The 72,089-nt window shown below is 46.4% G+C and overlaps 1 protein-coding gene across 3 annotated transcripts; it reads left to right on the top strand.

Moving 5' to 3' along the window:
* Positions 1-13,821: 13,821 nt before the first annotated feature.
* Positions 13,822-45,175, top strand: LOC137434472 (xylosyltransferase 1). 3 transcript variants are annotated; one of them, XM_068127506.2, is made up of 11 exons: positions 13,822-14,123; positions 30,593-31,034; positions 35,053-35,231; positions 36,955-37,157; positions 37,348-37,428; positions 39,600-39,816; positions 39,942-40,118; positions 40,780-41,045; positions 41,921-42,113; positions 42,337-42,670; positions 43,939-45,175. In XM_068127506.2, the coding sequence occupies exons 1-11, from the start codon at positions 13,869-13,871 to the stop codon at positions 44,286-44,288; spliced, it is 2,697 nt and encodes an 898-aa protein (XP_067983607.2). In that variant the 5' UTR covers positions 13,822-13,868; the 3' UTR covers positions 44,289-45,175. The 3 variants fall into 3 exon arrangements, with proteins under 3 accessions (XP_067983607.2, XP_067983606.2, XP_067983609.2); XM_068127505.2 differs by having other exon boundaries at positions 13,842-14,156; XM_068127508.2 differs by lacking the exon at positions 13,822-14,123 and adding an exon at positions 29,244-29,382.
* The last annotated feature ends 26,914 nt before the right edge of the window (positions 45,176-72,089 follow it).

Here is a 72,089-nt window from a genome sequence, read left to right as displayed (position 1 = left end):
ACATAAGATATGATGAATCTTTTTCCTTATCATAATATATTATTTGCTTTAGCATATGTCTTACTACATACTTGTGATAAACCACCCTTCTTTGCTTTCTCAATCATCAATAACATGTCAACATCACTTAATAAATCCAATGGCTGTTTTGTCATCTTCAACATAGCAGACCAAGCTAAACCAGGTGCTGTGAAATAATTTACAGGATCAAGACCGTATGATTCTTTATTATGGCAAACATCTCTGAATGTTTCAAACACATCAGCCAACAAAATAACATCAGTTTTTAAATAAAGTTCATGATACTCACCCATATTATTAATGTTAAATATATCCCATACTTCCTGTGCTCTTTTATACTCTTCATCAGTTATATTTGACTTTTGACTTTTGAAAATTTTTCTCGTGATGGAAGTTTTGTATCATTAAACTTTTCAAATGAACTCATATAATCATGGGGATAAATAACCATAGTTAACAAGTTGGTATCTTTAAAATGACTTGAAAGAATAGGAAATTATTTAATGTTTGATACTGGAGAAGCTAGAGGACTTGCCATAAATGTATATGAATCAAGAAATCTAATATTTGTTCTAGGATTTGTATTTATATTCTTTGTAAATGAAATGTAGTTTTGATCCGTATTTGGAATTGCTGAAATATCACCAGGCGTCTTACCAAGTTGTTTAATTAATAAATGTGTATCATAATGAGAATTGTTAGGAAGTACAGGTATAAATGAAGGTGTTTTGTACTTTATAGTACAAGACTCATGAACTGCTCCTCTAAAATTTCCTCATATATGACAATGATCTCGAACTTTTTTATCTTCAATAATATCTGAACATATATGACAAGTATTACTATTTTATAATATTCTTCTTCTTCACTAGCTAATGACATTTCTTTATTTGTTTTATCTCTCTATATTATAAAAGAAAGTTTTTGTTTGTTTGTCTGCGCCTGCTAATCTCCTTAACGGTGAAAGATAGGAGGAAACCTCCAATACAAAAAATGTCGGGACGGGCCCCAGGAAGGTTTTAGGCTAAGTGGCGAGGCCGGTTGAGGCAGTTTCGGCCGGGCTGGGCCCATTTCACAATTAAAAGCTGAGCTGAATTATAGTAGTCAATCTTCTACGGCCGCGAGTAAAAGCTGAATTATAGTAGTAAATTCATTCAAAAAGAACCAAAAATGTTGGGACGGGCCCCGGGAAGGTTATAGGCTAGGTGGCGAGGCCGGTCGAGGCCGCATCGACTGGGCTGGGCCCATTTCACAATTAAAAGCTGAGCTGAATTATAGTAGTCAAACTTCTACGGCCGCAAGTAAAAGCTGAATTATAGTAGTAAATTCATTCAAAAATAACCCGGGCAACGCCGGGTGCTTTCAGCTCGTACATTATATTAACAAGTCTTACACAATCATCTTCAAGACTCTTAAACTCCTCAGCTGCATTTACTCCTCTATAAAGTTCTAAGTTGTTATAATCTTCACCAACCGATGATTTAATATAATAACAAAATCCACAAGGAACATGTTTTTGATACTTTTTAATATCTTCCACTGGTTCCATTCTACTCTCAAAATCAGCATATATAACGAATGGATGTTTAACACATTTATTCATTTCATTAAATACAACCTTCTCTCCACTTTTAGGCAGCGGTTTGGGTGCCGGCTTGGGATCCTAGGATACAGGGTTTGAATCCCGGTCGATTGCTGAATTAATGCCAGGGGAGTTGACTCAGCCTGTCATCCTTCCAAGGTCGGCAAATTGAATACCAGCTCACTGGTAATTCCCTGCGTGTCGCAAAAAGGCCACTAACAGGGTTGGCGTCAGGAAGGGTATCCGGCCATAAAACATTGCTTCAAAAAGGGGACCACGGTGCCTGAAAAAGGCCAACCCCTGCTCTGCGGGGGAAAATGGCCTCTAAAGGTGGTTCTTTGTTGTCCACTTTTATGCATGTTAACAACTGTTGCTTTATGTTCACCACAATACTTGTTATATTTATCCAAATTCTCTTGTGATCTAAATGTATTAATACATCTCCTACAAACAAATGCTTTGTGACCAGACTTGTAAATTTGGCCACTCACCAATCTAGAAAGACTCTTTATATAAACATAATGGTAGTTATCCTCATTGCTGAAAAATAAAAGATCAATATGTCTATCCTCAACAAATGATGAGCTCACACTTAAAACCTGAATTTTCTTTTCTTCATTTGTTCCATATACATTGATGGATACATTATTTAGTTTTTCAAACTTCCTTAATATTCATTGGAAACTTTATTCCACTACAATCCATCTCATCCTCATATTTTTTATAATTACTAACTCTTTGTGGATTTTTTTTTATCGTATGAAGATGTGTTAAAACACTCCAAAGAAAACACTTGTTATCTTTATTCTGTATATTAATGACAGCATTTTTATTTTGGATAAATTCAGGAAGTTCTATACATGATGAAGCCTTAATGGTACTGACTTTAAGATGAGTAAATCTACAGTGCATTCAGAAAGTATTCAGACCCCTTCACTTTTTTCACATTTTGTTATGTTGCAGCCTTATGCTGAAATCGTTTAAGTTCATTTTTTCCCTCATCGATCTACACTCAATACCCCATAATGACAAAGATAAAACAGGATTTTAGAAAGTTTTGCGAATTTATTAAAAATAAAAAACTGAAATATCACATTGACATAAGTATTCAGACCCTTTGCTATAACACTTTAAATTTAGATCAGGTGCCTCCCATTTCTCTTGATCATCTTTGAGATGTTTCTACACCTTTATTGGAGTCCACCTGTGGTAAATTCAATTGATTGGACATGATTTGGAAAGGCACACACCTGTCTATATAAGGTCTCACATTTGACAATGCATATCAGAGCAAAAACCAAGCCATGAGGTCGAAGTAACTGCCTGCAGAGCTCAGAGACAGGATTGTGTCGAGGCACAGATCTGGGGAAGCCTACAAAAAAAATTCTGCTGCATTGAAGGTTCCCAAGAGCACAGTGGCCTCCATAATTCTTAAATGGAAGAAGTTTGGAACTACCTGGACTCTTCCTAGAGCTGGCCACTGGCCAAACTGAGCAATCGGGGGAGAAGGGCCTTGGTAAGAGAGGTGACCAAGAACCCGATGATCACTCTGGCTGAGCTCCAGAGGTCCTGTGTGGAAGCCAAACAGTTCAATCTTGATTTCATCAGACCACAGAATCTTGTTTCTCACAGTCTGAGAGTCCTTTAGGTGCTTTTTTGCAAACTCCAAGCGGGCTTTCATGTGTCTTTCACTGAGGAGAGGCTTCCTTCTGGCCACTCTGCCATAAAGCCCAGATTGGTGGAGTGTTGCAGTGATGGTTGTCCTTCTGGAAGTTTCTCCCATCTCCACACAGGGTCTCTGGACACGTTATAGCTGGGTCGAGATTTGAACCCAGGCTAGACAGCTTATAGGCGAGTGTGCATATCCCAAAGAATTACAAACGGGTTAATTCCCCGAGAATTATGAACAGGTTAATTTCCCAAGAATTAAGGACGGGTTATTTCCCAGAGATGTATGGACGGCTTAATTCCAGAGAATTACGGACGGCTTAATTCCTCAAGAATTATGGACGGGTTAATTTCTTAAGAATTACAGGTGTCAGGCAGGTTAATTTCTCAAGAATTACGGACGGGTTAATTTCTAAAGAATTACAGACGTCGGGCAGGTTAATTTCTCAAGAAATACGGGCGGGTTAATTTCTCAAGAATTACGGACGGGTTAATTTCTCAAGAATTACGGACGGGTTAATTTCTCAAGAATTACGGACGGGTTAATTTCTCAAGAATTATGGACGGGTTAATTTCTCAAGAATTACGGATGGGTTAATTTCTGAAGAATTACAGACGGGTTAATTTCTCAAGAATTACGGACGGGTTCATTTCTCAAGAATTATGCACGGGTTAATTTCTCAAGAATTACGGACGGGTTAATTTCTCAAGAATTACGGACGGGTTCATTTTTCAAGAATTACAGACGTCGGGCAGGTTCATTTCTCAAGAATTACGGGCGGGTTAATTTCTCAAGAATTACGGACGGGTTAATTTCTCAAGAATTACAGACGTTGGGCAGGTTAATTTCTCAAGAATTATGGGTGGGTTAATTTCTCAAGAATTACATACATCGAACAGGTTAATTTTTCAAGATTTACGGATGGGTCAATTTCTCAATAATTGCAGACGGGTTAATTTCTCAAGAATTACAGACATCGGACAGGTTAATTTCTCAATAATTACGGGTGGGTTAATTTCTCAATAATTACGGACATCAAACAGGTTATTTTCTCAAGATTTACGGATGGGTTAATTCCATGAGAATTACAGACGGGTTAATGTCTCAAGAATTACAGACGTCGGACAGGTTAATTCCCCGAGAATTATGGATGGGTTAATTCTGCAAGAATTATGGATGGGTTAATTTCTCAATAATTACGAACGGGTTAATTCCTCAAGAATTACGAATGGGTTAATTCTCCAAGAATTACGGACGGGTTAATTTCTCAAGAATTATGGACAACATAATTCCCTGAGAATTATGGACGGGTATTTTCTCCAGAATTGGTGTATTTTTGGACGAGTTTTAATACCCTTAGTCAAATACCCTAAGCTGTGGTATATGCTATACATACCGGCTGGTACATATAGAGAATTTGGGTTCTTCCCCCAACCTGAACTCCCGGGACTATTAATTTTTTTTAACCACCTAAAACCCCTTCGTTTCCTCCCACTCTGAGTCCTACCAGCAGTTTTCAACTCATTCCGTACATGGATGGGTTCAAGATTGGATAGAAGTCAAACACACAAACGCACACATTGCATCGATTTCACATGATAGCGACTGTTTGATCTTCTTATTCGCCCGAAAGAAGCAAAAATCATTTCAAGAGAATTTCCTTTGAGAATATCTGATTTTAGGAGAATTTCCCTATTCTATACAATTTCACAGACATGCATAAAACATAACGTGATCATTATAGAAACTGTTTAGTCCTCTAAGAACAAAATTATTGATACAATCATTGTTACTGATTTGAAAATATGTTGTAAGCAATTTTTGGCATTATGTTCATGAGAGGGTTGAAAATGCAATTCTCTCCAAGCAAATGAACATTTCCCAGCAATAAGATGAGATGAAACATTTGAGAGAAATACCTGTAATTTTTTAGGTGTTTTGGTAAAACGTTTAATAATTGCTCGGCGTTTCGCGATGTGATGACAAAACCTTTCAGACTCTTTTCAGTGTTGCATGAAATTATGTCACGGAATGTGAAATTTGCTCTTTCGTTGGTTATCTTCCATCATGGAACTCGAACAAAATCCTTGTATATCAATTTGAGGCTAAGCCTGGCTCTGAACTTCAGTATTGATAATGTTGTTGCATTTTTTTTTTTAAGCAGATGTAAACCTGGCTACACGCATTCCATTATTACCATGACTGAGGATGCCCTTTCACATCCGTATCCACACTGCTTGTTCCCACTTTCTCTCCATTTTCCCATGAGCACCCAGTGACCTCTAAAGCCCCCAAGGACCAAAACTGAAACTCTACACAAAAGAGACTGGCCAGAATTTTTTCCCCCAATTTATTTATTGGCTCGCGTAAGAATCCTGTACGCAAATCATCCCATCCCTCTCACATCTTCACACAGCTCTAAAATGTCTGGCCTGGATTAGAATCTCAGCTCAGCTATAAACTCCCATCCTTGTGTCACGCTGACAGGGCAACGCATCAATGTGTGTGCCGTCACTCGGATGGACGTTAAACTGGGTGCTCCATCTGCCGGCATGAGTTGGTGGATGTTAAAGATCTCATGGTGTCCTTCGTGAAGAGTAGACAAGCTATCGCCGGCACCATGAACAAATTCCTGCTTTCACCTACAGAGGGCACTGCATCAGTAGCACAGCTGCACCCTCAGCTAATGATTCTACTCACAGCCATGTGCTGCATACAAAAAAGAAGCGTTGTTAAAGTCCCTAGTCTCCTTCACGAAGAGTAGGAGAGTTATCGCCGGCACCATGGACCAATTACAAATTCCGTCTCTAACCTCACGTTCTCCCAAGTCCCAAGGAAACGAAGTGCAAAAGTGTCAACCACCCAAAGGGTCGCTACTCACTTAACTGGGCATGCGGATTAATACACTAGTCATAGTAGTAGTACATAGTTCTAACCCATTTAGTTGACTGTCAGGCTGAGCCAGCTAGTTCATGAAAGACTTGGGCCAAATACTTTTATCAGCCGACCCCACAAAGTGGGACTATGGCTGTTAAAGAAAAAAGGAAACTCGCAATTATTATTCCTACAAGATTCTTATACCTGTTTAATGGGTTCTCTCTTAATTATGGACTAATTTGTGCTTCCTAACTGGTTTTTCTCCTTTCCCTCCCCCAATTGTAATTATCTGAAATAATCTCCTTGGATGCTGAGTGCAGTTTTCACACTCTGAGTAGCACAGGAGGGGAATATCCTCCCAATGACTCAAGTCTGTTTGTGTGGAGGGAGGGAGTAGAGAGGTTGTGAGAAGGAGGGGGGCAGGAGCAGGAGGGGCAGGAGCAGGAGGGGCAGGAGGAAGGGAAAGGGGAGTAGGGGCAAGAGGGGAAGAGGATGAGTTGGAGGGGAGGAGGAGGAGGAGGAGGAGGCGGGCACTCCTCAACCTTTCCTTACATCCTCGGATAGGATTTGGAGCTAACTCAGCTGAGTTTAGAACTATCCAGTCGAGACTGCAGTCATTAGATAGGCTTGCTTTTACATTAACAGGTGCTAGAGGAAGCGCTTTCGGTGAGGCCCAGAAAGAGAAAATCGTGTTGTCACAGTATAATGGTGAATTTACAAGTCATTGCGTTTTGAACTATGCATATCCACATTCCTTCCTCCTTTTTATGGTATTTTTGCATAGAGGGTTTTTGCTCATGGAAGAAAAAGGTGACAGAGGGTACACAGTTACACCCTGATAGTGGAGCAACAAGGGGGATGAATGAAAAGGAGAAATGTAGAGAAGTAAACATAGCAACTTGCAAATAGATAAGGAGAAGTAGCGGAGAGTTAATGAGGATTGAGGAGAGAAAAGATGGAGAGTACTAGGACCTAAGGTGGTGATGAAAGGATGAAAAAAGACGAGGGAGGAGAGTGACCTAAGATGGCGGTATAATACCAACTTGAAGCCAGAGAAGGAAGAGTGGGGTTGAACCGATTTAAGGAGGTTTCACAAGCAGGAGAAGAAAGAAACACAGGAGTGGAGAGAGGTGAGCAGTAAGCTTGGATTTTGTAAGTTTCATGAGGAGCGTGATTCTAGAGGAGGACACCTGACTTGGAGGGTCGGAGGGCTGAGAGAGCAGAGGGAGCAAAAAAGTGAGATGGCAAATAAAATGAAAAAAAAAAAAACAGATATACAAAAACAGATCAGACAAACAATATGTCTGCGATGTGAGAGCACCAGGACTTGAAGTTCAACCTGGAGTGTGAGAAATGGAGTTCTTGGTGTTCTCTTCTGTACATCACAAACTCCATTTCTCACTCTCCGTGTAGTGCTCTTACCTCTCCCAAACTCTAGGAGTACCTCTGGCTGCGACTTCCCCTCCGATCTCACCTCATGTTTGTATGTGTGTTGTATCGTCCTCCCAACAGTGACGGCTCCATCTACATTCCTCTCTCAGACAACATGGACCAAATTTGAATCACTCATCCCAACTCTCTCTTCGTCATATGTGGTGATTTCAATTGTCACAATGTAACTTGGCTGGGTGTTGGTACCTCTGTCACCAGCCATGGCACTGCAGCAAAGGACTTCTGTGACTTCATGGGACTGACTCAATCTGGACACTCTCCCACCCAGACTTCTGTCAATGTTAAATCCTCCCTTATGGATTTGGTGATTACCAGCTTTATTCTCTTCCCCTGCTCCAACTATTTCATCTGATCATATGCTTGTGTAGGTCAACATATCTCTGGACATTTTCAGAGAGCAGCCTCAGTGCCAGCGAGTCTGGCAGTTCACTCAGGCAAACTGGCAGGGACTGCAAGCAACCATCACACTTCAGGAATGGTCTCTTATGGCTACCATCCCTGATATTAATTCAGCCTGGAAATTCTTCCACAGAAACCTGCTCTCTCTTATGCACAGATTCATCAAATGTCTTCTTCATTTACCAGACTCATCCCACCCATGGTACAATGAATCCTGGAGTGAGGCAGTTGCTCTGAAACAACTTCCATTCACCTCCTGGAAGGAAACCCCAACTGATGGCAATGTCAGATCATTCCACAAAGCCCGCCTCAATATTGAACTTTCAAACATGTCTCCCTCCTATAACATGCCCTAACTTTCAAACACGTCCCCCTCCTTGTCAAGTCTGGTGGCATCTTGTGAAGTCTGTCTCTGGTGTATGCTCCCCTTCCATCCACTCACTCATTTCAAATGGCAACACAGTTGATTCCACTCATGAGATGGCTGAATGCCTTAATTCTGTGTTTGCTTCCATATCTTGTGTCCCCAACCCCTCACTCTCTGTACCCACCCTTCCCATTTGTACCCAACTGCTCCTGAACTCTGTGTATTTTGCACCTGAGAAGGTGGAGAAGTTTCTGCAACACTCGACTCTGACTCTGCAACTGGACCGGACAGCATCTGCTCAAATGTTCTAAAAGCCTGCTCTGCTGCTCTCGCACTTCCTCTGTCTGCCCTTTTCACCCTGTCATTATCATCTCCTTGGAAATCAGCCAACATGACAGCATGACATAAAATATGAAAAAGCTGATACCCTTAAGTAGAGACCAAATAGCTTACTTCCAATCATCAGTAAGGCCATGGCATAAAATGTTGCATTTGACATGAAATCATTCCTTTTCTCCAACAACCTCATCTCAGATCACCAATTTGGTTTCAGACAAAGTCACTCAACCTTGTTCATGCTGCTTTTACTCATCCAACAATGGATGGAGGCCTTCAATATCAGACGTGAGATCATGGCCTTCCCTCTGGACATAAATATCGTGCTTTTGATACAGTTTGGCATCCTATCTTACTCTTTAAACTGTCTGCCTAGGGAATCTAAGGCCAACTCCACACATGGATTACTGACATCCTCCACTCTCATAGCCAATGTGTAGCACTCAACGGAATCCTTTCTTCTCCTCCCCCTGTCAAAGTTGGAGTACACCAAGGCAGTGTTCTTGGCCCCCATCCTATTCCTAATCTTCATCAATAATCTCTCTGACTCTCTGGAAAAACCTCTTTATATCTCTTTGCACCGTCTTCCGTAACATCCCTCATCTTTCAGACAGGCCGCTGCAGCCTCTTCCCTCTCTTCAAACTTTGACAAAATCACAAACTGGTGAAACATTTGGAATATGTCTTTCAATCCTAAGAAATCACACACACTCAAATTCTCTCTGAAACCCTCTGTACCGCAAATCCTCCCACCTACTTTCTGAACAACCCTCTTGAAGAAGTTGAGTCACTCAAAAAAAAAAATTGGTCTCACTGTCATCATCTTTCTTGAGCAACTCTTCCTTTTTTGACGATCAGCATTTAAAAGGAGCATTAAATATAGATTGAGTATTCATTTAAAAAATCATAGTTAATAAAGAGGTAAAATGCCGCAAGAAGACGTAAAAAAGTACAATATTGGACATCTTGGTAGGCCAAGCTAAATTTCTGCACATTTCGTGTCTCAAGACTAGTATAAACACACTCGTACTTTCATAGTTTAGGTGTAAATGTAAATGCGTGTACAAATCATGTCACAAGGACCACTCTTGGTTTTTTTTTTTGAAAGAATGATACCTAAGGATCGAAATAAAAATGTATTCCAATTTTTCAGATGCTAGAGGTATCATATACAGACTAGATCTTGATGACGTCATTTTCATCCAAATTATTCATACATTCCTGCTACGGAACAACTTAACCTGCATTGAGATGTGCTTTTGTGACGTTTTTGAGAACGACGATGATACCCAGGAAGAACTGTTTGTTCCAGATAATGATGAATCAGATGAAGATGGTGATGATGCTTTGAAGAATGGACAATAAAAATATTTCCAACAATTGTTTTTCTCCATTTGTTTACATATCTTCTTCTATCTTCCATCTATCTTCTATCTTCGTCTTCTTCTATATATATAACAGAAAGTTTTTGTTACTTGCCGGAAAAGGCAAGTATGTTGATCAGTTGGTTTGTCTGTTTGTTACTTGCCGGAAAAGATTCCGGCAAGTATGTTGATCGGTTGGTTTGTCTGCCTGTCTGCTTGTCTGTTTGTTCGCAGTACTACGTCTACACCGTTGCACATAGAATCGCCAAACTTTACACACATATTTGTCTTGCCCTGGAATTGACTGTGCCCAATTGATGACGTCATTGGTCACGTTGTTCGGCCGCCATCTTGGAAAAACCGAAAAACTTTGCACCTCCATATCTCCGAAAGTAATAGAAAAAATTGAGACAAGGCTCATTGTAAAGAACTCTCCATGGGGAATAAAATATGTTAATGATGATGTCATTGGTCCCTCATTATGACGTCATAATTCGACAAGTACAAAACTTCATCCGATCAAGATTAAATTTCTTGAGCATCATCAAGAAATAAATTAGTTTAGAAAACAAATAATGATGACGTCATCGGTCAAGTGGTTCGGCAGCCAAATTTGTCCAAAATGGCGATAAAAAGTACATTCCGGGAAGTCCTCGGTCTCTGACCGATTTTTCATCTGTCTGTCTGTCTGTTTGTCTGTCTGTTTGTTTGTTCGCAGTACTACGTCCACACCGTTGCACGTAGAATCGCCAAATTTTACGCACATAATTGTCTTGCCCTGGAATAGACTGTGCCAAATTTTTAACTCTCTCGGCCCAAGGCCTCCATTATGACGTCATGATTTGATAATTTGACAAGTACAAAACTTCATCCAATCAAGATGCAATTTCTTGAGCGCGATGTCGGCATAAACTGGTGGAGAAAAAAATAATAATGATAACGTCATCGGTCACGTGATTCGACCGCCATCTTGGAAAAAACGAAAAAACTTTGCACCTCTATCTCCGAAAGTGCTGAATAGAAAAAATTGAGACATGGCTCATTGTAAAGAACTCTCCATGGGGAATAAAATATGTTAATGATGATGTCATAGGTGCCTCCATTATGATGTCATAATTCAACAAGTACAAGACTTCATCTGATGAAGATGCAATTTCTTGAGCACCATGTCGACATAAACTGGTGGAGAAAAAAAATAATGATGATGTCATCCGTCACGTGGTTCGGCCACCATATTTGTCCAAAATGGCCGATAAAAAAGGACATTCCAGCAAGTCCTCGGTCTCTGACCGATTTTTCATTTGTTTGTTTGTTTGTTTGTCTGCACGCGCTAATCTCCTGAACGGTGAAAGATAGGAGGAAACCTCTAAAACAAAAATGTCGGGACGGGCCTCGGGAAGGTTATAGGCTAGGTGGCGAGGCCGGTCGAGGCCCACCTCAGCCGGGCTGGGCCCATTTCGCAATTGAAAACTGAGCTGAATTATAGTAGTCAATCTTCTACGGCCGTGAGTAAAAGCTGCATTATAGTAGTAAATTCATTCAAAAAGAACCAAAAATGTCGGGACGGGCCCCGGGGAAGGTTATAGGCTAGGCGCTAGGTGGTGAGGCCAGTCGAGGCCGCCTCGGCCGGGCTGGGCCCCCCATTTCGCAATTAAAAGCTGAGCTGAATTATAGTAGTCAATCTTCTATGGCCGCGAGTAAAAGCTGAATTATAGTAGTAAATTCATTCAAAAAGAACCCGGGCAACGCCGGGTGCATTCAGCTAGTAATCTATAGAAGTACGAGAGACTGGCAAATTACATAGAACGAAAATCTAAAAATAATTGGAAAACTAATGTATCCCCAGGCATATAGATGGGAAGTTTTGATGTATAATCAAAGAAAACAAACTAATGAGATGGCCTTGAAACAACATTCAGAGATTTGGAGTGAAAATGACCTCATCAAGATATGGTCTATAATTTATACTCCTGGCACATTCAAAAAAAATTGGAATACATTTTTTTTACAGTATTCATGAAGATATAATATTTTCAAGAAAAACAAGAGTGGTGCTTGTATCAAGGATTTGCATGCGTGATGGTCACAGACGACATTTAAGCCAGCACTATCAGGAGTAATGAAGATGTATATATATATATATAGACTCACTGTACAAACTCAAAACCGCAATAATATATATATACACACACACACAAACACACACACACACACACACACACACACACACACACACACACACACACACAGTATTCCACGTTTGTGTCGCGTGTGCCTATATACTTGGAAAGTTAATTTTTGCAGTGACTACTTTGACCTGCCCTTCTGACCTGCTGAAGTTTAGCAATAGGCCTACATTTTCTGAGCAATAGATACCTACAAGTGTTTGTACAAGACTTTTCCAACATTGTGAACGCTTAGCAAATCTTTCTGGCAAACATGATGGTACTTCCTCCCGGAGACCCTTATTCCTGCACCCACAGACCCAGACACCCACACCAGACTTTCGACCATTGGTGCTCAGTCCCATCCCGTGCACCGGCCACACCCTGGTACACGATAAAGTACGAGCGTACTACGAGTCTACGACCTGCACCTAAGTACTGGATAACGACCACCCGTAATGTTATAATTCACCTAAAGTATAACACTGTCAGGAGTCAACAAGTAAATCATACAAATGAGATTTAAACCTGGAATCCAAGCCTCATGAACTATAGGTTTGATGTGGTGATGCCAAACATGCTTTCGTTGTCTGAGTAACTCGGGTTTATTAAATAGACAGGAGCTGTCGGTATGGATGTCCGCGAAGACTCGGTCCAGCATGCCCTGAAACATAGGAGAAGCCGTGGACAAAATGTGTGCAGAGCCGACAAGGTTCTCTGTGCATACGGCTGTGAATTAGCGGTCCGGGTTCGCATCGCATGGCCGAGCGAGCACGAGCTGATGGCATCGACGCGGCACCCCGAGTCCCGCCCTCTTCGACTCGTGACTCGTGTTAACACGACTGCGCTAACAATAGCGCCTGGGCGTGGGCGGTCAATTTCAAGAGCATCGACGTCATGCCACGCCAGCCAATCAACGACCGCGCGGTCACTCAAATGCGAACGACGTGGAAACGATTTGGCCAATCGCGTACGCGGTGTGCAGAAAAATAAATGCTGCTTGTTTACATATTACGTGCTCGGAATGGCGGGATTTAGAACGTCCCGGTCCACGTCACCTTCCTTCCCCTAACCTGCCGCCCTGTCCGGATCTTCATTTTCTGTTGTTTCACGTTTTTTTTTACCCAAATTAACGTGAAAATGATCGATTTCAAATTAAAGGCTAAAATATTTAGCTTATACCGTACAGTCAAATCAATGCGAGCCGAAATGACTCTTTAATACGAGTAATAATGGACAAATAATTATTAATTTGTAACTTAAATTATCGCGAGAAGACGCAACACGTATTTTTGCGTCACCTCGCACGTACCTTAAATGGCATTTTCAGTGCTGTCCACAAAATACAAACGTGACAGGAAGGGAAACATTTAAAGTTGCACACCAATTATTACTGGAGGCAGAAGAAGAAGCCGATATAGAAGAAGAAGAAGAAGAAGAGGGGGAAGCGGAGGAGAAGAAGAATACCGTGCGCCGACGGACGAATTGTTCGCGCGCCGTCACATGAGGAAAATTTACGAAAGGGAGTGGGCGTGTTCACACACCACGTGCTTCACACGAACCGTTCTCCTATTGGTTTTGCTCATACGATTAAAAGGCGTATCGCGGCGGCGGCTTGCTTAGTCCTGCCCGGAGCATGGCTGCGCTCGGGCGGAGATGCCGCTCGAGGCGGTGTCGGCCGGCGCTCGTCGCCGCGGCTCTCGGTTCGGTGCTTCTCGTTCAAACGTTGGTCGTTTGGACGTTCAGCAGTTTTGACGAGGGCGAGCGACGGGAATCGCCGCCACTCGCTCCGCACCGAGCTCGGCGCGACGCTGCGCTCGGCTTGAGGCAGCAGCAGCCGATGGCCCGGCGAAGGAAAGACGGGATCCGAGAGCAGGCACAGCGTGGCCTGGTACTTACCGTGCCGCGCCGACTTTATGTTCGGGTTGGTTTTCTTTCCGCTGGTTTTTGTACAGTTGAACCGTGTTAGCTTTGGTGTTGGGGGTGTGGAGGTGAGATGTGACATGAAGTTGTTGGGGGAGAGGGTTTGGGAAGATGGAATGGGGGGAGGGGAAGAAGAGTTGGGGAGATGCAATTGTGGGATGAGGGTGTTGTGAAAATGGAATGGCGGGTGGAGGGTTGGGAATATGGAATGATGGGATGTGGGTTGGGAATATGGAATGAAGATGGGTTGTGGGTTGGGAAGATGGGATGTGGGTTGGGAAGATGGGATGTGGGTTGGGAGGATGGACTCGATGGGATGTGGGTTGGGAGGATGGGATGTGGATTGGGAAGATGGGATGTGGGTTGGGAAGATGGGATGTGGGTTGGGAAGATGGGATGTGGGTTGGGAAGATGGGTTGTGGGTTGGGAAGATGGGATGTTGGTTGGGGGGATGGACTGAAGATGGGATGTGGGTTGGGAAGATGGGATGTGGGTTGGGAAGATGGGATGTGGGTTGGGAAGATGGACTGAAGATGGGATGTGGGTTGGGAAGATTGGATGTGGGTTGGGAGGATGGACTGAAGATGGGATGTGGGTTGGGAAGATGGGATGTGGGTTGGGAAGATGGGATGTGGGTTGGGAAGATGGGATGTGGGTTGGGAAGATGGGATGTGGGTTGGGAAGATTGTTATGTGGGTTGGGAGGATGGACTCGATGGGATGTGGGTTGGGAAGATGGGATGTGGATTGGGAAGATGGGATGTGGGTTGGGAAGATGGGATGTGGGTTGGGAAGATGGGATGTGGGTTGGGAAGATGGGATGTGGGTTGGGAAGATGGGATGTGGGTTGGGAAGATGGGATGTGGGTTGGGAAGATGGGATGTGGGTTGGGAAGATGGGATGTGGGTTGGGAAGATGGGATGTGGGTTGGGAAGATGGAATGAAGATGGGTTGGGAAGATGGAATGAAGATGGGTTGGGAAGATGGAATGAAGATGGGTTGTGGGTTGGGAAGATGGGTTGTGGGTTGGGAAGATGGGATGTGGGTTGGGAGGATGGACTCGATGGGATGTGGGTTGGGAGGATGGGATGTGGATTGGGAAGATGGGATGTGGGTTGGGGAGATGGGATGTGGGTTGTGGGTTGGGAAGATGGGATGTGGGTTGGGAGGATGGACTGAAGATGGGATGTGGGTTGGGAAGATGGGATGTGGGTTGTGGGTTGGGAAGATGAACTCGAGGTGGGTTGTGGGTTGGGAAGATGGGATGTGGGTTGGGAGGATGGACTGAAGATGGGATGTGGGTTGGGAAGATGGGATGTGGGTTGGGAAGATGGGATGTGGGTTGGGAAGATGGGATGTGGGTTGGGAGGATGGACTGAAGATGGGTTGTGGGTTGGGAAGATGGGATGTGGGTTGGGAGGATGGACAAGATTGGATGTGGGTTGTGGGTTGGGAAGATGGGATGTGGGTTGGGAAGATGGGATGTGGGTTGGGAGGATGGACTGAAGATGAGATGTAGGTTGTGGGTGGGAGGATGGACTGAAGATTGGAAGGTGGGATGTGGGTTGGGAAGATGGGAGGGGGAGGATTCGGAATATGGAATGGGGAGGGGGAGGATTGGGAATATGGGAGGGGGAGGATTGGGAATATGGAATGGGGAGGGGGAGGATTGGGAATATGGAATGGGGAGGGGATGATTGGGAATATGGAATGGGGAGGGGGATGATTGGGATATGGGTGGAGGGGGTGGGGAACATGGGGAGGGGGAGGGTTGGGAAGATGGAATATGGGGAGGGGGAGGGTTGGGAAGATGGAATGGTGGAGGGAGGTGGGTGGGGAGATGCAATTTGGGTAAGGGGGAGTGGTGTTGGGAAATTGAGATGGAGATGGGTTAAAGATGTTGATGTGGGGGAGGGGGGGCGTGGACATTGTAAGATGTTGGGAGAGGGGTTGAGATGTGATGCAGATGTTGGTGAAGGGGGAGGTGATGGTGATGGAATGAAGTTGTTGGGGGAAGGGGGTAGAGATGGAATGAAGTTGTTGGGGGAAGGGGGTAGAGATGGAATGAAGTTGTTGGGGGAAGAGGGTGAAGATGGGATGAAGATGGTGGGAGGGGTGGGGAGATGGGATGAAGATGTCGGGGAGTGGTGGGGTGGGGAGATGGGATGGAGATGTCGGGGAGTGGTGGGGTGGGGAGATGGGATGGAGATGGGACGAAGATGGTGGGGGTGGAGATGGGATGAAGATGGTGGAGATGGGATGAAGATGTCGGGGAGGGGTGGGGAGATGGGATGAAGATGGTGGGGGAGGGAGATGAAGATGGTGGGGGAGGGAGATGAAGATGGTGGGAGATGAAGATGGTGGGAGATGAAGATGGTGGGAGATGAAGATGGTGGGAGATGAAGATGGTGGGAGATGAAGATGGTGGGAGATGAAGATGGTGGGAGATGAAGATGGTGGGAGATGAAGATGGTGGGAGATGAAGATGGTGGGAGATGACGATATCGGGGAGGGGTGTGGATATGGGATGACGATATCGGGGAGGGGTGTGGATATGGGATGACGATATCGGGGAGGGGTGTGGATATGGGATGACGATATCGGGGAGGGGTGTGGATATGGGATGACGATATCGGGGAGGGGTGTGGATATGGGATGAAGATATCTGGGAGGGGTGTGGAGATTGGATGACGATATCGGGGAGGGGTGTGGATATGGGATGAAGATATCGGGGAGGGGTGGGGAGATGGGATGACGATATCGGGGAGGGGTGTGGATATGGGATGACGATATCGGGGAGGGGTGTGGAGATGGGATGAAGATATCGGGGAGGGGTGTGGAGATGGGATGACGATATCGGGGAGGGGTGTGGAGATGGGATGAAGATATCGGGGAGGGGTGTGGATATGGGATGACGATATCGGGGAGGGGTGTGGAGATGGGATGAAGATATCGGGGAGGGGTGTGGATATGGGATGAAGATATCGGGGAGGGGTGGGGAGATGGGATGAAGATATCGGGGAGGGGTGTGGATATGGGATGACGATATCGGGGAGGGGTGTGGAGATGGGATGAAGATATCTGGGAGGGGTGTGGAGATTGGATGACGATATCGGGGAGGGGTGTGGATATGGGATGAAGATATCGGGGAGGGGTGGGGAGATGGGATGAAGATATCGGGGAGGGGTGTGGATATGGGATGACGATATCGGGGAGGGGTGTGGAGATGGGATGAAGATATCGGGGAGGGGTGTGGAGATGGGATGAAGATATCGGGGAGGGGTGGGGAAATAGGTTGAAAATGTTAGGGAAGGTGGGGTGTGGTTTGGATGTGAAGGCTGCTGAAGGTTGATATGACAAGGTGTTCTGTGGGTTGATGATGTAAGGTAGTTTGGGGGATGTGAAGGTACATGGGTTTCCGCTGTGCGCGTGTTTCTAAATATAGTTGTTGTTTTTTGGGGGTTTTTTCACCCTCGCCAGAGTGTATTGCATTTGAGTCCATTTGTCTGTGTTTGTCTGTCCGCACAAAATATGATTTTCTTTGCAACCGTTGGTCCAATTGACAGGAAATTTTCATCATAGGTGCAACTCCACCTGCAGAATTTTTTAATGATACTTATGACGTCATAGGTCACGTGGTTCGGTCGTCATCTTGGAAAAATCGAAAAACTTTGCACCTCTATCTCGGAAAGCGCTGTATATAAAAAAAATGAAACATGGCTCATTGTGAAGAACTCTCCATACAGCAACAACAACAACAACGACAAGCATTTTACGGCCATTTTCCCTGCTAGAGTGGGGTTAGCCTTGTGGTCCCCATGACAATCTTCTCCATCTTGCCCTATTTTCTGCATCTCTCCTTGTTAACCCCCCCTTGCCCGCATTTCTTCTTCCACCACCTTTAGCCAAGTCTTTCTCGGTCTTTCTCGGTCTTTTCCGTCCTCGACTTCCTTCTACTCTCTCTCCATAGGGAATAAAATATTTTATTGATGTCATAGGTGCCTCCATTATGACGTCATAATTCGACAAGTACAAAACTTCATCCAATCAAGATGAAAATTATTGAGCACCGTCTCCATAAACTGGTGGAGAAAAAAAATGATGACGTCATCGGTCACGTGGTTCGTCCGCCATATTTGTTTTAACACAAAAGCCTTAAACACTGAAAATACATCCTGGCGAGGGTTTGCAATCTCTGATTGCTATTGTTTTTTAATGTATTTGATGGTGACTTTTTTATTTTCTGCTGAGGTGGTTTTGGAGGGTTGGACCTGTTGAACCCCAGATGTACTTTACTGAAATTTTTCCGATGCCCCAAAGTCTTGCCGATCTTTGTCCATCAAATGTACTGTACTCAGGACACGTCCTTCCCAAAATTGAATGTACTGTACTCCAATCTTCTGTCTGAATGATTCCGCATAGAATGGATTTCATGTTTTGTTTTATTATTCAATACTGTACAATTGCCTCCGCCACCAAAGGTATGTGGAGGTTATATTTAAATGTTGGCTCACATCAAATGTACTGTGTTGGCACAAAAGTGTTGGCACAGTTTGTCTGTGAGCGGGACGTCTCAAAAATTGTGGATGTATTTGGATGAAATTTGGTGGACAGGTTGGGTATGACAAAGACGAATTGATTAGATTTTCGTGAAGATCTGGATACTATAATTTCTAATGGCATAGCCCGTCTGGCAATGCCGTCAAGAACAGCGTTTGTCTGTCCCCATGTCCTCACAAATGTCTACCAATCAGAGCTGAGGATCTGGTCACATGACATGGGGACACGTTTAGTAACCATTACAGTTGCATATTTTACTAAGGAAATATATAATATGTGGAATGGTTTGGGTCCCAGCGGTTGTCTAAGGTATGTAGGAGGATTCAGAAATTCCTCAATAAAATTGTGATTTTGAAATGCGATCGACATGGACCTTGCTCCCGAATGTGGAAGTGAACCTGACGACGGTTCACTTGTTTAACGAGAACACCTGCCTACTACGGGAGTGGCAGGAAGGATCATTCCTCTTTGGGGTATATAGATTGCAATCGATCTATGGTCGGGTCTCAAGAACATTGGGTGTTTGTTCATTTACCAAGGTTCTTCTGGAGAGATCACCAAGTGGTTTAAGCATTCGAGCAAGCACTCCATTCAAAACTGTTAAGGAACGGCTGGCTTGGCAAGCGCTAGCTAGCAGCTTGGTTAAACACCGTTAAATGGTCTTCCGATCCGTTAAACAGCAGGAGCTAGTTTCAAAAGGTCACTACGAAAAACACCACGTTAGCGGCAGGAAGGGTCATGTTTACCCAACATTTGTGGGGTATATAGAGTACAGTAGATCTTCGCTCAGTTCTGTAAGTAAAATTTACCTCACGGATGTCGGGAATCCTCCAAATTTCTTTCATGTTATAAACAGCATTTGTGACTGTTAAAAAAAAGCTAATCATATGTGTTTGTGGTTTAAAATATTTTTACTTCCGGTAGTGGCCGTTGCTCCCACAAAAACGCCATGATAAGCTATTTATAAATATTGACGTTTGTTCAAGGAGGGAAAACCCCTTGAAGAGGTGGGATATTGTTATTAATATTGTTTTGTAATAACATTAATATTATGCTATATCGTTAGTTTTGTTATTAGAAACGGCCTTGGAAAAATGCCATGATAAAGCTAACTTAACATGGATATACACCTCAACACGTAAACCATTGACTGCAATGGTGGGGAAACCTGCTCTGGGGAGAAAACCCCCTTGGGGAGGGGGGGGGGGGAATGAATGCGCTACAAATTTCATTGTGTAATCCTAAGTCATCCTGTCAAGTTTGGTTGACATTGGATAAGTAACGACGGGGGAGGTGTCAGTCATATCGTAAGTCGTATCAGTCATAAAACCATCAGACAGACAGACAGATGCCAAATTGCATATTTTAGTAAGATAGCACAATACAATTGTGATTTGATGTTATATTTTGATATATTAACACCATGGTATTAATTTGTGATTGGAATGATGAATGATGCTGTTTGTAATGACATTTTTGAGAACCTGCTGTCAATTCTTGACATTTAACTGAAGGTGGCACAGGAATCTGGAATTTATTGGTTCATTTGACATTCTTTTTTTTTTTGGGGGGGGGGGGGGGGGCGAATCCAAGGCATTCACAAACTGGTTGTCCATGCCTGAAGTCAAAAACATTTAAAACTTGCATTATATGCCAACTGGTATCCCCACCCAGGTCATACTCTCCCCTCCAACTAAAGTATCAAACAAGCCCAGCTCCGCTGTTCTTAGATTTATATCAGTCTTGTTTTTAAGTAATTTTTCACCATTGAGAGATAGTGCCAAAAACGATGTATACAGCACGATGTCTCAAAAGGTTATGGACGGATTATGACAAAGCTTCTTGACGGGTGACATGGGTAGCTGACAAGAACTAGCCAAGTAGATTTTGCTTTGGGTTTGGGTCCAGATCCGGCCTATCGGTGGGATACAAAACGTAAACGGTTCAGCCTGGCGGAGGTCTGCTCTCTACCGTGTGCCGTTCTAGTTGTAATTGCAATTAAGATGTTGGCAAGGGTTAATTTCTGTGCACGTCGTTGAGGAAATAAAGGGTTAATATTTTTAGCCCACACAAAGGGTTTAACATTTGCTTTGGTGATGTTTGTTTTGTCTCCGTTCTGAAGTCGGTGCTTTGATTGGCGTCCCTTCCCTCGCTATCGCTTAAAATGCCGAGACTCTTGATTGGCCTTTATGGTCCATCATTTGGCTGTTGTATTTGCCATTTAATTGACGTTGACAAGGATGTAAACGTTTTTGTTTTTGTTCATGTTTTGTCTTTAATATAATTTATACTTTGGCTATTTCGAACAACTGCTCCTGCATTTGTTTGTGTTAACTTGTGAAACGTATTATCGACTCGAATGGAGCCCCATGTTTACACTATGCTTGCTAAGTGATGGAAGATGGGATGGATATGAGCTTGAACCGTCTTGGTTCAAAACTAATGTTTCTTTGACTTGACCAACGTTTATTCTGCGTTTGTGCTGCTGAATGTCGTGTACACCTTGTTTAACCTAATAAAAAGGTCCTGCACATCTGTGACCTAAATGAAGGTGCTGTTATGAGACTGCAGGTGAGATCGGCTGGAAATGCCCATATGACGATGTAGTCCTGCACGTGCTCCTGGTTTTGCACTGAATTCCTCGAAGTTTAAATCCTCCTTGTTTTGCATGTGTGTTTCGCTCTTCTCCTCACCAGGCCTTTTCATCTATTTACCAGATGGTCTAGGTGAATGAATGAATGAATGATCGTTTTAAGGCAATTTTCCCCGCAAGAGCGGGGGTTAGCCTTGCGGGCCCCATGACAATCATGGTTCCCTGTTTGAGGCAATGTTTTTATGGCCGGGTGCCCTTCCCGATGCCAACCCTTGGTCGCCTCTTACGATGCGCAGGGATACGGTGTACCTATTCTAAACCGGGGTACACACCGGGAAGGTGTCTCACCGGTACTCACCGGGTCTAGGTGAGTGAAGTAAACGAAAGCACATGCGGATAATACTACCAAGCTATCGATACTGAGCACACGGCAGCCCAAGGTAGTGGACCGAAGTGCATTTGAAGGGGTGGGTGCATCGCTGTGATGACCCATGTGATGGTGGGTGGAAAGGTCAATGTTCCTTCATCCTTTGTTTAACATCTGTTCGACCTGGAACAAGCTGCAAATGTTCTCGCTCTGTTGTCTCGAACCTTGTTTCCTCAGGGAATGGGATACCACGTGACCTGCATATGTGTTGCCAGTGTTCAGCACTGTCCATCTTTAGTAGATCCGCCTGTTCATGAGAACCTGTTGTGGAGGCCAAACCTCCCCGAAAGGCTTTTCCAGAGTTTATAAATGCGATACTAAATGGGGAAATAAAAATTCTCTACCTTCGTGAGCATTAATTATATGTTTATTCCCCTTGCGCTCGAGTCCTGTGAGACTTCCTCGATCACGACCAGAAATGCATCGACGTTTTGATTTCACTCACCTTTCACACTGCAATTTCGTTTTCCTTGAGCAAGTGAATGAAAATGGATTAATTTTGTCATTCAGCAGGATGATCCGCCATGCAGTTGTGGTATGGCGTTCCTTCACACATGGGGTGCTGGAGCGAGATATTCCTGACATTAAAAGAGGGTGGCCTCGGGACGGGGCTCATTATACCTGTCCTCCGCGAAGCGCTGCTCGTCCCGGTCGTCTGGCGCAGCCACTTTTGAGAGGCGTTCGAACCATCTTCTGGCTGTTTTGAGCTGAGCTGCTATTAATGGAGCTTTGCATGAGGCCGCTGGTGTAAATATTTCAATTTTGCTCAGTTAGTGAGCAACCTATTTTAATAATTTTTGTTTCTGTAGCGAGGTCTAGTATAATATATACAAAAACCTAAAATGTACTTTTTAGTCGTTAGCGATAACTGGTATTACCGTTCCAACCTTTAATTATTTGCACCTTCTTGTGGGTTCAGCCAGGGTCAAGCCTTTTGAGAACCAGCTACTCAGGCCTGACGTCCGACTGAAGCTGGTAGAAATGTGTAATTTGTTCAGTGTGCCACCAGCGATGTGCTTGCTCATTGCGAAGGACACCGCGGGATCCTTAACATCCATCACCTAATGCTGGCTGACGGGACACCCAGTTTAACATCCATCCGAGGAATGAGGCAAACATTGATTTATCGTCCTGCCTGTGAAACGCTACAAGATGGCAGTTTATAGCTGGGCCGCGATTCAAACCCAGGCTAGACAGCTCAGAACAATGGATGGAATGTGCATGCCATCTGTGGCAGTATGCTAACCACAGCAGGCAGCTGACATTTCGGGCGTCAACTGCTCCATTGATGTTATGGTGTGAACACTAACAGGTGTAATCGAGACTACACAAACCAAACAAAAATTTGTTTTAAAGAGGAAGGGCAAAGGATAGCTTAGAGCTTTTTGCATTGCAGAAGGATGTGGAGCCGGTGGACGACTCTGCCCTCTGTTCCGTCCGTGTGCCGGCTCATCTCGTTGGGAGCCTGTTCTCTCGACTCTATTTGATCGCTTAATTGCTTGCTTTCACTACTCGTTCACACTGAGCTTACCATCTGATAAATCCAAGGACTCGGATGGAGCTACTGGTTTCTGAGTACACGAATAATGGGAACAATTCTTCACTTCCCCTCACTTGTCGTGTCTAAATCTTGTATACAGTCAATGGCATGTATTTCGTGCCGGCAAAGTTCAATTATTTGGGGGTAGTGAGCAAAATCTGACTCTGCCCTTTATTTATTTCTCTTTAAGAGTGATCTTGGATTCATAGAGGGGCTTGAACATAAATTGATGCAGGCTCGACATTATTAAACATACAATTTACCTTCACAGCAATAAGGTTGAGTGGACAAGAGGCAAATTGGATTTTGACTTTCGGTCTGCCACATCAGCTGATGTGTATATATAGATTTATTTGATTATTTTAAAATATATATATACTGTATATAGATTTTTTTTGATTTTTAAAAATATATATATATATATTTTTTGGATTATTTTTAAAAATATATATATATAGATTTTGTTTTGATTTAAAATATATATATATATTTTTTTTTTGATTTTTTTTTTTTAAAATAGAAATATAGATTCTTTTCATTTTTTTTTTTTAATATACAGACTTGGCATTTAATATGGAATTATTTTTTTTCCTTGACTTGGGTTTACTTTCTGAACTCAGTATATCAATCTGGTGAGTTTCTTTTACCCTTCGGTGATGTCTTTGTTGAAAGAACCATGTCACTGATTGTCTTTCGCAGCAAGAAGTCAATAACAGGATTATATCACAGGTGGCGTGACAAAATGTAAGGACAGGTACATTTGACGACTGGCTTCACAATCGGGTATATAAGGGTTGTTGCGTTCTGTATTAGTGGAAAACAACTGCTGCACGTCTACAAAAGTTATTGCCGCTTCCTCTGGAGATGGTCCGTCAACTTGACAATGCTGTTTGTCATAGAGTGGTGGCTTTACAAAATTTTGGCATGAAACAGCGTGCTATTGCTCGGCAGTATGGCATCACTCAAGGTCAGGTGTCAAAGATCCTGAAACGAAATGCTCAGAGGGGTGTCCCGACTCCAATACCGAGGCCAGGACGTCCACGCAGAACCACAAGGAGAGATGATCGCCAGCTGCACCGGTTAGTCTGCAATGGCCGTACCAAGTCAGCTAATCGGCTTAGGGCTGAGTGGCAGCAACTGACAAATGTGCCTGTATCCAGAAGGCTAGTAAACCAACGACTGGTTCAAGCAGGCTATCGTGGCAGGTGTTCCATGAGAAAGCCACGCTTGACCAGACAACACAGCCAGTGCCGATTGCAGTGGGCCAGAGAGCACCGTCAATGGCAGCCAGGACACTGGAATCATGTGACCTTCAGTGACGAGTCTAGATTGCTGGTCTATCGTCAAGATGGCCGCATCCGAGTGCGCAGACAAGTGCATGAAGCCCACAACGAAGATTGTATAGTGCCAAGAGTCCAAGCTGGAGGTGGTGGGGTGACAGTTTGGGCTGCTTTTCATGCAGGGGGCAAAACTGACCTGGTTGTTCTGAATGGAAACCTGAACCAGTTTGAACTAATGTACTAATGTACAGGGCCATGTACAGTTTGGCTAATGTACAGGGCCATTCTGGAAGAAACATTGCTTCCATTTGCTCGTGCAGCCTTTCGAGGAAACTGTCTTCCAAGATGACAATGCACGACCTCATCGTGCTCGCATGATCCAACACTTTCTTGCTGACCGTGGTGTAGGGTATATGGAGTGGCCTTCCATGTCTCCGGATATGAATCCGATAGAGAACTTGTGGGCAGAATTAACGCATCAAATTGACAACTTGGACCAGCAGCCTGCCTCTGTGTCTGAATTGCAGCAGGCTATTGTCACTGCATGGCAAGCGATTCCTGGCCAAACCTTGGCAAATCTCGTGAGCAGCATGCCTCGACGTGTACGTGCTCTCCTGAATGCTCGTGGGGGTTACACGAAGTACTGAACTGTAATTTTACTGTCCGTAATCCCAGTCATAATTTAGGTTTTGTTTTTGTTGAAAAAAAATTTGGCTAATGTGCAAAATAGATATTTCTGGAAAACGTACAGAAGTTTAACACAGTACTGTCTGTGAATTGAGTTCGATATCAATTTACATAACTTTCAAGGATCAATTTATTTGCTTTGAAATGTCAAATGTGGTTTTTGTTTCCTTTAAAGGTCACATTAACAAAACCTAGAATAATTTCAGCATAATTCCAATGAACTTTTGGTTCTAAGTCATCTTGAAAAGTAAGTTCAGCCCCACAAAAAATATTCCATATTAAATGCCAAGTCTGTATATATGGATTTTTTTTGATTATTTTTTAAAATTATATATATAGATTTTTATTTTTATTTTTATTTTTATTTTTGTTTTGGGGGAGGGGAAACAGACGAGGCTCGTGAAAGAGCTAACATTTATCAAACAAACAAATCAGACAAGCAAACAAAGTATATAAAAAGGGGAGAGGTTGATAAGATGGCGAGAAAAGGGGAGGAAGCACACAAACATAACATTTGAGAGCAGGGACATCGGGAGATATGTGGGAGGGAGAGGGCTTGGGGGGAGGCAGGATAGGTATAAAACGCAAGGACACCAAGGACTTCCAGGAAAGAAGTTGGGATTTCAAAAAAGTGGATTTGGGGTGAAATTAGCGGGGGTAGAAAAGATCAAGGTTTTGGATTGGGGAAGATGAGAGATGGTGGTGAACTGCTGTTTTAAAGACCTGGAGGGAGTAGTGGGATTGAAGAGAGTGAGGGAGTTTGTTCCAGAGGTGGGAGAAAAGAGAAAAGAGGAATGAAGGAGTGAAGGTGAGCAGAGAGTCTTGAGTTTGGCAGTTTAACCATAAGAGGGTTGCAGGCAGATCTTGTGCGACCTGTAGGAATATTTGGGGGACAGAGCCCAGAGAGAGCTGGGGGAGCAAGGCCGGAGAGGAGTCGGTAGAAGACGGAAAGACCACCAACCTGCCTGCGGTGAGTAAGTGAAAGGCCCTCGGAGATGGCGTCATCGCGGGAGATTCCAATGATTCTGAACGCTTTGGTTTCAACAGCGTGAAGGCGAGCTAGGTGTGAGGCAGGAGCACCAGCCCAGAGAGGAGAGCAGTACTCCATTGAGCTGCGGATGAAAGCCTTGTATGTGGTGAGGAGCTCAGGTGTGCCAAGGAAGGACTTCGCACGACGGAGGATGCCCAGACTGGCTTTGGAGGCCAGCTTGGAAATGTGGTTTTCCCAGGAAAGATCATGGCAGATAGTGAGACCCAAAAGCTTGAGTGACAGAACTTCTTGGAGAGGATTAATCAGAAAGTAGATGGGAGGGTTGTCCAGTCGGTCTTTTCGGAGAGACATCGTAAGAGTGTGAGATTTGTCAGGATTAAAAGACATGTTCCACTTGTTTGCCCAGTCTGTGATTTTGTCCAGGTCTGCAGAGAGTGAGGAGGCTGCAGACTGCCGATCTGAGGGATGAGGAATGTAGCGGCAGAGAGTGGAGTCATCAGCAAAGAGATAGAGAGGATTTTCAAGAGAGTCAGAGAGATCATTGATGAAGACCAGAAAAAGCACAGGGCCCAGAACACTGCCTTGGGGAACTCCAGCCTGAACAGGAAGAGGAGATGAGAGAAACCCATTCAGGGCCACACGTTGACTACGACTAGAGAGGAAGTCCGCCAGCCATGCGTGGAGATTTCCATGGATACCAAAGGAGGAAAGTTTGGTGAGCCGAGCGGGGTGCCAGACTGTATCGAAGGCACGTGATATGTCGAGGGAGACAGCTCTAATTTCCTGTTTGTCATTGAGGACCTCCATCCATTGTTGAGACAGCAGAAGCAGCATGTCCAGAGCAGTGACCTGGTCTGAAACCAAATTGATGATCAGAGATCAAGCCATTGGAGCCATATTGATATATTTTTAATATATATATATATAGATTTTCTTGATTTTTTTTTCTTTTTTAATATATACTAGCAGAAGTACCCGGCATTGCCGGGAGGGGAGGGGAACGGGGGGGAGGGGAGGGGAACGGGGGGGAGGGGAGGGGAACGGGGGGGGAGCGGAGAAGAGTGGGAGGGGGGAGAAGGGGGGAGGAGGGGGAAGGGGGGAGGGGATGGGGGGCGGAGGGGGGAGGGGATGGGGGGGGGAGGGGATGGGGGGAGGGGGGAGAGGCGGGAGGGAAGAGGGAAGAGGAGGGGGTGGGAGGGGGGAGGGGGAGGGGGTGGGAGGGGGGAGGGGGTGGGACCCGGCAGAAGTACCCGGCATTGCTGGAGGGGGAGGGGAAAGGGGGGAGGGGGTGGGAGGGGGAGGGGGTGGGACCCGGCAGAAGTACCCGGCATTGCTGGGTGGGGAGGGGGGAGGGGAAAGGGGGGGGAGGGGAGGGGAGAAGGGGAGGGGGTAGGGTGGAGGGGGAAAAGGGAGGGGGTAGGGTGGAGGGGGAAAAGGGAGGGGAGGTGGAGGGGGAAAAGGGAGGGGAGGGGGAGGGGGAAAGGGGAGGGGGAGGGGGAAAAGGGAGGGGGAGGGGGAAAAGGGAGGGGAGGGGGAAAAGGGAGGGGAGGGGGAGGGGGAAAAGGGAGGGGAGGGGGAAAAGGGAGGGGAGGGGGAGGGGGAAAAGGGAGGGGAGGGGGAAAGGGAGAGGAGGGGGAGGGGGAAAAGGGAGGGGAGGGGGAGGGGGAAAAGGGAGGGGAGGGGGGAAAAGGGAGGGGAGGGGGAAAAGGGAGGGGAGGGGGAGGGGGAAAAGGGAGGGGAGGGGGAAAAGGGAGGGGAGGGGGAAAAGGGAGGGGAGGGGGAGGGGGAGGGGGAAAAGGGAGGGGAGGGGGAGGGGGAGGGGGAAAAGGGAGGGGAGGGGAAAAGGGAAGGGAGGGGGAGGGGGAAAAGGGAGGGGAGGGGGAGGGGGAAAAGGGAGGGGAGGGGGAGGGGGAAAAGGGAGGGGAGGGGGAAAAGGGAGGGGAGAGGGAGGGGGGAGAGGGAGGGGGGAGAGGGAGGGGAGGGGGAAAGGGAGGGGAGGGGGAGGGGGAAAGGGAGGGGAGGGGGAGGGGGGAGGGGAGGGGGGAGGGGGGAGAGGGAGGGGAGGGGGAAAGGGAGGGGAGGGGGAGGGGGCAAAAGGGGGGAAAGGGAGGGGAGGGGGGAAGGGAGGGGAGGGGGAAAAGGGAGGGGGAGGGGGAGGCGGAAAAGGGTGGGGAGGGGGAGGGGGGAGGTGGAAAAGGGAGGGGAGGGGGAGGCGGAAAAGGGAGGGGAGGGGGAGGCGGAAAAGGGTGGGGAGGGGGAGGCGGAAAAGGGAGGGGAGGGGGAGGCAGAAAAGGGAGGGGGAGGGGAGAAGGGGAGAGGTAGGGTGGAGGGGGAAGGGGGAGGGAAGGGGATGGCCAGTCAACAACGATGTTGCAGTTCTCATGGTCGGAGAGCAGCACAACAATCGGACATAGTCCTGCATATTCGCAACAGCACGAAGCAGATTTTGGAGACTCACCGATCCTGTGACGTCCTCCAGTACCGGCGTTGCCGGGCGGGGGAAGGGAGACCCGTACATTCCCAACCCGTACATTCGCCCTCTCGACTCAAGCTCACTCGGACAAAAGCCTCGCACAAATTACACCGCAAAGGCCCAATGGTCATGTCTATGCCACGAATCACGGGCGCACTGAATTGAAAATATATAGAACGCTCATACTCCGTGAAAAGTGAAGCCGCCGTGTCGCCATCTTGGTCAGCACGACTCGACCAACTCGCCTCGTGGATCTCGTTTTGTGTGGCAAGAAACTGCTCCAATCGGTTACGGAAGGGTTGTGGAAAGACGTTTCACAGCTGTTTCAAAGACGTCTTTAATTCATATCGCACAAAATCGATACAAAACACGATCGCATAAAAGGTGAAGAAGTGAAGTGAAGTGAAGAAGACGTAACCAATTGGTTACGGAAGGGTTGTGGAAAGACGTTTCACAGCTGTTTCAAAGACGTCTTTAATTCATATCGCACAAAATCGATACAAAACACGATCGCATAAAAGGTGAAGTGACGTGTGACGGGATGGAACATCACGTGATCGCTCTGAGCGAATCAGTCTGGCGGCGGGAATGGAACATCACGTGATCGCTCTGAGCGAATCAGCGAGCTGCTCTGGAACCGGCTGAGATTAGCGGGTACTTCGCTGAAATGCGCTGAGGTAAATATGAATAAAAAATATGGATCGTCAAATATTTTGAGTTCGGCCATGTTCGTCGCACGCTCAATGGCCATGGCCATGTCTATGTCAAATATCAAGCACGTAAGCCTCTCCGTTTAGGAGTCTATCGGTAACATTACACACACACACACACACACACACACACACACACACACACACACACACACACACACACACACACTGTTTTATATATCGATATATATATATATATTTATTTATTTATTTTTTTTCCAACTGGTATATCATTCTTCTGATATCCCTTTTATATGCACACTGACAGTGTTTGACCTTGAAGATTGACATTCTTTTTATTGAAATAGTCAGCTGTTCTTCTGCGGAACATTCTACACGAGTGAGGCATTTTCATTGTACTGTGAAGCAAAAATAAATATCAAAATTGCTCAACATAGCCACAAAACTTAGTTGATGTACAATGAGAAAGCATCACTCATGTTTTTCCTGCAGAAAATCTTCCATTTAGAGCTGTAGATCCTTGGATCGGAATGTTATCCCAACCTGTTTTGTTTGAAAGAATGCTGTTCATGGATATGTGGGATGTGTCCTTGAGTGTTGGCAAATTTTGATGCCGTTTTGGCCATCTTTTAGTCTCTTTTGGAATCGTGTTTGCTTGTGAAATGTGGCTACGTGAAGCCTTAGATGATTGGTGGCTGGCCGATGAGGTGTGTGCGCCGTGTTGACATTCTGTCGAGAATCTACCACCATCTGCATTGGCATTTTATGAATTTGTTCTTTCAACTTGGTGTTTGGCAGGTCTCAAACCCAAGAATGTTCCTTGGAGTTTTTATTTTTATAATTCTTCTTTTTGGCTTTTGCTGAGTTTTGTTTTATTTTATTTTTTCCTCCCCATATATGCCAAGGGTGCTGTTTGTTAGATTTTGCTTGTGAATTTTATTTTTAACTAATTTTGTTTTTCCATTATTGCAGTTATTATTGGAATTGTGAGCATTTGTCGGTTGGTGGAGCTTGCTGTGCTGTGTACCCTTGCTTTGTTTATTTATTTTATTCTGAAGTGGTGTTGTCAGCTCTGTATAGTGTTTTGCAAGTATGACACCAACACTCAAACTTCACCAGACTCCATTGGCATATAAGCGGATGGGCTTGCATAGACCACCTGCAGGTTTCAAAATTCTTAAAATGATTTCAAAAGACGCTTTCCATCTGGTTGCAGGGCGCGAGGCCTGGAGTTCGACGTCACAATGTGGTCAAACGCATCGACAGCAACAATGAGAACTCCGTGCCCAGAGACTTTGACATCATGGACAACAGCAACAATTTGCCCGGCCGCCCGTACAAAATGGGTGTCGGAGCACATTTTGATGACGGTCGCTTCCTTCCCCCCTCGATATTTGAAGTCGCTAGCAGCAGGAGTGCCGCTGCCGAAACGTGGCCAGTTATAAGGCTGCACAGGCAGGGGGATGTCGGACAAAGACTCAAAGATGTTGAGGATTTAGGCTTCAATGCTCGATGTGAGATCACTGGCAAGGAGGCGCTGTCTGCATTGGGACGAGCTCGATCCGTGCAGTGCAAGCAGCGAATTGCTGATGTTGTTTGTCTACACCAAGAGGGCAGACTCATGCCTAAAGTGTTACCTCGCTTCTGCCAGTTTGAAGGTCAGTATGCTTAATAAAGGACACATTTACATTTTAGTTTGTTTCACCTGAGCATAAACTTTACTTTAAAAAAAATTATTATTCCTGTTTGACTTAATTTGAAGGATGCTCTTTAGTGTTGAAGGATGTTGAGATGCATGTTGAGAGTTTGAGGATAATGGGAAAAGGAGCTTGTCAGAATAAGGGTAGTTTAAAGAATATTGTGGTTACGCGCAGGTAAGGTAGTGCATTTATCATGTGACTATCTTTGCTTGGATGGAAGAGGTGGCACATTGTTTGAGGCAAGGTAAAAGCGAATGCATTGTGGACTTTGACAAATGTTTTGGTTTTGACTCTCCACCAAGCTGGGTTATCCTTATTGGCAACACGTGACTTTTGAAATGACTTGTGCGTGTGCTGCTGCGATCTCCACTCGTGGGTGGGTTTGAGGAAGTGGAACGGATGTACCAGGTCTCAAACTATCCACATCCTTGTCATTCTGTTTCAAAACTGTATTATACACTCTCTCATAGTCGCACTCATGTATACCCTAATACTGGTGTGGAATACATATAATCGGTGTATCCTTAAAATTATTAATAAATAAACCTGGAGGATTTATGAGATGCATGTAAGTCAGTCATGATGTAATATTACATTCAGGAAACTCGTAAGTTCACACTTCACAGCTTCTGTAATTGTCTAAAGAGGAAACGAGATTGAGTTTCAGTGTGCTCGGACATCAAGCGTGTTTGCATTGCAAATACCAACAATTGGCTTGTTCTGCTCATGTCAAAAGAGAAGCTGATGGAAAACGTGAAAGATGAGGAAGTTGTTGTGGTAGGAGGAGACCTAAATGGACATGTGGGAAGGAGTATGGACGGTTTTGAGGGAGTTAATGGAGGGTTACGGATATGGTGTGAGGAATGGAGAAGGTGAAAGGATTTTGGAGTTTGCTGATTTAGCTGGTTTGTTGATTTGTAATACTCAGTTCCAGAAAGAGGATAAAAAGCTTGTTACATACACGCCAGGTGGGTCAACGACAACAGTTGACGACCTGATGGTGTGTAGGCGAGATAGGGGGCACCTCTGGGACACAAAGGTGATTCCGGAGGAAGAGGCTGTTTCACAGCACCACTTGGTTGTCTGCAACATAAGGGTGAATGGTGCGAGGAGAGCTCAGCGGGTGAAGTACCAACCGAAAATGAAGGTGTGGCAGTTGAAAGAGGTGACGGTGAGGGAGGCATTAATTGAGAGGATGATGTGGTTGAGTTTGAAAGTGGTTGGAAGTCAATGAAAGATGGTCTGTTGGGAGCCGTTGGTGAGGTATGTGGATGGACAAAAGGACCACCGAGGCACTCGGAAACATGGTGGTGGGATGATGAAGTTGGAAAGGACTGAAGAGAAGAGGAAGAAGTTCAAGCAGTGGCAGAAGGCGAAGTGTAAGGGGGCAGAAAAGGCAGAACATTAAAGTTATAAGGCAGCCAAGAAGGCTGCAAAGAAAGAGGTAGCAAAGGCACAGGAGGCATGTAGGAAAATGTTCGGAGAACGCTTGGATTCGGAAGAGGGTCAGAGAGCGGTATTCAGGATTGCAAAGCAGATCGTGAAAGGTGTGATGTGATGGGGGTGAGTTGCTTGAAGGATGAAGTGGGACAAATTGTTGTGGACCCAGATGGAATTAAAGGAAGATGGAAGAGATACACAACTCACAATAAGTTAGGGATATTGGCAGGTTCTTCGGTGTGGTTGATTTTGTGTATTAATTATGTTGAAAAAGGTTGTTGGTCCTAATTCTATCAAAGCCATCAAAAGTATTCACTTTATAGCAGCCATCAAAGGCCGCAATAAAGTGAATACTGGGACCTGTGGTCAGGTTGTGCTGTCACTGTCCCATAGGCAAAAGGGTAATCACCATGGAGGCCAATAACTTCAATGTCCAATACGTCCTGAAACTACTGCTGGAAAAGCACACCCAGCTGAGCAGTGCAGGGCAATCCCTCCTGGGCAGCACTGGGTAGCACTCCAACCTTGGTAGGGGGAGAACATGAGCAGATACCGTTAACAACTACATGCTGACTACGGGAGTGGAGGAAGTTTGTGATCCATGAGGTGTAGCCTTGCATGCCATAACCAGTTTGGAGAGCAAGGCAGGGTGCTTGACTGCATCAAAAGCTTGAGGTGTTACCCAGATCTCATGTCTGAGATCCAGGGCCTCCATCCATTGTTGGGAGAGCAACATGTCCAGGATACCGTGACCGGTTCTGAAACCGAACTGTAATCTAAGATACGGCCGTTGGAGAAATGGGAGTATATTATGGAAGAGGTAGACAAATGAGTCATGCAAATCTATGATATTCGTCTAATTCACCCCACCTCTCACCCCGCGCTCCCCAGGATCCTGGAAGAGCAAATAAGGCTGACACTGGAACAAAATTAGACAGCTGAAGTCGGTTTGCCAGAATTTGCATTGATTTGTAACCCAAAAAGTTGAGCAAATACTGCATGTTTAATTGTTGTGGGTTATTGGTTTGTGTACTGCTGCAAATTAAATTGCAGTTATTAGTCCCCTACCGGTGTACACCAGAGGGGACTATAGGTTTGCACGCTGTCCCTCCGTCCGTCAGTCCGTCACGCAAAGAACAGTTTTCAGGACTTTTTTTCTAAACGCTTAATGCTAATGATTTCAAACTTGGTACATGGTTTCCTCATGATAAGTTACAGATAAAGTTCGAACTTCACAACGTTTCTATAATTTTTAACAAAGTTATGGCACTTTGAGCTTTGGTAATTCTGATAATTCTGATGATCCTTAACTCGGTGCCATTTTAAGTTTTAATTTCCTTTAAAAACCAATTTCTCTGCAATAATTGGACCGATTGAGATAAAAAATTTCACCATATGATGGACTCGGTCTGTAGTATATTTTAATGGTAATTAGGACGTCACAGGTCATGTGGTTCGGTCGCCATATTGTTTTTCGTGAAAACACGAAAACCCCTTTTTCTCTGCAACGGTTGAACAGATCGAGGCCAAACTTTGCAGGCAGAATCGCATACCCATGACGAACAAAAAAGTCAGCGAGCATGACGTCATGTCATGGTTTCAGAGTTATGACGTTTTTCAGCATGAACCTTTAAAACCGAGCTCCTCTCCTTTTTGATCCAATCGAGGGTAAACTTCACAAATCTGTGCAGCATGTCAGTCTACTAAAATGTCCTTTTGGAATTTGCGATAGGGCACGTGGTTTGGCAGATATCGTTAATTAAACGAAAAAAAAAAAATTTTTAAATTGATATCTCTTGAATCGCTAGTACCTCAGACTGAGTTGGTAATTATATAATTCACACAGTGCAATACGTGCAGGCTGCTCCACGGAGCGACCTTGGGGGCTTATCAACGAGGCGAGGCGTGACACGCGTGTCTCAGCATACCTCAGATCAAGTTTGAAAACCAGCATCAACCATGCATAAATTTGCATATTCGATCATTTTTGACAAAGTTATGGCACTTTGAACTTTGGTAGGGGACATGTATTGCAGCGCAATACTCAGAATGCTTGTTCATTTAGCAGAAGCTCCAGAAATCCTGCCATCATGCGTTAATGAACTAGGATGATATGTGCTCCTGATTTTGCTGATGTATTATTAACGTGTGTTCTGCCTCTTATTGCTCGTCTCGGTACTCGCTTATCAAACCAGGAACAGATTGTGTTGTGCAAGATCTTGATATCACTTTGTGGTTTGATGCTGCTGCTAAAGTGTCATCTCATCAATGCTAAAAGGTTGATGTTAAATAAATACCAGGCCTGTGCAAGGTTGTGAAATTTAATTGCCATTTCCGTAATCCTTTAGTGTTTTTTTTCAATGTTCCTTGGACAATCTCAAATATAGCCGTTGAGCTTGGCTCAAAGTAGTCAAATAGCCAATGTACTATGAAGCGGTTGGTTTACCAGTTTTGCAATAAGGACTGTGCCGTACGAGGTTTATGGATGTGATGTCCAGCAGTGACCCCAAACACGGCTGGTTCTCTCACACCGCAGGCAAGGTGATGCAGAGTGTGCAATGGAGCGAGGACGCGTCTCAGACTTTGGTACCCGGCGAGCAGCCTGTGCGCATTGCCTTCATGCTGGTGGTGCACGGCCGTGCAGCTCGCCAGCTATCCCGCCTTCTGAAAGCCATTTACCATCGGGATCACTTTTACTACATCCATGTGGATGAGGTGACCAATTTTCTTGGGCTTCTAATTGTTAACCAAAATGCATACATCTCCAAGGTGGTGGAGCATCCAGATGGCTTGTCTGTTGCCTGACTCTTTTTTTTTTTTTTTTGGTGATTAAAGTGGGAATTGGAAGGCCGCTTTTCCATTTAAATGAAGCTAAGGGACGTTTCCCATGTTTTTGCTCTAAGCTTTGAGAACATATTTGAAATCAAATTTTTATTTTATATATTTTTAAAAATTTCTTTTTAATTATAATATATAAATAAAAATTTACATTTTTTTATATACTTGATGTTTTTTATTTTATACTTTTATTTTTATGCTTTTTTCTTTGTTGTTTTCATGGTTATGTTTTTACCCCTGTTGTCTGTCCGTTTGTGAACAAGATATTTCAAAAAGTTGTAGACCGATTCGGACTAAATTTGGCAGAGGTAGCATATGTGACAAGGACGAAATGATTAGATTTTGGTGACTATTCGGATCTGGCTAGTATTATTATTATTATTATGAATATATATACGTATATATATATATATTTTTTAAGTGACTTTACCATTGGGAGATCGGGACAAAAACGATACATAGCAGGATATCTCAAAGTTGTGTGTGGTGTGTAATCGATTCGATTTTGGTGAAGATGTGGATTCGGATATGAGAATTATTTAATTTTTAAGTGATTCTTCACCATTAAGTGATTGGGCTAAAACCACATATCGCATGATATCTCCAAGTTATGGATGGGTTTGGACAAAACTTGGTGGACAGGTTGTGTTGATTGTGGACAAGGACACTTGGGGGAGGTTGTGGACAAGGAAGAATTGATTCAATTTTGGTGAAGATCTGGATCCGGCTGGTAGAATTTTTTAAGTGGTTCTTCACCATTGGGAGATCGGGCCAAAAACGATACAAAGCAGGATATCTCAGTTGTGGATGGATGATTTTGATTAAATGTGAGTCTGTTTTGTGATTGTCTGGTCTGCTCTGGGATTAAAAGTAAACCACCTGTCAGAAGTATGCTCTTTGAGTGTTGAGTGCTGTTCTAGTTTTCATTATACTTTTGAAAAAAAAGAATAATAATAATTATACTTCACAACCATTCTTTTAAATACTTTATTTTTTATTTTTTACTATTATACATACTTTTTAAAATACTTTTTTATACCATTTTTTATACTTTTTTATCCTATCTTTACCGAGTTTGTGTTTATTTCGACTTGATCAATAAATTTTTGGTTAAAAATAAAATTTTATCTTTGCAGTAAAAAGTGTTTGTAATTTAATGTCAGAGTGAAACAATTTTTCTGACCTTTGAATTTAGGAATTGGTGTCCTCGACCTGGTGTTTTGTCGATTCTTTAAAAAAATTGCTCAGTTTTTGGATTAGAAAAATCTTTTTTTCTGAAATTGCTTTTTTGATGGTGACAGTGGGCAACGTCACTTTCAATCATGATGCTCTGCGGTGGAAATATTGGTGTCGAGTAAATTGCTTGATGAAGTTATCTTGGGTGTTCATGCCTCAACCAAGACTTGCTTTGATGTTTCTCTTCCACTTTTATTCATTTGGAATCTTTATACCTGCTTTATTGTCTGTGTAAAAAAAACAAAAAAAAACATGTAATTAGGTCTTTAGTTGTGATGGGAACAAACGTATGTAGTTTTCACTTGGAAGAGATACTTCTTCATAAGCTTTATCCTTCCATTCATCCCTGCTTTCCTCATGCCAGCGCTCAAGTTACCTGCACCGGGAGGTGCAGCGTATGGCGTCGGGGTACGGGAATGTAAGAGTGGCGCCATGGCTCATGTCCACAATCTGGGGAGGAGCGAGTTTGCTTACCATGTATCTACGCTGCATGTCTGACTTGTTGGCAATGAAAGACTGGTCTTGGGATTTCTTTATCAATCTCAGTGCCACAGACTACCCCATACGGTAGGCAAATGCTCTGCTATTTTAGGATTCTGCTGCATTTTGCACTAGAGTTGGTTATTGAGCACCTTCTAATTGATGAAAGAATTTGATGTGGAAACAACTAAATGTGGAAACAAATGTAATTTTTTATTTTTTTCAAATAGTCATGTTTTAAAAAAATGTGCTGTTCTACCTCCCCTGCCCCCTTCAGCACGAATGAACAACTTGTGGCTTTCCTTTCCCAGTATCGTGACAAGAACTTCCTCAAGTCTCACGGAAGAGACAATAACAGGTTTTGTGCAGTCGTACGTTAAATAAACATATAACCAAAAACTGCATTACATGACATGAAGCAACCATTACTGTTCCTAATGGTGCATGTAACCAAATACTGTTTGCAAGCACATCAGAATTGCATGTACAAAATGAGACTAAATTTCTGAACCTGCGCAACGTGTGGCTCGCACTGTGCAGAAATTCCAACGTGCCTTTCTCAAACTGCAAATGAGTGAGAATTTGTCTACAATTTTGATTTATATTATAATAGGTATCATATTTGGGGGCAATGTTTGGTGAGCGTTGGTTTATCGACTTTGAAAAAATTGCAATGATTTGGCACCTGGGTGTTTGGTTTACAAAACAGGGTCATCTGTTCTGTTTATCAGACTTCGCAATCTGCTTTTTTTTTGAATTTCCTCGTTTGTCAAAGTTCATACTTTATTCGTCCCCTACTGGTTTCATTGGAGAAGACTGGCTTTGCTGTCCTGGCTGTCCTTTTGTCCATCCCACCTGTGGTGTTCTTGACTTTTTTTTTTCTTTTCTTTTTTCTCGTACCCTTTAACATATTTAACTGAAACTTGGTACATGGCTTTATTAGGATAAGTTACAGAACAAGTTTGAGTTTTGGGTTGTTTCACAAATTTTCCACGGATATTTGCCCTTCTTGGACTGAGGAAATATTACATGCACTACATGGCCAAAAGTATGTGGACACCCCTTCTAATTAGCTGCTTCAGCCACACCCATTGCTGACGGGTACAGTATATATAATCAAGCACACAGCCATGCAATCTCCATAGACAAACATTTGCAGTCAAATGGGCCGTACTGAAGAGCACAGTGACTTTCAACGTGGCACCGTCATGGGATGCCACCTTTCCAACAAGTCAGTTTGTCAAATTTCTGCCCTGCTAGAGCTGCCCCGGTCAACTAAGTGCTGTTGTGAAATGGAAACGTCTCGGAGCAACAACAGCTCAGCCGCGAAGTGGTGAGCCACACAAGCTCACAGAATGGGACCGCCGAGTGCTGAAGCGCGTAGCACATAAAAATCGGCTGTCTTCAGTTGCAACACTCTACCAAGTTCCAAACTGCCGCTGGAAGCAACGTCAGCACAACAACTGTTTGTCGGGAGCTTCATGAAATGGATTTCCATGGCCGAGCAGCCTCACACAAACATAAGATCACCGCAATGCTAAGCGTTGGCTGGAGTGGTGTAAAGCTCGCCGCCATTGGTCTCTGGAGCAGTGGAAACTCTGGGGCTGTTTTTCATAATGGAATAATTGTCTGGGGCTGTTTGTCATGGTTCGGGCTAGGCCCCTTAGTTCCAGAGAAGGGAAATCTTAATGCTACAGCATCCATTGACATTCTAGACGATTGTGTGCTTCCAACTTTGTGGCAACAGTTTGGGGAAGGCCCTTTCCTTTTTCAGCATGACAATGCCCCCGTGCACAAAGCGAAGTCCATACAGAAATGGTTTGTCGAGATCGGTGTGGAAGAACTTGACTGGCCTGCACAGAGCCCTGAACTCAACCCCATCAAACACCTTTGGGATGAATTGGAACGCCGACTGCGACCCAGGCCTAATCGCCCAACATCAGTGCCCGACCTCAATAATGCTCTTGTGGCTGAATGGAACCAAATCCCCGCAGAAATGCTCCAACATCTATTGGAAAGCCTTCCCAGAAGAGTGGAGGCTATTATAGCTGCAAGGGGGGGGGGGGGCAGAGGGCGAAGCAACTCTATATTAATGCCCATAATTTTGGAATGAGATGTTTGATGAGCACATACAGGTGTGATGTTCGGGTGTCCACATACTTTTGGCTTTGTAGTGTATTATACATGGGTCAGTTTTCCAGACTTTTTCCCCTTACTCTTTAACATATTGAACTGAAACTTGGTACATGGCTTTATTGTGATGAGGTCCAGAACAAGTTTGAGTTTCAGGGTGTTTCATGTTCGAGTTCAAAATGTATGGCTTTACTATGCAAAATATTGGGATGTTCGGGGACAAGGCAATTCCAAAAAAATTATTGCAGAGCAATTCTCCCAGGCTTTATTTTGATTTTAATTTTCCTAAATATTTGATGCTTTGTTTTGAGATCATTCAGGTAAACATTGATTGTATTTTAAAATAGACTACCTTTGTGTTAGTTGGGAAGTTGATTTTGTGATCCCATCATCTAGGTTTGTGAAGAAGCAAGGCCTGGACCGTGTGTTTCTCGAGTGCGACACTCATATGTGGCGCCTTGGGGATCGCACGATCCCGGAAGGCATTGTGGTTGATGGAGGCTCAGACTGGTTTGCTCTGAACAGACGCTTTGTGGACTATGTGGTCACAACTGAGAATGAGTTGGTTTCGCAGCTCAAGCGTTTCTACTCCTACACCTTGCTGCCTGCCGAGGTTGGGTCTGATTTGATGGAGTTCTGAAATTAAATTTTAAAATCGTTGTTTTTTCTTTCCTCGGTATTTTATGGTTCATAGGATCATTGCGCTTGTATGCATACTTCTCACTCTGCCTTTCTCAGTCATTTTTCCACACTGTGCTGGAGAACAGTGAACATTGTGAAACGCTTGTTGACAACAATCTCCGCATCACCAACTGGAACCGCAGGCTCGGATGCAAATGCCAATACAAGCACATTGTGGACTGGTGTGGATGCTCTCCAAATGACTTCAAACCTCAAGATTTCCATCGTTTCCAGGTGCACCAATTTATTTATTTTAATTTTGTGCTGTAGTAAGTTCAATTCAAATGATTTGCTATCTCCTTCATCCCTTGGGTTTGCATTTTGTTTTTTCCAAGGCATCTTTGGTTGCCCCATTTAAGTGGAGCGAGCCATGGCAGTAACGCATGACATGTCAGTTGTACTGAAGTGGAATGTTGAGCTGAGCGGTCCCCGTGAAGTCGAGTGACAAATATTTTGCCAATCCCATCCTTCAATGCCCTGCAAAGACATAGGCCAGGAGCCTGACAAATTGTCCTGGCCGAAGAAATATCGCAATTTTTTTTGCTAAAGAGAGATAAACCAACTCCGCCATTTAGTTTTGCTGGATTTAAAAAAACAAAAACCACCTCTATGTCCTTGGTGTAATGCCGTTTGTTGTGTCAAGGCAATTTGTTTTTGTGTGCGCTTGGTAATATTGTTATTTGCTTTGTTCAGATTCTGCAAACATTGCACGTTATTGGAAGTCCTTGCCAATATTGCTGTTTGCTCCATTCTTGCAATGTTAACATTGCTTTGTCAAGGCAGACATTGGCTGGTGAAAAAATCTGCATTTGATGAATTGACCCATTTGGTCGACTTTGTTCTATCCTGATCAAAACGTCTGATATGCTGCATTTGTCCCCTGTCATGCCCTCAGCAAACTGCGAGGCCGACCTTCTTTGCTCGCAAGTTTGAGCCAGTTGTAAACCAGGAAGTGATCCAGCAGCTGGACACATACCTGTGGGGTGGCCTGCCTCCTGGCACACCGGGCCTCATTGCCTACTGGGAAAGTGTGTGGGAGGAAGAGGATGGCCTTGCTGTGCTGAGCGATATAGCATTGACGATGTATGGTGCGCTGATCGCTCTTGGCCTGCATCGTGCAGCCGCAGCTCCTCAGCAACAAATATCTGCTGAAAGTTGCAGGTTTGTGCCGCATCTTAACCGTTGTTTTGTGACTGGTAAAGCAAGGGAGTTTTTTCTGGCATTGATGATGCTGAAGGAAACCTTTTACTAAGACTTGCCTCAATAATTTGAGATGCATTTGATTGCCGTTCGATGAAGCTCTGTTTCGGATAATCATGGTGTGCCTGGTTTGCTATCATGGATTTGCACGACTCATTTAATGCACTCAACCTTTTTTGTCCTGACGACTGCAATTGCCTCCAGTTTTCCCCAGCTCATCTCAATCCCTCCAATTAATTCAAACTCTGCAGCAAGAATTGTCGAGGCTTCTATATTTGCCCATAACTCTTCTTCCTCCCATGTGCTGTCGTATAAAAGTCAGTTTCTTTCTACTTTTCTCGGCTATCTTCTGAGGTCCTGATGCTCCTTCTCATGCCTTCTTTCTGCCAGGTTGTGTTTTCTCAGTTACCCACAATATTAGCACCAACGCCTACCTCTGCCAATCCTCCAAGCTCTACCGTGTGGCTTAGCTTACTCGTAGACACTTGCACCCTCCCCATTTCCTAAATATTTATCTGTCCTTAGATCCTTTACCACCTAAATTTTCGGCATTTGTCGTCGGCAATTATCGACACGAGCTCTTTTTCACATTTGCTTTGCCATTGCCACTGAGCTGGAATCCTGCACATTTGCTCTGTTCTAAGATGTGGTGTGGCTATACCCAAGCCCTGTGTAATAAATGGCAAGTGATGTTGCATGGACTATTGGTAGCAATCTGCTTTTACATGGATGGTGGAACGTATTAAGGATGAGCATTCCACTTGGCAAAGCCAGAGGAAGGGAGATTACCAATGTGAAACAAAGTGCAAATCTGGTACTTGCAACCTGTGCTGCAGGTACGAGGCGATCGGACACCCATCAGCAGTGCACCTGTATTTCAACGCGGATGCCTTCCAGGGATTCTTGGTGCATCAGCATGTGATTGATGCTTCCGGACGTGCGCTGACTGTTGAGGCTTGGATTGCTCCACGCCGATTTTTCCATGTGCTTGATCCAACCGGAGACACTGGGCGACTTCTCAGTGTTGAGGTTGTTCCAATTGTCCCTCCCAACCCTCTTTTTCTTTTTTCTTTTTTTTCCCTCCAATATTTATTCACGGGATTTTTAAAGGTCTTTTTTTTGTTGTAATAAATAGAATGCTGAAATTTTGTGAATAGTTGAATTGTGTACCTGTTAATTATTTACTCATCACTAAAGTTCCTTTGAAACTAGGCCTCAGACATGTCCAATGAATGAGTTGCGCTTTTAACAGGTGAGCACCGACTGGGACCCAAAGGAACGCATATTCCGGAACTTTGGAGCATTGCTCGGCCCATTTGATGAGCCAGTGGCGGTGCAACGTTGGAGCCGTGGGCGGAATCTGACCACCACCGTTGCATGGATAGACCCGGCAGGTGTCATCGCTGCCACATACGACGTTCACGTCGAACCAGATTCCGACGTGACTCACTATAAACCACCACTCCGCCAACCACTACGGCCTGGCATCTGGACCGTACGTTTGCTTCAGCGGTGGGCACCGCTTGCCGAGACCAGATTCTTGGTCTCTCCACTGGCATACAACAACAAGCGACCGATTAGATCCGGTAAGAAAAAACACCAACGGAGTTTGCTGCTGTTTTTCTAAACGAGGCCAAATTGCCTCGGTCAATTGCATAGCTGTGCTTTGCTAATCGATCAGCTTGAACCGACCCTGTGGCTTTAACTCAAATATGTTGTTGGAATGCAAGCGTTCCACATACAACTGTGTTTAAACTGGTCGGGTATTAAATGTGTGATTGCTTTGCAAAAATGAGGAACCCGTTTTGAAGAAACCTCCACTTGTCCGGTTCATCTATTCATACTCTTGGCATCCCTCACCAGATACCAAGGAGATGTTGTTTAGCCTCGTCCCTAGACTGACCAGGTTTTCGCATGGTTCCACCACAGATCTAAATGGCTGCCATGTTGTCTTATTGGTCGTGCATGTGAAGACTTGTGAGGAATCTTAGGTAGTTGAGAAATCGCTATTCTGTCTTTGGAGAGTTCACAGTTTAAAAACGAGAGAATGACATTCACATGGAATTGCTGGAAGAACAGACGATTGAAATTGGCTGTTTAATTCTCGTGAATATCGTTTGCGCTTTCATCGTTTTCTTTCCGAGGAAAATGCCCTCGGCCTGACGTTTGTTTATGCAGTACGACCGTGATTGCTCACGAGGAAGGCCGAACGGTGGTCTGTTATGTCACGGCAGCTGTTGCAATTAGGTTAATAAAAGCCTCGAGTGCGGATGCGATAGGTTGTGGCATCACCCGAGCACATGACCAGGTCATTGCAGTCGATGTAACAGTAACCGTGTTACCATTTATTTCCCCTTTTCAATGGGGTGGGAAATACCACACTGCAAAGCCGCATTCCGTTTATGCCAATTGGGCGACTATAGAATTCTCTGGGGTGCTTTTCCGATTGTATCCCACGAACGGTTGCTGCTCTGTTCCAGCTTTTAAAGCACTTCGCTCACAACGTGTTCTGTGGAGAACCTCAACGGAGTGTTCCTGTGGAACGACAGGGGGCTGTGTGATCTGCATTTCAAAACGTTGTGCAAGTTATTTGAATCCGTTGTCCCCATACTGCTTTATCAGCAGCTTTTACTGCAGCATGTCTTGTCTGCGTTTGTATTTTTAAATCGCTGTTTTGGGGGATTATTGGATATTGAACCTACTTACTGAGTTTTGCGAATTCCTACCCCTTTAAAAACCCCGTACCATGTTTTTCTGCTGCTCTTGAGCTTTGAGAGATTAACAAATGCATTGCTGTACCACATTTTGCGGTGTTGGACCTGTCTGTTCTAACTCGCCCCTCGTGTTGTTGCAGATGAGGCTTCGAAGGCTCACGGCGGCCCCCCAAACAATGTGTACAGTGATGCAAACTTCGCGAGTCTTGCGTCCGTTCTGGCCCTGCCGCCCTCCAGCTCTCTCCAGATGGCTGCGCACCGTCGTGCCAAACTCACGGGCCCTTCCCTTGCGGCGTGGGTGGAGGAGGCTGCCTCAGAGTTGTGGTCACCTGTGGAGACTTGTGAAGTCGTGCCCTGGACATCTGCCAGGGATTCGCGGGCCTCTGCCTGTAGTCTCCTGCCAGCCTGCCAGCACGTGACGTGGAGTTCCCTGTCTCCTGACCCTAAATCGGAATTGGGTGCTATCAAGGTTAGCGGGCGCCTGAGGTAGCACCTGAAAGAGCGGCCAGCACACGTTTGACTCAATTGGGTGTTTGGCTGGACCGCACTCATAAAGCACCTCCTGATTGTACTTGCGGTTAATGTCGTCGGTTGCGAACTGTGAAGCAATGGATTTTAATATTTGACTTCTTGGGCATGGAGTTCTTCTCTGACAATGACTGGAAGAATACTTTACCGCTGCTGCACCGTAGGTAGAACAAGCTGGTCCTTTTGTCTATCCATCACTTGAGACTCGGGAGGTGGAGCATTAATTTCCTTGTGGTCGAGGCGATAGTTTCCAAGCTGTTTTTCTCCAGATCAGATGTGGCCAATGTCCAAATCCTCCAACATCGATTAATTTTTTTACTTTCCCATCCTACGTGAATTTTCAATGACGCTATGCATCTGCTCACTGCAGGGGTCAAAGTTCAGCTTGTTTTTGTTTTTCCTTTCAACTTGTTTGGTTGTAATTTCAAAAGGTCATCTGTTTTTTAAAAAGTTTCCTCTATCCCTCCTCTTCCCCACGTGATCATGTTAGCGGTACACTGCTTAAAAGTGGAGAGCTGTTATCCGTGTGAACCCTTTTATTTATTTATTTTCATCTCTTCTTTGGAGCAACATTATTCTTCTCGAGCAGATGTTGGTTCGTGAAGTATAATCCATGTTTTCAACTCGTCGATGCGTTTCAAAGTATATTTGTGTTGATTGCTGTATTCAAGGACGGTGTACTTCATCATTTTTGTCGCTGCTGCGTTGTCTTGACGACAATTGCTCTGTCGTTGCACATGTTGTTTTCCTTGGTTTACAAACGCCCTTTTAGCATTTTGTACATTATACCCTTTCGGTGGAACAGCATACATTTCCAAACTGCTGTCCATTAAAATTTCACAATTTTAATCAGTTTTGAGCTCTGCGTTGCTAATTCGTGAGGGGTTGGGGGAGCTTGCTGTGGCTCGGCAGGGTGGGGGTTTCTTCGGTCTGGGTGGCTCCTCATCATGGCACTTGTAAAGGGGGGGGCAGGGGGTCCTCGACATGTCAAACTGGTGTGGTGGATGGTGGAGGGAGGGGTGGCTCCTCCACGTGACTAACATTTCTGACCAATCCTGAATAACATTTCAAAAAAATGAATTCTTTGACATTCAAATTCATGCTGAATTGTTTTGAGACGATGCAAGTATGCATTTAAAAACAATATTTTACATGTTCTCCCTGGCATCAAATTGGTTGAGCCATAAGACGTTTTATTTTTGCAGATTTTTGAGCCGGAGTTTATGAATTATTCCGGAAGATGTTTTCAATAAGGATTATCTGTAATGCACTTTTGGCCCTTTACATCTTAAATCGTTCTTGCATTAGAGATGGTTTATAAATCCCCCACCCCTTCCACATTAGAGGTTGTTTATAAATACCCCTCTTCCCCAATCATAGGTGGTTTATAAATATACCCACCCCCAATTGTAGGTGGTTTTAAGTGCCCTCCCCACTCATCACAATCATGTGGTTTAAAATTCCCCCCTCAGCCATCCCCAAATGGGTGATTTATAAATACCCCACATCCCATGATGTAGTTTCTTTTAAAGTGAGACTTTCCACTCTTACTGTGTGCAGAGATTGTACATTTGTTTTCCCAGGAAGGACCAAACATCTAAATGGAATTTGAGCTCTGGACAAGACAACGCACTGTGGTTGTTCAAATCGTTCCCATATGTGTAATTGTTGCTTTATCAAGCTTTGTAGGAGGACCCATTGTCTTATCCTTGTGTAAAAAAAATTTTTGTGCGATTATGATTGAAGTCAGATTGGAAGGGGTGGGGTGTGTTCGTATGAAATTAGTGGGGGATGGGATCATTTGGTGGAGATCACTGTTCCTAAGGAACAACAGAAGCACTTTATTGAAGCAGAACTTTGCCAATTGTATAGAATTTTGAAAGTGATGAACAAATAAAGGCTTAAACTACAAATGTTTTTCTTCCGGAACAAATTTCTGTTTTCAATCTACAAACACGGTTCATCGAATCCATTGCACCTCCTTTGCATTGAAAAATATCCCATCAATAATTTTTCTTCTTTATCCTGCATTTGCTTCACGCAATGAACCTGGCAAGAAAACGAACTTGATATCCGCTCCATCTTGTCATCTCATTTTGAGTGTGCAAGCAGTTTAAGCTACTGGCACGATGTCCTAATCTCGACATCCTAACGTCCACAACTTGAGAAGACAAAACAATTAGATTGGCTATGGTGTGCTTCCTGGTACTGTAACGCAACATCGTTTTCAATACTTTTTCAAGTTGCAGTGACATTGCCTTGTCAGGCACCTTTAACATGCTGTTGCCAGTGTGAAATGTGATTTAAATGGTGTTTTTCACCTAATTTTCAGCATTTGGAAGAAAGGGTGGACATTTCAGTGGTTAAATACAATTGTTCTGTTCCTGAATGCAAATGGGAAATACGAGAAATATCCGTGGATGATTTGCGTTCCTAACTTTCATTGTTTAGTTGGTACAAGACTGGCACCAGCAGTGGATATAACACTCACACTTATCCTTTTACAAATAGATACAAAAATCTTGTATAATTTATTGTCGCCCAATATGCACTATATGAACATGCACTATATGAACAAAAGTATGCAGACACCCCTTCTAATTTGAGCCACTCATTGCTGACCGGTTTTATATATATATATATATATATATATATATATATATATATATATATATATATATATATATATATATATATATATATAATACAGACTTGGCATTTAATATGGAATATTTTTTTTGTGGGGGTGAACTTACTTTTCAAGATGACTTAGAACCAAAAGTTCATTGGAATTATGTTGAAATTATTCTAGATTTTGTTAATGTGACCTTTAAAAGAAACAAAAACCACATTTGACATTGCAAAACAAATAACTGATATCGAACTCAATTCATGGACAGTACTGTGTTAAACTTCTGTTACAGACGTTACAGTCTGTACTTCTGTTACAGACGCGGTGGTGGATGTTATTTACCGAGCGGTTTGGTATGACCACGTCTGCACAAGTTACCCGATTATACCCGAACGTTGACTAATCGCGCTACGCCAGATCAATGAAGGAAAAGGACACACGGCTGGGATTAAAATGACACGACACCAGGGATACGGTTCTCAAGACCTCCGGAGGAGATTATATTCGTTCGGAAGGTTAGATTACAACTACAAGAGGGACAGCAAAGGAAGATAGGCACTTAGACACAATCTTATATTAACCCGACAGACCACAGATAAACAGGACAAAACTGACTCACACGGGGATTGATGGCAAGGAAAGCGGGTATTCGATGGCCAGCACAAGGTGCACCTTGTGCTCAGGGACAGGATAGCGCGGCCCAAAAGATGCAGGAGGTCTCTCAGCGCTCGGAGGTGGCTCTCTTGTCTTCTCAAGCTCGGGGCGCATCTGCCCTCACATCCGGTAAGTCGCTGCGTATATCCGGCGGGGAGTGACACGCCCTCGGCTCGTTAGCTCCGCCCCAGATGGAATCGGCTCGTTGCTTCTCATTGGGTGCATGCAGGGGGGTTACCGGCTCCACCCTTGACGAGGGGCTGACAGGGAGCCCCTTCGTGGTAACCCCGTGGAGCGCATGGTCATGGCGGCTAACCGAGCTGGTGGGAGGACGCACACTCCCCCCGCGCGCCATGGTTGTAGTTGTTGTTGTAGCTGTAGTTGTTGTTGTTGTTTGGGGAAGAAGATGGAAGGAGGTATGGGAAGGTCCTAAACTCACTACTGGTGCCATATAATCACATTCTGGTGCAACGAAGAGTCAGAATTAATGGAAACGAGTCCTTAACTGACATAGACTAAGAATAACTAGCAAGATGTCCGAAAGTTGTCTACGTGAGATGCGGTGGACCTGGGCACGACATTTAATGGGGGGAAAAAGGGGAAGGTCGGTTCTACAGAGTGTTGTTTACAGACAATGGGACTAGGGAATGGGGGATTGGGGAGTATTGGGGAAATAGGGGAATATTTACAAGCGGATATGGAGGCCAAATTCCATATTCGCAACATTGCACCCTTCTCTACCCTCGGGGCGTCCCGACCCGATAAATTTTTACCTATTTTAGTGTGGCACTCAGATGTAGTTCCCACTACTATTAACTCTACCCTGAGTGCGACAGTTTTACAGATATTCACAAATGAGTAAATATGTCCCCCTGCGACGTTGCACCCTTCTCCTCACAGAAACACACCCACAGGATAACCGAATCCGGAAAGAATCCTCAAACTAAACATACAGCCGGTAGGGAGCATTATTTACCAGACTACGCTGATATTTACACTACGATCCAGGACCTGTTTTTGGAGGAACACATGCAGATGTTATGCATAGAGAGAGCACGCATGCCAGCATCGATACACCAACCCACGAGTGCTCTGTGGCCTACGGCCTTTAATAACGTGCAGAGCACCCTTTCCCAGCACGAAAAGCACCACCCCATCACACAGTGAGCACCATCCGGTGCACCAATAAAGTGTTTATGAATCATTGTGTGGTGTCGCAGCCGGCCGATGTTCTGCCGCTGGTCTTGCCTTCGTGTGGTGCACTTGGCCTTCTTACTTCTTTCAAAAATAAAGAAAGGCGCCAACCGCGTCCATTTCTTTATTGTGGCCGTCAGGGGCCAACTAAGAGTGGTTCACCTGTTTGGCATAGGTGCCACGTTGACCCATAGGTCCATCCACGGGTGGTGCTTGGCCGCAAAAGAGCTGCGGTCCATTGTGGGTGGCCACAAACATTGCGGTCCATATGGTGTATCGATCCAAGCAGCAAGCAGCGAAAGTGCAGGCCCACAACTGCGTAGCCAGCACCTCTCTCTCCTCTCTCTCTACCCCAAAGCCAGATCCTCGGAGGTGGGAGACAAAAGAAAAGACAAGTGAGTAAGGTGGTAAGGGCGCAAAAGTGCACGCAATGTAAGATGATGCACACTGGGGGCACATGGGAACCAGGTGAGACAGGTACGTTCCTACCGTACGCCCCCCCCCCCCCACCAGGTAACCTACATGGCCCCTCCCTTACCCCTTACTGTATCCACAAAACACAACACTACCCATAAACATCTATTTTACTAATCAACAAACATCCCTACTGTCTTCCCCGTTCCTCCCATAAACCAAATTCGTCTTCTCTCCCTCCTAACCAATCAAATTTGCTATTTCCAACTCTCATCAAAATTTGCCATCACCAATTCATCATCAGTCCCTCCTAAGGAGGGAGAGATGGAATCACCCCAATGTCTCATCCACGTCGTGATGCATCTCACAAATCCACATCAATCTCATTTCCTGCACAAAACAAAGAAAACACAGGTGTGGAGTCATCATCATCACCACAGGTAAGTGGCTGCGTATGGTGCGACAGGTTCATCAATCCTAACTATTTCCTAAATGACTTTAACAACTTTACACTACCCGGGGTCTTTCTCCGGCCAAACCATTGGCCCTCTTACACTGTGGGTTCTAAAAACCAATTCCCATTGGCCAAACTGTGGTGCTCTTCAATTTGGGGTCTCACTCCCCCGATTCATCTCCCGGTGCCCTCGCACAATTTCTGGGCCGCGGCGTGTACCTCTCCCAGCGGGTCTACCCACCTGCACACCTCCACCACTGCAGTTGCCTCCGAGCTTACCTGCTCCTTACCCTAACCTAACTACCTGGGGAAGGCCCTCTGGCACTCTCCCCACTCGGTGCCCTCTCTGGCACTGGGCTGCCCGATCCACACCCGGGATCCTCAGGCACCCACTCACAACTACCGGCTCCCAGAGCCCACCTGCGGCCTCACCTGGCCGACATCCTCACAGTGGTGGAGTGCCCAACCAACTACACACACTAACAGGCTACACGCCCAGCCATTTCCACAACACTAATGCACCCATCCACAACACCATTCTGCAACCGCACCACAGATGCCAATATCTAACCACAATTTACCTGTACCCTCTACCTAACACTTACACTACCCGCCCCGGGTATCCGTGATGGGGGTCCACTCTTCCCCCATTCACACCTTCGCACCATGCACACCACTCCGTTCCACTTACTCCAACTCTCTCCACACACCTGTACTTGCACACCTGTGCTCTCACACCTGGTGCCACCTGCACCCTTCTCTCCCCAAGCGCATTCGCGCTGATCCACAACACTCATTTCTCACACACTGCTCCACACACCTGTCCAGTTGCACACCTGTGCAATCACACCTGTTCCATCCTCACACACACACGGCATCATCTCATCTAACTACTCCCCTCTGAAACTTGCGCTTCCCAGTCGTCCCTTTAAACTATTGCGCTCCCACGTCATTATCATCCACACTAAACTACCTGCGTCCCCACTACAGGTATCAGTCACTAACTAAACTTAACGTCACCTAATGTCATCTTCTTCTAGATCCCTACCATATAACCTAACCCACCCGGGCTATTTTTCACTGCCATACACCCCATAAGCTATTGCTCCTTTGCCCCCACATGGGAAGGGTGGCAGGGATGCCCCCCTTACCCACCGGGCCCATCGCTCACTACCAATTTTGCACATCAAATTTCAACAAATCAAAAATTTGCCAATCACTACTGCCAATCACTACTGCCAATCCCTTGCCAATCATCAAATTTTGTTTTTCTCTAATTTTGGGTCCAAAACACTAACCTCATCACCCAGTCTACTCACTAATGCCTCTCGGTGCGCCAACTCCTATCCAAAGCCCGGCTTCGTAAAGCCAAGCCATGAATGCGGGTTGTTCTGTGCCAGCGGCTGGATGCGTCCGGCACTCGGTGCAGGGACGGGGGCTTACCCGTGCCGAGATCCCACGCACCATCTCGGCGTGGAGCCATCCAATGTCCCGATCTCGACCTGCCGGACTGCCTCAACAAAAAGTGGTCGCCATGACGACCCTTTCTATCGGGCTGCCCGCTCCGCCTAGTGGAGCACGGACGCGGCCGTTCAAAGCGAGGCCCAGCACGCACCGAGGGCCCGATTCGGCTAAAAGTCGACCTAACCTCTAACCCGTGTAACGTCGATGCTTCACCTGCATGCTTACACCCCGCAGCCCGTTCCTTGCTCACACATCCACCCGTCTCCATGCTCCTCGTACCTTTCCTTACACACCTCGGTACTCTCATTCCACTCACAGCCTTGGTCACACACCTGACCACCGAACACCTTGGCACACATTCGTCACCCGCACACCTCACCAACACACCTCTTCGCGCCCCCTCCTCTGTCACCTCCTCTGTGACAATCACAGGTGTGCTCTCATTCGCACACCCAACCACGTGCCTCACCACCAACTCCAGCGTGCATTCCCACTCACGCTCTACCATTCCAGGTGTGCTTCCTTTCTCACCTGTTACCACCAACTCACGCTCCGTGTCACTCTCACTACTCACCTCCATTCTTGACAGCGCACTCACCCTTACTCTTGACAGCGCACTCTTTCCCCATGCACCTGTCCGTTACACACCTTTCTCGCGCACACTCTCCCGTTACACCCTCTGTAACACTCACCACAGGTGTGCATTCTTCCTTACTTTTGACAGCGCACTCTTTCCCCATGCACCTGTCCGTCACATACCTTTCTCGCGCACACTCTCCCGTCACACCCTCTGTAACACTTACCACACCGCGCTTCCATGTGCTCCCTCGCACACACGCTACGACCGACTCACTCTCGCCAGCACCCTCACTCCTTGGCACGCACTTTTTCCTCACACACCCCAGAGTCGGACTTCCTCGCACACCTCCTTTTTCGCACACCAGACCTTTCGCACACTTCACCCACGGCCTCTCACGAACACCCGGATCCATCTCGACCCCCAAGCTTCTTAAATCCCCTGGCGCATCATACGCACGACCATATTGGTCACCACTTACCCCGGGTCCTCTTCCTCTTCGCTTCTCCTCCATCACCTGCGAATCCCTCATCCGGTTAATGAGCACATCATCACGATCCAAACACAGACTTTGGACCAATCCTTTTATCTCCTTTTTTATCTCTTTCTTATCCCCTCTCCGTCGCTTCTTAATTTCGCTCATCCCTTCTTCCACTTCTTCTAATTTCTGCTTCACCTCTTTTATTCCCCGGTACGTCTCCTCAAGCTCGTCCTCCAAGGCTACCTTGACCGTTTCCATGTGCGTCCTCACCTGCCGGTCCTTCGTCTCCATTACCTCTATCACCTCGTTCAGCCTCGTTGTCAGTCCCTCACGTACCATCTGACATTCCCTCTTCGTCGCTACCAAGTCATTTTTTAGGTCATTTTGTGTCGCTTTTAACCCTCCTATTACCACCGTGTTCCTTTGAACCTGCTCCGTTAGTCCTTTTTGTCCCTCCGTCAGCTGTTCCACCTCCTGCGTCAGGTCCTCTATGCCCCCTTGTAACTTTACAGTCCCCTTTCTCACCTCCTTCTCCATGTGCTCCTTACAGTGCCTCACCTCCTCGCGCACTCCTCCGACCTCCTCACTCACTCCTCTTCTGATCTGCTCTCCCATCACTTGCATCTCCTGCCCAGATGCCACCCTCATCTGCTCCATTTCCTCCCTGTGAGCATCCAGTTTGGTTTCTACCCCCATTCTGACCCCCTCTATCTGCTGCCCCATTTGGTTAACTTCCCTTTCCGCTTGGTCCCTCATGTCCCTCAATTTGCCTTCCATCCTGTTTTCTAACCCCTCTAACCCATTTTTCACTCCCTCTATCTGATTCTCCTGGGCAGCCATTCTATTTTCTACCCCCTCTAACCCCTTTTGCATCCCTTCCATTTGATTCTCTTGAGCGGCCATTCTGTTTTCTACCCCCATTAACCCATTTCTCACCTCCTTTATCCCGTTGTCTAACCCCTCACCGGTACCCCTCGCTTCGTCCCTCATTACCCCCATTTGGTTTCCCATTACCCCCAATTGCTCACTCTGAGCATCCATCCGGTTCCCCATTACCCCCATTTGGTTTCCCAACCGCTCACTATCAGCCCTCATTCCCACCATTTGTTCCATAAGGGCCCTCATTTGCAGGAGGAAAAGGTTCGAATCCACCAGGGGCGCTGCCGCGGGCGTGGACGCCGTGGCCACCTCGTGCGTGACAACGCTATTTTGCGACCCTGCCGCCCTCACTGCTTCGCTCTCCTCGCGTCCCTCAATTTGGTCCTGGACCGACCCTGCCTCACTCTCCACTACCGGACCCCAGCTGTCTTGGTCTGCCATAGCGCGACTTTCAAAATTCGGGTTTTTATTTCCGTATAACAAATTCAAATTTCGCCGTTATAATTTTGCGCGGGAAACGCGCTCCGAATCGTTGATTCTACTACAAATTTGGGCCTAATATATTTAGTCCCGGGTCCGAATTCCACTCCTCGACACCAATTGTTACAGACGCGGTGGTGGATGTTATTTACCGAGCGGTTTGGTATGACCACATCTGCACAAGTTACCCGATTATACCCGAACGTTGACTAATCGCGCTACGCCAGATCAATGAAGGAAAAGGACACACGGCTGGGATTAAAATGACACGACACCAGGGATACGGTTCTCAAGACCTCCGGAGGAGATTATATTCGTTCGGAAGGTTAGATTACAACTACAAGAGGGACAGCAAAGGAAGATAGGCACTTAGACACAATCTTATATTAACCTGACAGACCACAGATAAACAGGACAAAACTGACACACGGGGATTGATGGCAAGGAAAGCGGGTATTCGATGGCCAGCACAAGGTGCACCTTGTGCTCAGGGACAGGATAGCGCGGCCCAAAAGATGCAGGAGGTCTCTCAGCGCTCGGAGGTGGCTCTCTTGTCTTCTCAAGCTCGGGGCGCATCTGCCCTCACATCCGGTAAGTCGCTGCGTATATCCGGCGGGGAGTGACACGCCCTCGGCTCGTTAGCTCCGCCCCAGATGGAATCGGCTCGTTGCTTCTCATTGGGTGCATGCGGGGGGGTTACCGGCTCCGCCCTTGACGAGGGGCTGACAGGGAGCCCCTTCGTGGTAACCCCGTGGAGCGCATGGTCATGGCGGCTAACCGAGCTGGTGGGAGGACGCACACTCCCCCCGCGCGCCGTGGTTGTAGTTGTTGTTGTAGCTGTAGTTGTTGTTGTTGTTGTTGTTTGGGGAAGAAGATGGAAGGAGGTATGGGAAGGTCCTAAACTCACTACTGGTGCCATATAATCACATTCTGGTGCAACGAAGAGTCAGAATTAATGGAAACGAGTCCTTAACTGACATAGACTAAGAATAACTAGCAAGATGTCCGAAAGTTGTCTACGTGAGATGCGGTGGACCTGGGCACGACATTTAATGGGGGGAAAAAGGGGAAGGTCGGTTCTACAGAGTGTTGTTTACAGACAATGGGACTAGGGAATGGGGGATTGGGGATAGTTGGGGAGTATTGGGGAAATAGGGGAATATTTACAAGCGGATATGGAGGCCAAATTCCATATTCGCAACAATATATATATAATACAGACTTGGCATTTAATATGGAATATTTTTTTTGTGGGGGTGAACTTACTTTTCAAGATGACTTAGAACCAAAAGTTCATTGGAATTATGTTGAAATTATTCTAGATTTTGTTAATGTGACCTTTAAAAGAAACAAAAACCACATTTGACATTGCAAAACAAATAACTGATATCGAACTCAATTCATGGACAGTACTGTGTTAAACTTCTGTTCGTTTTCCAGAAGTATCTCTTTATTTTGCACATTAGCCAAAAAAATTTTTAACAAAAGTTAAATTACGACTGGAATTACGGACAGTAAAATTACAGTTCAGTACTTGGTGTAACCCCCACGAGCATTCAGGAGAGCACGTACACGTTGAGGCATGCTGTTCATGAGATTTGCCAAGGTTTGGACAGGAATCGCTTGCCATGCAGTGACAATAGCCTGCTGCAATTCACGCACAGGGGTGGGCTGCTGGTCCAAGTGGTCGATTTGATGCGTTAATTCTGCCCACAAGTTCTCTATCGGATTCATATCCGGGGACATGGCAGGCCACTCCATATGCTCTACACCATGGTCAGCAAGAAAGTGTTGGATCATGCGAGCATGTTGAGTCCGTGCATTGTCATCTTGGAAGACAAAGTTTCCTCGAAAGGCTGCACGAGCAAATGGAAGCAATGTTTCTTCCAGAATGGCCCTGTACTTGAACTGGTTCAGGTTTCCATTCAGAACAACCAGTTCAGTTTTGCCCCCTGGATGAAAAGCAGCCCAAACAGTCACCCCACCACCTCCAACTCGGACTCTTGGCACTATACAATCTTTGTTGTAGGCTTCATGCACTTGTCTGCGCACTCGGACGCGGCCATCTTGACGATAGACCAGAAATCTAGACTCGTCACTGAAGATCACGTGATTCCAGTGTCCTGGCTGCCTTTGACGGTGCTCTCTGGCCCACTGCAATCGGCGCTGGCGGTGTTGTCTGGTCAGGCGTGGCTTTCTCAGGGGACGCCTGGTATGATAGCCTGCTTGAACCAGTCGTTGGTTGACTAGCCTTCTGGATACAGGCACATTTGTCAGTTGCTGCAACTCAGCCCTAAGCCGATTAGCTGACTTGGTACGGCCATTGCGGACTAACCGGTGCAGCTGGCGATCATCCCTCCTTGTGGTTCTGCGGGGACGTCCTGACCTCGGTATTGGAGTAGGGACACCCCTCTGAGCATTTCGTTTCAGGATCTTTGACACCTGACCTTGAGTGATGCCATACTGCCGAGCAATAGCATGCTGTTTCATGCCGTAATTTCGTAAAGCCACCACTCCATGACAAACAGCATTGTCGAGTTGACGGACCATCTCCAGAGGAAGCAGCAATAACTTTTGGAGACGTGCAGCAGTTGTTTTCCACTAATACAGAACGCAACAACCCTTGTATACCCGACTGTGAAGCCAATCATCAAATGCACCTGTCCGTACATTTTGCCACGCCACCTGTGATATAATCCTGTTGTTGACTTCTTGCTGCGACAGACAATCAGTGACGGTTCTTTTAACAAATAAATCACCAAAGTGTAAAAGAAACTCACCAGATTGATATACTGAGTTAAAGTAAACCCAAGTCAAGAAAAAAAATATATTCCATATTAAATGCCAAGTCTGTATATATACATATATATATATAAAATCAAGCACACTTCCGTGCAATCTCCACAGACAAACATTGACAGTAGAACGGGCCGTACTGAAGAGCTCAGTGACTTTCAACGTCGCAGGATGCCACCTTTCCAACAAGTCAGTTCGTCAAATTTCTGCCCTGCTAGAGCTGCCCCTGTCAACTGAGTGCTGTTATTGTGAAGTGGACACGTCTAGGAGCAACAACAGCTCAGCCGTGAAGTGGTAGGCCACACACGCTCACAGAACGGGACCGCCGAGTGCTGGAGTGCGTAGTGCGTAAAAATCGTCTGTCCTCGGTTGCAACACTCACTACCGAGTTCCGAACTGCCTCTGGAAGCAACGTCAGCACAACAACTGTTCGTCGGGAGCTTCATGAAATGGGTTTCCATGGCTGAGGAGCCGCACACAAGCCTAAGATCACCATGCGCATTGTCAAGTGTTGGTTGGACTGGTGTAAAGATCGCCACCATTAGATTCTGGAGCAGTTGAAACGCATTCTCTGAAGTGATGAATCACGATTCACCATCTCGATTTGGTGGATGCCAGGAGAACGCTACCTGCCCGATTGCATAGTGCCAACTCTAAAGTTTGGTGGAGAATGAATAATTGTCTGGGGCTGTGCTTCATGGTTTGGGCTAGGCCCCTTCATTCCAGTGAAGGGAAATCTTAATGCTACAGCATACAATGACATTATCCAGACGGTTGTGTGCTTCCAACTTTGTGTCATCAGTTTGGGGAAGGCCCTTTCCTGTTTCAGCATGACAATGCCCCCGTGCATAAAGTGAGGTCCATACAGAAATGTTTGTCGAGATCGGTGTGGAAGAACTTGACGACTTGCCTGCACCGAGCCCTGACCTTAACCCCATCGAACACCTTTGGGATGAATTGGAACGCTGATTGTGAGCCAGGCCTAATTGCCCAACATCAGTGCCCGACCTCACTAATGCTCTCGTGGCTGAATGGAAGCAAATCCCTGCAGCAATGTTCCAACATTTAGTGGAAAGCCTTCCCAGAAGTGGAGGCTGTTATAGCAGCAAAGGGGGGACCAACTCCATATTAATGCCATGATTTTGGAATGTGATGTGATGTTTGGTTGTCCACATACTTTTTGTCATCTAGTATATATCCATACACAGGGTGCTCCGAAAAGACATGGACAGCTTTGTTTGTAAATGTATTTAGAACCACGAATGATACAACAATACACTTGTGTTTATATGATAGACAAAATTTTGTGCACACCAATACACTTCAATGTGAGAAAAAATGCAGAAAAAAAAATCCAATTTGACATTATGGGAAATTATGTGTAGATCAGTGACAAAACAAAATCTCAATTTAATCCATTTTAAATTCACGCTGTAACAAAAGAAAATGTGAAAAAGTCAAAGGGTGTGAATACTTTCTGAAGGCACCGTACCTTCAACAACCTCTGTGTCCACCTGACTCCGACTTCAACCACTGCAATTATCATCTCTGTACACACCTCATCAATGCCTGGCACCCTTCTCTTTTTAATCCTCTTTAATTCCATCGGCACTTCCTCTTCCGTGATATACACCAACTCCACTTTCCCCTCCACATAACTCGGTAGCTCCAGCTCGCCCTTTTGCTTCCTTCTCGGTTCAACATCTTCACCACTCTCCGTCACTGGTATCCTGCCACCATCCTTGATCAGCTCCCATGAATGTTTGTAATGACAGCATTGTCTTCTCCGATTGGAGACGTCAATTTAAAAAATTTACGCCGAGGTCCCCCGTCGCTGAAGTGATGTAAGTTGACAAAGTGGAAGACGCAAGGAGGCCATCTTGGATTTTGACGTGGCGACCCAATTTTCAATAGCTTTCTCCCTTATGCGTAGATACACCCACACACCAGATTAGAAGTTAGTATTTCTTTTATTTTTCAAGATATTCCGCTCTCAAGGTTCAGACATACATGGTGGTGGCCATCTTGGATTTTGACGTGGGTTGCACCCGCACACCAAATTCGAATTCGGTCCTTCGCTTACGCACGGACGGACGGACGCACACACGGACGGAGGGGAAAACCATAGTCCCCCTTTCGCTCCGTGGTGCGACGGGGGACAATAAATCACCTAGCCTGCCTTGTTCACACAAGGTAATCGCGCAAGGTTCAAAGTTCACTCACTGGCAGCGATGGTCAAAGGTTTGGGTAGAACACACCCATCTCCAAACCTTCAGGCCTTGCACCAGTCCACGTCATTGGGAGCTGCAACCTATCATCTCTTTCAGGAGTTCAGCAAGTTCACCAACTCATTGTGGAGAGGCACACCCCTTTCTCACAGGTAAGTTTCCAAGTATTTTTGGCTTATTTTAGAAGCTTTTTGAGCCATTTTAGGTAACAATACTTAAGTCGCGTGCATGACATACTTTCGCCTCGAGCACCACCCTTTCCTGTGGTTTATGTGCATGCGCACCAAGCATTCTGGGGTGGATTACATTATTTTGAAAGGCACGATTTGAGTGTGCAATCACTTAAGCTCAAGCTCTCACTCAAAAATGAACTAACCACTACCCTTGGTACTGTTGCAATTATTGTGAACCGTTTGGCGACCTGGCTTCACCAAGATGGTTGGTGACCGCTTGTTTTGTAGATGTGTGAGCCGAGTTACCAGTGACTGGTCTGGGGTGTTCCATTACCCGTGAGCTTGTTGAGCGCTCGCCAAGTGGTTTAAGCATTCCAACGAAACAGTTGATAAGGATCATGGCTGGCTTGGTAAGCTGATTGGTAATGGGAACACACCCCAGGTTTCTGAAGGTGGATGGTTGTTGCCCTGCTGCTGCTGCTGCTGCTGCTGCTACTGGTAGGCAAACGTTATTTCCATTAAAATGAGATTTGCATACTGTCTTCACGGGGGCGGTGAGCAACTGCTGCCACTTCTATAAATATTTCTTTGCATGCTCTAATTTGTCCGCAAGGGTCCGACAACCTTACCCCTTGTAGGTCTGATAGATGGGATTGATCCTACAAGTTTACTCCTGTGCCTTTCACATGAGGCTTGGGTCACACGAATTCCCTGCACTCGTTTTGATACGAGGCATTGGTCCTTCACGTGTACTCATGTGGCCCTGACATGAACCATGGCCACGTGGGTTCCACACCTTCATTCCTGTGGTTCAGGTACAAGACAGATCCCACGTGTTTGCTCCAGTGTTTCTGATACACTCACACCTTTACCCCGTGGCTCTGATAGATGAGCCCGACATGTTGAGTCCTGTGCCTGACATGACATTCATGAGAATTTCTGCAATTTTGTTTTTGCCGCAGTGGACAGTTTATCAGATTGTTTTGATTTCCCAGTAATGGAAGCTCTATCAATCGAAGATTAACCTACTTCTGAACCTCGTTGGTCTATCAAAAGTTTTTCCATCAGCTTAAAGTTATGGGAATTTTTTCAAGGCGCTTGCGAAATGATTCTGTTATCCTTATATTAAAACAATCAGCAGAATCAGCAGATAAGTTAACAGGCCAAATATAAGTGAAGTAACAGGCTGAGCAACCCTACAAGGTGAGAAATATTGGGGCCGTTAGCCTGTTAAAGCAGGTACTTGTATAGGAGTAGTATTGATCGTGGGTCCTCCATGTTCTCCAGTCACAACTTCAGTCGAACAGAAAGTTTCATAGCAATGATTGTGCTGGGTGGTTTGCCGTTGCCTTTTCACCCTTTACCCGATTCAAAGTTAGGGTTGTACCATTACAAAAAGCAATTTATTCAAGTTGTCGGAGATAACTCGCCGACCTGGTCAAATAACACCGCACAGGACCTTTAAAGGTAACCGGCTTAAACTAGGAGACAGCACATCTGGGTTAATGTGGATCCGAGGGATGGCACAACAGCGATGGAACACCCAGCTGCTTGTGGATCCGAGGACCAGCGATGGAACACCCAGCTACTTGTGTATCCGAGGACAAGCGATGGAACACCCAGCTGTGTGTGGATCCAAGGACCAGCGATGGAACACCTAGCTACTTGTGGATCCAAGGACCAGCAATGAAACACCCAGCCGCTTGCGGATCCGAGGACAAGCGATGGAACTCCCAGCTACTTGTGGATCCAAGGACCAGCAATGGAACACCCAGCTGTGTGTGGATCCGAGGACTAGTGATGGAACACCCAGCTGTGTGTGGATCCAAGGACCAGCGATGGAACACCCAGCTGTGTGTGGATGCAAGGACCAGCGATGGAACACCGAGCTACTTGCGGATCCAAGGACCTGCAATGGAACACCCAGCCGCTTGCGGATCCGAGGACCACCGATGGAACACCCAGCTACTTGTGGATCCTAGGACAAGCGATGGAACACCCAGCTACTTGTGGATCCAAGGACCAGCAATGGAACACCCAGCTGTGTGCGGATCCAAGGACCAGCGATGGAACACCCAGCTGTGTGTGGATCCGATGGCAAGCGATGGAACACCCAGCTGAGTGTGGATCAAAGGACCAGCAATGGAACACCCAGCCACTTGCGGACCCGAGGACCAGCGATGTAACACCCAGCTGTTTGTGGATCCGAGGACCAGTGATGGAACACCCAGCTACTTGTGGATCCAAGGACCAGCGATGGAACACCCAGCTACTTGTGGATCCAAGGACCAGCAATGGAACACCCAGCCGCTTGCGGATCCGAGGACCAGCAATGGAACACCCAGCTACTTGTGGATCCGAGGACAAGCGATGGAACACCCAGCTACTTGTGAATTCAAGGACCAGCAATGGAACACCCAGCTACTTGTGGATCCGAGGACAAGCGATGGAACACCCAGCTGTGTGTGGTTCCGAGGACCAGTGATGGAACACCCGTGTGTGGATCCGAGGACCAGCGATGGAACACCCAGCTACTTGTGGATCCGAGGACCAGCGATGGAACACCCAGCTACTTGTGGATCCGAGGACCAGCGATGGAACACCCAGCTACTTGTGGATCCGAGGACCAGCAATGGAACACCCAGCTGTGTGTGGAACCAAGGACCAGTGATGGAACACACAGCTACTTGTGGATCCAAGGACCAGCAATGGAACACCCAGCCGCTTGCGGATCCGAGGACCAGCAATGGAACACCCAGCTACTTGTGGATCCGAGGACAAGCGATGGAACACCCAGCTACTTGTGAATCCAAGGACCAGCAATGGAACACCCAGCTACTTGTGGATCCGAGGACAAGCGATGGAACACCCAGCTGTGTGTGGATCCAAGGACCAGCAATGGAACACCCAGCTGTGTGTGGATCCGTTGACCAGCAATGGAACACCCATCTGTGTGTGGATCCGAGGACCAGCAATGGAACACCCAGCCACTTGCGGATCCGAAGACCAGCGATGGAACACCCAGCTGTGTGTGGTTCCGAGGACCAGCGATGGAACACCCGTGTGTGGATCCGAGGACCAGCGATGGAACACCCAGCTACTTGTGGATCCGAGGACCAGTGATGGAACACCCAGCCGCTTGTGGATCCGAGGACCAGCAATGGAACACCCAGCTACTTTTGGATCCGAGGACCAGCGATGGAACACCCAGCTACTTGTGGATCCGAGGACCAGCGATGGAACACCCAGCTACTTGTGGATCTGAGGACCAGCGATGGAACACCCAGCTACTTGTGGATCCGAGGACAAGCGATGGAACACCCAGCTACTTGTGGATCCAAGGACCAACAATGGAACACCCAGCTGTGTGTGGATCCAAGGACCAGCGATGGAACACCCAGCTACTTTTGGATCCGAGGACAAGCGATGGAAAACCCAGCTGTGTGTGGATCCAAGGACCAGAAATGGAGCCGGAACACCCAGCTGTGTGTGGATCCAAAGGCCAGCAATGGAACACCCAGCTGTGTGTGGATCCGAGGACTAGTGATGGAACACCCAGCTGTGTGTGGATCCAAGGACCAGCGATGGAACACCCAGCTGCTTGTGGATCCGAGGACCAGCGATGGAACACCCAGCCACTTGCGGATGCGTGGACCAGCGATGGAACACCCAGCCGTGTGTGGATCCGAGGACCAGCAATGGAACACCCAGCTACTGGTGGATCCAAGGACCAGCAATGGAACACCCAGCCGCTTGTGGATCCGAGGACCAGCTGTGGAACACCCAGCTGCTTGCGGATCGGAGGACCAGCGATGGAACACCCAGCCGTTTGCGGATCCGAGGACCAGCGATGGAACACCCAGCCGCTTGCGGATCCGAGGGCCAGCGATGGAACACCCAGCCGCTTGCGGATCCGAGGACCAGCGATGGAACACCCAGCCGCTTGTGGATCCGAGGACCAGCGATGGAACACCCAGCTGATTGTGGATCCAAGGACCAGCGATGGAACACCCAGCTGCTTGTGGATCCAAGGAGCAGCGATGGGACACCCAGCCGCTTGTGGATCCAAGGACCAGCGATGGGACAACCAGCTGCTTGCAGATCCAAGGACCAGCGATGGGACAACCAGCTGCTTGCAGATCCAAGGATCAGCGATGGAACACCCAGCTGCTTGTGGATCCAAGGACCAGCGATGGAACACCCAGCTGCTTATGGATCCAAGGACCAGCGATGGAGCACCCAGCTGTGTGCGGATCCAAGGACCAGCGATGGGACACCCAGCTGCTTGTGGATCCAAGGACCAGCGATGGGACACCCAGCTGTGTGTGGATCCAAGGACCAGCGATGGAACACCCAGCTGCTTGGGGATCTGAGGACCAGCGATGGAACACCCAGCTGTTTGCAGATCCAAGGACCAGCGATGGAACACCCAGCTGCTTGTGGATCCAAGGACCAGCGATGAAACACCCAGCTGCTTGTGGATCCAAGGATCAGCGATGGGACACCCAGCTGTGTGTGGATCCAAGGACCAGCGATGGGACACCCAGCTGTGTGTGGATCCAAGGACCAGCGTTGGAACACCCAGCTGCTTGGGGATCTGAGGACCAGCGATGGAACACCCAGCTGCTTGCAGATCCAAGGACCAGCGATGGAACATCCAGCTGCTTGTGGATCCAAGGACCAGCGATGGAACACCCAGCTTCTTGTGGATCCAAGGACCAGCGATGAAACATCCAGCTGTGTGCAGATCCAAGGACCAGCGATGGAACATCCAGCTGCTTGTGGATCCAAGGACCAGCGATGGAACACCCAGCTTCTTGTGGATCCAAGGACCAGCGATGAAACATCCAGCTGTGTTCAGATCCAAGGACCAGCGATGGAACACCCAGCTGTGTGCGGATCCAAGGACTAGCGATGGAACACCCAGCTGTGTACGGATCCGAGGACTAGCAATGGAACACCCAGCTGTGTGCGGATCCAAGGACTAGCGATGGAACACATAGCTGTGTGCGGATCCAAGGACCAGCGATGTAACACCCAGCTGTTTGTGGATCCGAGGACCAGTGATGGAACACCCAGCTACTTGTGGATCCAAGGACCAGCGATGGAACACCCAGCTACTTGTGGATCCAAGGACCAGCAATGGAACACCCAGCCGCTTGCGGATCCGAGGACCAGCAATGGAACACCCAGCTACTTGTGGATCCGAGGACAAGCGATGGAACACCCAGCTACTTGTGAATTCAAGGACCAGCAATGGAACACCCAGCTACTTGTGGATCCGAGGACAAGCGATGGAACACCCAGCTGTGTGTGGTTCCGAGGACCAGTGATGGAACACCCGTGTGTGGATCCGAGGACCAGCGATGGAACACCCAGCTACTTGTGGATCCGAGGACCAGCGATGGAACACCCAGCTACTTGTGGATCCGAGGACCAGCGATGGAACACCCAGCTACTTGTGGATCCGAGGACCAGCAATGGAACACCCAGCTGTGTGTGGAACCAAGGACCAGTGATGGAACACACAGCTACTTGTGGATCCAAGGACCAGCAATGGAACACCCAGCCGCTTGCGGATCCGAGGACCAGCAATGGAACACCCAGCTACTTGTGGATCCGAGGACAAGCGATGGAACACCCAGCTACTTGTGAATCCAAGGACCAGCAATGGAACACCCAGCTACTTGTGGATCCGAGGACAAGCGATGGAACACCCAGCTGTGTGTGGATCCAAGGACCAGCAATGGAACACCCAGCTGTGTGTGGATCCGTTGACCAGCAATGGAACACCCATCTGTGTGTGGATCCGAGGACCAGCAATGGAACACCCAGCCACTTGCGGATCCGAAGACCAGCGATGGAACACCCAGCTGTGTGTGGTTCCGAGGACCAGCGATGGAACACCCGTGTGTGGATCCGAGGACCAGCGATGGAACACCCAGCTACTTGTGGATCCGAGGACCAGTGATGGAACACCCAGCCGCTTGTGGATCCGAGGACCAGCAATGGAACACCCAGCTACTTTTGGATCCGAGGACCAGCGATGGAACACCCAGCTACTTGTGGATCCGAGGACCAGCGATGGAACACCCAGCTACTTGTGGATCTGAGGACCAGCGATGGAACACCCAGCTACTTGTGGATCCGAGGACAAGCGATGGAACACCCAGCTACTTGTGGATCCAAGGACCAACAATGGAACACCCAGCTGTGTGTGGATCCAAGGACCAGCGATGGAACACCCAGCTACTTTTGGATCCGAGGACAAGCGATGGAAAACCCAGCTGTGTGTGGATCCAAGGACCAGAAATGGAGCCGGAACACCCAGCTGTGTGTGGATCCAAAGGCCAGCAATGGAACACCCAGCTGTGTGTGGATCCGAGGACTAGTGATGGAACACCCAGCTGTGTGTGGATCCAAGGACCAGCGATGGAACACCCAGCTGCTTGTGGATCCGAGGACCAGCGATGGAACACCCAGCCACTTGCGGATGCGTGGACCAGCGATGGAACACCCAGCCGTGTGTGGATCCGAGGACCAGCAATGGAACACCCAGCTACTGGTGGATCCAAGGACCAGCAATGGAACACCCAGCCGCTTGTGGATCCGAGGACCAGCTGTGGAACACCCAGCTGCTTGCGGATCGGAGGACCAGCGATGGAACACCCAGCCGTTTGCGGATCCGAGGACCAGCGATGGAACACCCAGCCGCTTGCGGATCCGAGGGCCAGCGATGGAACACCCAGCCGCTTGCGGATCCGAGGACCAGCGATGGAACACCCAGCCGCTTGTGGATCCGAGGACCAGCGATGGAACACCCAGCTGATTGTGGATCCAAGGACCAGCGATGGAACACCCAGCTGCTTGTGGATCCAAGGAGCAGCGATGGGACACCCAGCCGCTTGTGGATCCAAGGACCAGCGATGGGACAACCAGCTGCTTGCAGATCCAAGGACCAGCGATGGGACAACCAGCTGCTTGCAGATCCAAGGATCAGCGATGGAACACCCAGCTGCTTGTGGATCCAAGGACCAGCGATGGAACACCCAGCTGCTTATGGATCCAAGGACCAGCGATGGAGCACCCAGCTGTGTGCGGATCCAAGGACCAGCGATGGGACACCCAGCTGCTTGTGGATCCAAGGACCAGCGATGGGACACCCAGCTGTGTGTGGATCCAAGGACCAGCGATGGAACACCCAGCTGCTTGGGGATCTGAGGACCAGCGATGGAACACCCAGCTGTTTGCAGATCCAAGGACCAGCGATGGAACACCCAGCTGCTTGTGGATCCAAGGACCAGCGATGAAACACCCAGCTGCTTGTGGATCCAAGGATCAGCGATGGGACACCCAGCTGTGTGTGGATCCAAGGACCAGCGATGGGACACCCAGCTGTGTGTGGATCCAAGGACCAGCGTTGGAACACCCAGCTGCTTGGGGATCTGAGGACCAGCGATGGAACACCCAGCTGCTTGCAGATCCAAGGACCAGCGATGGAACATCCAGCTGCTTGTGGATCCAAGGACCAGCGATGGAACACCCAGCTTCTTGTGGATCCAAGGACCAGCGATGAAACATCCAGCTGTGTGCAGATCCAAGGACCAGCGATGGAACATCCAGCTGCTTGTGGATCCAAGGACCAGCGATGGAACACCCAGCTTCTTGTGGATCCAAGGACCAGCGATGAAACATCCAGCTGTGTGCAGATCCAAGGACCAGCGATGGAACACCCAGCTGTGTGCGGATCCAAGGACTAGCGATGGAACACCCAGCTGTGTACGGATCCGAGGACTAGCAATGGAACACCCAGCTGTGTGCGGATCCAAGGACTAGCGATGGAACACATAGCTGTGTGCGGATCCAAGGACCAGCAATGGAACACCCATCTGTGTGCGGATCCAAGGACGAGCGATTGAACACCCAGCTGTGTGCGGATCCGAGGACTAGTGATGGAACACCCAGCTGTGTGCGGATCCAAGGACTAGCGATGGAACATCCAGCTGTGTGCGGATCCGAGGACTAGCGATGGAACACCCAGCTGTGTGTGAATCCAAGGACTAGCGATGGGACACCCAGCTGTGTGCGGATCCAAGGACTAGCGATGGGACACCCAGCTGTGTGCAGATCCAAGGACTAGCGATGGAACACCCAGCTGTGTGTGGATCCAAGGACCAGCGATGGAACACCCAGCTGTGTGCGGATCCGAGGACTAGTGATGGAACACCCAGCTGTGTGCGGATCCAAAGACTAGTGATGGAACACCCAGCTGTGTGCAGATCCGAGGACTAGTGATGGAACACCCAGCTGTGTGCGGATCCGAGGACTAGTGATGGAACACCCAGCTGCTTGTGGATCCAAGGACTAACGATGGAACACCCAACTGTGTGTGGATCGGAGGACTAGTGATGGAACACCCAACTGTGTGCGGATCGGAGGACTAGTGATGGAAGACCCAGCTGTGTGCGGATCCGAGGACTTGTGATGGAACACCCAGCTGCTTGTGGATCCAAGGACAAGTGATGGAACACCCAGCTGTGTGCGGATCCGAGGACTTGTGATGGAACACCCAGCTGCTTGTGGATCCAAGGACTAGTGATGTAACACCCAGCCGCTTGCAAAGAACCAATCATAGTGTATGTATGTGGGCTGGCAATCGAACCAGGAGACTCAAAAGTCAAAGGTAAGTGATCCTCCACTCCCTCTATTATGCTGTCGCAGTCGGATGTCTAGTTATGTACGGTGCGGTATGTTTCTATATATATGTATTGTTATTTGTTTATATTCTCAGTAAAGGAATATATATCTGAGGCCTACTCTGATTAAAGTGTGGGTGTGCTGTTGATGTTTTTCACCCAATGCCCTCTTCATCCTTTAAAGAATACAATTATTACTCTGGCAATGTCCTGCTTCTCCCCACTATTCTTGTGCACCTTCCTCATACTCTCCCCTCGACCCACCATCCTTCCCCTTTTTTGAAAAGAAGTAAATCAACTGATTGGTGCTATTAATGCCATGTTGATAAAGGACAGGCACGGTGGGTCAAATGACCTTCTCTCTGTTCAAGTACCCTCCATAATATGTGACTCTCACTTCGGATCTTGTACGTAGACTACATGCAAGACAAAGACCTGTTGACAATGCGAACCTGAAGACAGTGTTGGATTTGAACCGATGATTCCGGTATCATCGGATACATGCTCAGATGTGAATTGCAAACGGGCTAACCCAGGGATGGACACCTTGCTCCTTTTTTCATATACAGAGTCAAAACTCGTGAAAGACTGAACACGGAACATATCAGGACGGAACAGCAGAGAGAGGGTGGAAATACCAACTGCAGTTGGCAAAATGGAGGGAGACTTGGATAACTAATAGGTGTGGGAGGAATGAGGAGATGGGGGAGGGGAGGATGCTTGGTGTGGACAAGATGGATACAGAAGCAAACTCTAAGGAAGGAAAAACTGGGAATTTGGAAGGAGGTGGGCTTAGGGTGGTAGAGGGAGTTAGCAGTAAGGGTAGAAAAGATCATGGTCTTGATTGGGGGATGATCTGAGATGGTGGTGAATGGCTGCAGGACACACATGGTCCACCAACAACCCTCTACTCGTGAAACTGCCAAAATCCAGAAACTCTGCTCATCTCCACTCATATTTTCTCCTTCCCATGAAACCAACTTCCACGCTCTCTTCAATCTCATTCTTCCCTTCAGGTCTTCAAGACACCTGTTCACCACCATCACCCACCCAAAACCATGATTTTTTTTTTTCCACACCCGTTAAGCCAGTGGTTCCCAAACTTTTTTGGTGGCGACCCTAAATACAATCTTGTCCTGGCCTGGCAATCCTAAACTCTGCACATGCAGTGTTGATGAGCTATCACTTTGATACGGTGATTATTCATATAGTTTTATTGAATTAATTACCAACACATAATGATTTTCAAACAGTGTTTAATTGGACAAAATGAAAAACAAATTTACATGAAAGTGAGACGTTATTACACAAATATTTTCTCAGTGGCGACCATGATACTTAGTGCTTCATCATGCTGAGGATCCACGCGGTTCCTTTCTTTAGTCTTGATTGCAACAAGACCTGAAAATCCTTGTTCACAGAAATATATTGTTGGAAAAGGGAGAAGAGCTTTTTCAGCCTCCCGAGTCAGAATGGGCTTATCCTCAAGTTAGGTCCAAAATTTCGAATATGGGAGCTTTTCAAAGCGTTGCTTCCAACCTTGATTTTCCTGGAGTTCTCCAAGTTCTTGTTGAAATCCTGGAATATCTTCTCAGACTTCACCGACATCCACATTGAACGCATTTCTGATCCAACTATGCTTCTTGAGGTCAACGCTTTCTGGAAAATACCTGTCAATTTCCTCCTGAAGGTTCTTCAGATGATCTTCGACTATACTTTTGACGTCAACAAGGGATATTTCCGACGCATCTTCCAGCAGAGCACTCAGTTCTGGAAAGGCAGCCGTTTTTCCTTTAGCCAGTTTTTCTCTACAAAGAGCAAACTTTTTCTTGAATGAGGCAATTTTTTCACCCTTGTCCACCACGGTATGATTACGGCCCTGCATGTCTGAACTCAGTTCATTCAGGTGCATGAAGATGTCACCCAAATAGGCAAGCTTTGCCAGCCAAGGAGAGTTTTTAAAGCAGTCTGCCAGTACATGTCTCTTCTCACATTAAAAAAAATTCAATTCCCGTTTTTAGTTCAATAACTTCCGAGAATCTTCCCTCGAGATAGCAAAAAACATCAGAGTGTAACAGCAAGACCTGGTGATGTGATCCCATCGGAAGGGGGATGGGGGGAGAAGGGAAGGGGGAGGGGGGAAGGGAAGGGGGGGGAGATGGGGGAGGGTGGGGTCGGGGAGGAAGGGGGAGGGAGGGGGGAAGGGACGGGGGGGGGGGAGATGGGGGAGGGTGGGGTCGGGGAGGAAGGGGAGGGGAGGCAGAATTTTTTTTTTTTCTTGACTTGGGTTTACTTTCTTAACTCAGTATATCAATCTGGTGAGTTTCATTTACACTTTGGTGATTTATTTATTAAAAGAACCATGTCACTGATTGTCGCAGCAAGAAGTCAACAACAGGATTATATCACAGGTGGTGTGGCAAAGTGTACGGACAGGTGCATTTGATGATTGGCTTCACAGTCGGGTAAACAAGGGTTGTTGCGTTCTGTATTAGTGGAAAACAACTGCTGCACGTCTCCAAAGGTTATTACCGCTTCCTCTGGAGATGGTCCGTCAACTCGACAATGCTGTTTGTCATGGAGTGGTGGCTTTACGAAATTACGGCATGAAACGGCGTGCTATTGCTCGGCAGTATGGCATCACTCAAGGTCAGGTGTCAAAGATCCTGAAACGAAATGCTCAGAGGGGTGTCCCTACTCCAATACCGAGGCCAGGACGTCCCCGCAGAACCACAAGGAGGGATGATCGCCAGCTGCACCAGTTAGTCCGCAATGGCAGTACCAAGTCAGCTAATCGGCTTAGGGCTGAGTGGCAGCAACTGACAAATGTGCCTGTATCCAGAAGGCTAGTCAACCAACGACTGGTTCAAGCAGGCTATCGTGCCAGGCGTCCCCTCAGAAAGCCACGCCTGACCAGACAACACCACCAGCGCCGATTGCAGTGGGCCAGAGAGCACCGTCAATGGCAGCCAGGACACTGGAATCACGTGATCTTCAGTGACGAGTCTAGATTTCTGGTCTATCGTCAAGATGGCCACGTCCGAGTGCGCAGACAAGTGCATGAAGCCTACAACAAAGATTGTATAGTGCCAAGAGTCCAAGCTGGAGGTGGTGGTGTGACCGTTTGGTTTGCTTTTCATGCAGGGGGCAAAACTGACCTGGTTGTTCTGAATGGAAACCTGAACCAGTTCAAGTACAGGGCCATTCTGGAAGAAACATTGCTTCCATTTGCTCGTGCAGCCTTTCGAGGAAACTTTGTCTTCCAAGATGACAATGCACGGCCTCATCGTGCTCGCATGATCCAACACTTTCTTGCTGACCGTGGTGCAGAGCATATGGAGTGGCCTGCCATGTCCCCGGATATGAATCCGATAGAGAACTTGTGGGCAGAATTACCACGTCAAATCGACCACTTGGACCAGCAGCCGACCTCTGTGCGTGAATTGCAGCAGGCTATTGTCACTGCATTGCAAGCGATTCCTGTCCAAACCTTGGCAAATCTCGTGAACAGCATGCCTCAACGTGTACATGCTCTCCTGAATGCTCGTGGGGGTTACACGAAGTACTGAACTGTAATTTTACTGTCCGTAATCCCAGTCGTAATTTAACTTTTGTTTTTGTTTAAAAAAAAATTGGCGAATGTGCAAAATAAAGAGATACTTCTGGAAAACGTACAGATGTTTAACACAGTACTGTCCATGAATTGAGTTCGATATCAGTTTTCATCACTTTCAAGGATCAATTTATTTGTTTCGAAATGTCAAATGTGGTTTTTGTTTCTTTTAAAGGTCACATTAACAAAATCTAGAATAATTTCAATATAATTCCAATGAACTTTTGGTTCTAAGACATCTTGAAAAGTAAGTTCACCCCCACAAAAAAAAATTCCATATTAAATGCCAAGTCTGTATATATGCTGGTGGGTGAATGTGGCGTTCAGCACGTTTCTGAGTTAAATGTGATGCCGATCAGGAAGAAGAAGAAGCCGTACTACCAACTTCGTGCACTTCCTGAATTCTTTGATTTATTCATACTTTCCCTCGCGGTCCCCCTGTGCTGTCTTTCCCTCGCGGTCCCCCTGTGCTGTCTTTCCCTCGTGGTCCCCCTGTGCTGTCTTTCCCTCGTGGTCCCCCTGTGCTGTCTTTCCCTCATGGTCCCCCTGTGCTGTCTTTCCCTCGCGGTCCCCCTGTGCTGTCTTTCCCTCGCGGTCCTCCTGTGCTGTCTTTCCCTCGCGGTTGTCAGCTCTTTCATGAGCCTCGATTCAGTATTAAAAAAAAAAAAATTCAAATGTCTGGTGATTTGTATTTATTTATGTGAATGTGTACTTGTAGTTGTATATAACTGTCATTAATTTAAAAAACCTTAGGCACTATCCAGCAATTTATTTATTTATTCATAACTCAAAAAAACGAACTTTTTTTTTTTTAATGTTTTTTTATTTTTGCCTAAAACACTCCCAGGCCCTCACTGATGAACCTCTGAAAGTTTGACGAAGATCCGTTCAGCCATCTCTGAGAAAAATGGCGACACAGACAGACAGACGGACAGACAGACATCTCTCTTATATAGTAGATTGATGAAAAAAACCTCGTTTTTAAATCAAATTCATAACCTTTTAAGATGATGTGATTGTCATACAAA

This window comes from Myxine glutinosa, chromosome 10 (assembly GCF_964187855.1).
Source record: "Myxine glutinosa chromosome 10, kmMyxGlut1.1, whole genome shotgun sequence".
Classification (NCBI taxonomy): Eukaryota; Metazoa; Chordata; class Myxini; order Myxiniformes; family Myxinidae; genus Myxine; species Myxine glutinosa.
Note: the sequence above shows the minus strand (reverse complement) of the source record. Positions and strands in the feature narration are given on the sequence as shown.

Coding starts and splice junctions, on each gene's coding strand:
- LOC137434472 (XM_068127505.2), top strand. CDS start 13,869: ATGGCTGCGCTCGGGCGGAGATGCCGCTCGAGGCGGTGTCGGCCGGCG. Junction 40,119..40,779: donor AAGATTTCCATCGTTTCCAG/GTGCACCAATTT, acceptor TCATGCCCTCAG/CAAACTGCGAGGCCGACCTT. Junction 42,114..42,336: donor GGCGACTTCTCAGTGTTGAG/GTTGTTCCAATT, acceptor CGCTTTTAACAG/GTGAGCACCGACTGGGACCC.